The following is a 72,089-nucleotide window of genomic DNA, read 5'->3' on the forward strand; positions in this document are numbered from 1 at the left end:
GAATGGAGGCCCAAAAATATGAGACATATAGAAAACAAACGCAAAATGGAAGATATAAATCCAACTATATCAGTAATAACATTGAATATGAATGGATTAAACAATCCAGTCAGAAGGAAGAGATTGTCAAACTGGATTAAAATTGGAAGAGATAAACTTTCTGTTTTATATTCAAAATACAAACAGATTTAAAGGAAAAGGATAGAAAAATTTATGTAATACAAACAGCAACCATTTATCTGGAGTAGCTATAGTAAAATAAGACAAAATAATCTTTAAAACAAAAAAAATGTTATTTGAGACAAAGAAGGACATTTTATAATTAAAAAATGTCAATCCATTAGGAAAGGAGAACAATTACAAACAAACGTTCATCCGATAAGAAACTCAAAATTGTCAACAAAATATTCACAAATCAAATCCAGCAACATATAAAAGGAATTATATACCATGACAAAGTGGGACTGTCTGAAAAACAATTAGTATAATAAATCATAGCAACATAAAAAAGGACATAAAGGACAAAAAATACCCACATTATCATTGCAATAAATGTGGAAAATAAATTTGAAAAATTCCAGTACCTCTCATGATAAAAATATTCAATAAACTAGGAATGGACGAGAAATTCCTCAAGCTGATGAAGGACATCAATGAAAACTGCATAGGTAACATCATATTTAATGATGGAAGAATGGATGATTTACCTTAAGATCAGGAATAAGGCAAGGAAATCGGTCTTGCCTGTTCTATTCAACATTTTCCTGGATATTCTAGTCAGGGCAATTAAGCAAGAAAATGTTTTTTTAAAAAAAGAAAGACACCCAATTTGGAAAGAAAGAAATAAAACTATCTCATTTTCAGATGACATGATCTTATTATATATGGAAAATAAAGTATCTACTAAAAACTGTTACAACTAATAAACAAATTCATCAAATTTGCAGAATACAAGGTCAACATACAAAAAATATCTTTCCATATACTTATGTTGAACAATCTGAAAATGAAATTAAGAAAACAATTTTTTAAAAATAAAATATTATGGAATAAATTTAACAAAATACACAGATTTATACTCTGAAACCTACTAAAATTGTTGAATGGAATTAGAGGTGATCTAAATACAGGGATAGTCATCCCGTGTTCATGAATCAAAATACTAGTATTATTAATATGATAATAATCAACATACTGATCATTGTAATCTCTATCAAAACCCAGATGGCTTCTTGAGAGAACTTGAAAACCTATTCTTAAAATTCTTATGGAAACTCAAGGAAACATGAATAGTCAAAACAATCTTGAAAAAGAACAACTTTGGAGGACTTACACTTCTTGATGTAAAACTTACTACAAAGTGACAATAACCAGGACAGTATCTTACTGGCATAAGATAGAAATAAGGATATATGGAATATAACTTAGAATCCAGAAATAAACACTCATGCTTATGGTTCATTGATTTTTTCAAAAAGTACAAAAAGAATTCAATGGCAAAGGAATTGTCTTTTCAAAAAATGGTAAATGTTTGTGAATTTGGGTTAGGAAATACTTTCTTAGATATGACAACAAAAGCACAAGTTGTTATATGAACAAATTTCAGGGGATCACTCAAGAAGTTAATAGCTCATAAGAATCCTTTTGTACAGGAAAATCAAAATCCAAATATGAATGACCAAATTGTATTCTAACTTTTGGTTAGAAATATCTATTACTGAATATCAAATATAATCTGTTGTTAATAAAAAGGAAGGAACAAGATTTCCTCCTTTTTCTTAAATTACAAACTTTATAGAATTTGACAATGCTGATGGTGTCCAAGCAAACCTTACCATTTACACTTTTATAGTCAAGTTATTAAAAGTTATAGTGGGGAATCTTGACTGGCAACTGATGCCAAGATCCATATTCAGAGTCTGCAGCTATGAAATCTAAGGTGCTACTAATCTAGCAGTGTTTACATGTTCTCTTACCATGTAAGGATGGGAGGTCTAAATTGTCCCTAGGACACCTCTTAATAAGGATGACTTTTTCATGAGGCACAGTGAGCACAGTGCTGAGGATCCACAGTTCATATAGGGATCCATGAAAACATATTACTTTATTTTAAAATCAAAGGAAAACAGTGAAAAAAATCACCTGGATTATGTAGCAACACAGTCATAAAATATGATGTCTGCCTGTTTGTTTGATTTAATGTATTATGAAGGAAACAACCTGCATAGGCTAAAGTATCTACAGTCCATAGAAGTCATAATGCAACCCTGACTCCAAATTATTTTATTCTTTCCCTGTGGTCAACATTTCAGCAAAGCTCATGTACCAGTGAATATTTGTACAATTAAAGAATGGGTTCTGTGTGAGACAATACTGACTCATCCTCAAGTGCAGGCAGAGAGGATGTCTGTATTCTGCCTGTCTGTCAGTCACTGGGTGGGAGAGGCATGGTGGCAGGAACCAGTTGACAATGCCTGAATTTTATGACCTCCCAGTCTCGTATGTCAGGATTTGGCTATTCCTTCCTTTGTCCTTGAATTCGATTGCTTTTATTTTTAAACATAAATCCCGAATAAATGGGCATTATTGGACCCTTCTTTTTTGGTGATGGAAAAGAATCTTACTCAGGTTGTTAATTACCATGATTATTTAACCCGTCATGTTTGTTTTGCTCTTTTCTCTCTGTCTGAGAAATGCACCATACAGTTATATTTCTGTTTAGACACACTTACAAGGCTTCCCACTGTGCAGTTCTTAGCTCCTCAAACCACACTGAAACCCAGCCTGTACAAAGCTAAGATATTATTTCTTCACTTTTATGCATAATAAGAATTACAATTTATTTATCTATGATTAATTACTGCTTTTCCCAAGAGACACAATGCTGAGTGTTTTCATATGCTAATATAAGCCAAGCTGCCATTGCTAATTCAGCTCTAGAATCTTAAGACTCACCTTACATGAAAGAATATCACTGTTTATTGCCAAAGTTGTCATTTGTCTGGAAAATGAAATAAATAGCTAGGAAGCATTTTAATGATAGACCTGCTTTTGGGCTGACAAATCACTCCTTGTTATCAAAAGGCAAATATATGTCAATGTGTGCATTACTTAAGACTCATGAAATAATTGCTTCAATTTGCCTGACAATCTGATAATGTCATTTACACAATTGTGAATGGTGTCAACACTGAATGAATGTTTTTGAACAATATTACAGGTGTGAAGTGCAGATAGGGAAAAAAAACAACACCTACTGAAGTCTTCTGCTAGTTAAAATCCTGCATAGTCACTTATTTCTTCAGAAGTCTCTCTTTGAATCATATTTGATCCTGCATTTATCACCAAAAGAGATAACAGATCCAAGATTCCAGATGATCTAAGACAAATGTGTGGGGTTTTAATCTCTACTTTGATTTCAAAATCAAATTAATTTATATTCTCAATAAAACCGCATAAAGAATAAGCATATACTTGTAGCAGACTACATGATGGTTGTGGAAGAAGAATGTATTTTAATATCAGATTCTTCTCATCTTGAGCCCCAGTTTGACCATTAATATGCATGATGTTGGATATGTTTTATTTTTATTTAAACTTCTCTAATTACAGTTTGCTCATTTGTTTAAATGGGTATAATTCTACCTACCTCTAAGGAATTTGGTGGAAATTAAATGTGCTAATAAATATAAAAGCAATTCTTTCTGTGCCTAGCCCAGGTTAAGCATTTAGAATATTTTAATTATTATTATTATTAACACTACTACATGTGTATTTAAGCAAGTTATTAACTTTTCTGAGCCTCAATTTCCTCATCTACCCAATAGATCTAAAAATAAACAGGATGTAATGGTATTTTCATTGAAGTGGTGGTGTGATTGTCACATGAGAAACATATATAAATATCTTGGCAGAGTGTATGGTACAAGGATGCCTTTAAAAATGTGTTTTCTTCATTTTCTGAAATCAACTATTAGAATTAAAAAGTGTAAATTTTTTTTCGTATGAAGGCATTGATAGGTTTCAAAATTAACTGCAGTATAGTTCTATTTTATTATTCACCTGAGCTGGCAGTAGCAGCAGATTCTGCTTGGAAAAATTGTTCAGATCAGTGGTCTATGGACAAGGACAGAAGAAATGAGACTTTTAATTAATACAGAGTGGAAACCAGAGAGATGTAATAGTTGGGGCATCTGCTAAACTATAAATCTGAACAAAAATGACTCTTTGATTGCAATTCAATATTTGGAAATGATAAGGTGCAACATGAAGTTAGCTCAAATAGAGTTTTCTTATTAGCTTAGAATGTAAATATACCATTTGTTAATTCATGTACAACTGAATTTTATCATCATAGAAAAAATATTTACCGAATTCATGCATGCATCACCCAAGCATTTTCTAACATGATAGTAGATGACGTATGTCTTTTTCTTTTAAATTAGAACACATAAGTTCTAAAAGATAGAAGATGTTTGCACACGAGAGCAGTCAAAACATATTTAGAAAATTTATATCAGGTACATTATTATTAATTGTATTAATAGACAATACAAATTTAGAAGTAAAAAGAAATTATAGTGCTTTAAGAAAAATGTGGATTTTAACCAGAATGGTACCACTGAATCTCAGGAGGGGCAAGCAAGGATGTGGGTCTTTGAAGAGGACATGAACAAGAGTTAGACTCCCACTTCCAATACCCCTCCCTGCCCCAGGAAGGTCATGCTTCTCTCCAGGAGACATTAAGCCAAGAAATGTCTGAGAGGCGTCCTCATGAATGTAAGGGGCTTTAACTGCATTTCTACTCACTGAAATTTGAGATTCATTTTACCCAGACTCCTACCCTGCTATTCAGGTCTCAGGATTTTGACAGGCAAATTTATAAAGCCCATTCTGGAGATTTGGATGACTTTCTTTTCCTGAGAAATTAAATACTCCTAGGGAAAAGGTTTTTGTTTCCTCCTTTCATTCTGCAATGAGTTTCGTCTGCTGACAAGTACCAACCATTGAACCAGAGTTCTCAGCAAAACATTTGATAATTCTTAAATATGAATAGTAACCCAATGACCACCAGACATTTGAGAGTCTCTATGTAAGCCAGAACACAAAACAGAGAGGAAAGGAAAGAAATTGGTTGAAACAGAAACAGTCTACAGAGAAGAAAATCAAAAGTCTGTATCAACAGCTATGCTCACAAACTCTAGAGGAAATTTTTTAAAAAGATATTTCAATGAATAAACAAGAAGATGCTATATAAAAGAAATAGAAAATAAGAATTCTGGAAAATTGAAACCATTATAGCTTAGATGAAAAATCCTATACTATACATGAGTTGGACGATAAGGTCAAAGAAATCAATCAGAAAATAGTACACAAGTAATCAGGGAAACACGTCAAAAATCAAACACAAAGATCATTATTTCAGTGTGTTTAGCAATACAAAAAATTAGAAATAATCCAAACAGTTAAATATAGTTTAGTGATTGCCCACACACAAACACAAATATATTGCAATATGGATGATAACATATCAAAGTAATACACAAATACTTTTTAATGGCATGTACATCACAATGCTCAGAGAGAGAGAACAGAAAAATCTGAAAAATTTACATCTAACTTCTACTAATGGTTTCTTCTGGGATTTTAGAGTATAAGGTTACAAATACTTTTTTTTTAATCTTGTTTTCATTTTCTAAACTGTATATAGTTAATACATGCTGCATTTTATAAATTGTATATAATTGATACATGTTGTGTTTACTTTGAACAGTATAATATGTTAAATAAACCCCAAAAAACTCATATTGGAGGATGTTCTAGGTCTGTCTTAATTTTCCAGAGCTACTATCACAAATACCACAAGCTGGCTTGGCTTAAATAATAAGCATTTATTGGCTCCCAGTTTTGGGGGTAGGAGAAGTCCAAAATCCAGGCGTTAACAAGGCAATGCTCTTTCCCCAAGTCTGTCGCGTTCTAAGGCTGGCTGTCTACCTTGCATCAATGGCAATGTCCTCTGCTTTCTTCCAGGTTCTGTAGACTTCTGGCTTCCAGCTCCTCCTTCTAACCTTCTCTCACACTGATTTCTTGTTTCTGACTTTTCCTAAAGCCACCAGTGATGTGAATTAAGACCCACCCTCAGTCCATTTGGCCACACCTTAATTTAAAATAACAGCATCAAGAGATCCTGTTTACAATGGGTTTGCACACACGGGAATGCAGATTAAGATTGAGAACATGTTTAAATTGGGGTATAAAACTCAATCTACCACACGGTCTTTCAAATTTCATACTGATTCTATAAAAGGAATGTTATCATTTGTCTAAGTTTGTGTCTCTGATATGATCCTCAACTGTCATCATTTCCTTGATAATCACTTTCATACCTCCAATGATAAAATAAGCTCAGAAGTCACTGATTTTACTCAATACAAAAAACAAAAGCAAAATAACTTTGTGAACACAGAAAACATATTTTCACTTCCTCATCTAAGCTAATCTTTTAAATATTATTATTATTAGTTTAGACTGGACATAAGCAGGCCTACTTGCATCAGACTCACACTGTTAAAATACAGATTTTAAGGCCCACATTTCAATTCTAATTGAACCAGATGGGCTAGGTAGGGCTGCAATTCTAAATGCTGCATTTTAACATGTTGCCACACACATACCACAGGTGGCTTTGTTTTGCAGGCAGATACAGAAACCATTCTTCCAAACCACATAGCAACCTGTCCTGGCACAAACCGTTTACTTGCCTTGACTTTTTGTCTTGACAAGTTCCAAATAGATAGTTATTACCAACCAATTAAAACATAAAACAGAATTTTGAACTCTGAATGTACTGTTCCTCCTTCCTGTTTGTGAATTTAGTTTTTGGTTTTTGTTTTTTTTTTTAGTATCAGAATTAATTTAGATAATGATCTAAAGTAGAAAATAGGTAAGGATTTTCTCATCCAAATGCTAATTCAAACCCTTAAGAATAAATGTAATGTCTTTGGAAATTTGCCTAAGTCTTATGGAAAATTCGGAAAATTACTTCAAGTAAATGTTTTATTTGAAAGGATACTCTGTAAAGAGGAATAAATACAGCACTTTGGAAGTCAACATAATCTAGTTCATGACACCCTAGAAATCAAATCATTTATTTTGGGTTTGATATATTGTGACTTTTCTTTAGTCTAAGTACTAGGGATTTGCATAGATACTCAACTAGTCAACTAAATAAACCTTTTCTTTAATATAAGGCATTAAATTCTACAAAGAGATTGATAAATCCTGTTTCCAGCTATCAAGGGGAAGAGGGTATAGCATGATCAAAAGACCATTCCTAACTTATTCTCTGATTCTAAAATTCTGTTACTGTTGCATGTCCAGGGCAAATCATACACTTTGTTTCTGTCATTTAAACATATAAAACAACAGAAAAAGAGCAAATGTTCTTTTGGTGTATTCAATACACAAACACCATGCTCGAGGCTTTATATTTGATATATCACTTAACCTCTGTAAAAACACAATGCAATAGTTAGCATTATTTTAACAAACAATCTTTCATATATGGAAATTGAGTCTCAGTGTGGTTAAATTATTTGGTCAAGGTCATACAAAACACAGGAAAAAATCCACTTTGGTCTAATTGCAGAGCTTATGCTCTCTGCTATGTCAAATGATCTAACAAAATGAGTTCTTTTTAATTTTCTTTTCTGTAGAATTAACAAAAAGCCTTCATATTAAATTCTGATGCTCCTGAGGGCACAGAGAGGACACAGTCTCATGAGCTGTTTGTGACTCCTGCTTGGATGAGGACTGATAGTAGAGCTATACATTGGCCAGAGGGACAGAAAGACAAATACCTCTGTGAGTTCTTAATTCACTCTACAAAATAAAGAATCATGGAATGCTGGGCATTAGGGTTAATCTTGTCAGTAATTTTTATCCTTTGTGGCAACTCTAATCCATAAACAGGGACTTCCAGGAGTAAAGTGTTGGGAAAGAATGTAAGATTGTTGACGAGATTTTGCACAATAGGATACCTGGATCAGACAGCAAGGTCTAACATGGGTGGAGTAGGTGGGCAGGTGACACTTAAGTAGTTCCCAGCTCTTGCCTTTACTTGAAATGTGAATGTTTGTCAAGTTAATTTTCCCTTTGATTCCTCATTTTATCATATTTAAAATGATGCTAATATCTAACTCTTAGGGCCTTAAGAAGCATTAAATCAGCTGTGTATCAAATATAAAGGCCCTTCCCCAGTGCACAACACATGGTTACTTTTCTAATGTATCATTTGGTGGAGGGGGTGATGCACAGGAGATGCCACATGGCTCATCTGGTCTACCACAAGCCTTCCCTAATGCAGGAGCCTCTATTTTGATTACTTCTTGCTCCATTTTCTGGGAGGCAATGGTTACAAACATGCTTTGGAGCCCAAAGGCACTGGGTTTAATTCTGTCTCAGTCACTTACTCTGTGTGTTTTTGTAATTTTACTACTCTGAGCCTGTTTCCTCATTTATCAGATGTGGATTCTAGTAAAATAACACACACTTCTCAGGGTGGTTGTGAAGATCAGATAAGTGAGGAATTCTTCATTGGGAATATGGTAAATGTTCAATAAAAAATGACTTTAATAATAAAAATTATCAATAATAATGTAATTTTATTTATTATAATGGATGAGTATAATAATATTTTATATTTTATTATTGCTGTCTCCCAGAACTTTAAAAATATAACCCATAAAACCATTCCTCTACTTTGGATGATTGTATGGTATGTGAATAAATCTTAATTTAAAAAAAAAAAATCCTCTTCCAACACACACAATCTTTTCTCCTCAACTATAAAATGAAAATAGTTTGAGCTTGTAGAAAGGTATTTCTCAGTGAATCTAACATTAGCCATTATGTCCTAAATAACATGTCTAATTTTTTTATTGTATTCCCAGAGATGGCATGTAAGAATACTCAGTTAATATTACATAAATACATGAATTAACTGGAAATATTTTCTCCTTCTGAAAAGGAGAAAATAAACTTAATATTTTAAGTTTCAAATGTCACCTCTGCAGAGCTGTCTTCCCTGACCACTCCAATCTAATATAGAGTTCTGAACCCATCCATCAAGCTCTATCTCTGCTTCTGTTTCATAGAATCAATTATTTTCTGTCAGAATATTAAAAATTAATTTGTTTTCTTGTTTATTGTTTGCTGTTGCTAAAATGTAAGCTCCATAAGGACAAGGGATTCAGCAGTTCACTCAACTGCTAAAAGTCCAGCAATTATGATAGTGTCTGGCACATAGGATAAACTTTAATTTTTTTATTTGGGAATAATTATAGATTCATCAGAAGTTGCAAAATAGTACAGAGATGCTCCATGTATCTATAAGCCAGTTTACACCAATGCTATCATCTTACATAAGTAGAGTATATTATCAAAACCAGGAAATTGACATTGGCACAATATAATTAGTTACAGATCTTACTCATATTTCACCAGTTTCTGTATGCACTGTGTGGTTTTTTTTGTTTTGTTTTGTTTTGTTTTGTTTTGTTTTTTGCATTTTCTATGGCTTCTTATCACAATTATATATAGTTCTATGACATTTTATCACATTACTAGATTTGTACAACTACAGTCACAATCCAGATACAAATTATCTGTCACCTCAAAGGAACTCCCTCACTCTGCTTCTTTATAGTTACACCCTCTCTCTACTTCCCTAGTTCCTACTAACCATTGCTCTGTTCCCTATTTATATACTTTTGTCTTTTTGAGAATGTAAAATAAATTTACTTATATAGTCTGTATCACTATGAAATTAGTTATTTTCACTCAGCATAAGTTACTTCCAAGTTGTTGTGTATCAGTCGTTGTTCCTTTTTATTGCTGAGTAGTAGTCCATCAATATTTTAAATTTGTTTTGTTAAATAAATCCCGTTTTGCTTGATCTGTGCTATGCCTTTCAAAAACATGTAAAGAATATTTGAATTGTTAGCACTTTATATTAGTATACTAAAATGCCATTTCCCTTGTAATGACACTGTATATCTTTCAGCAAGTGATGGGAATTCCTAAAAGGAAATTTTGATTGATTTTGATCTCAGCTGCCAACAGAAAGGAGTGTCTCAATCTTCATGCCTGTGATGTTTCAGTGTGTATGGTCTTTCTGTGATTCCCAGAGTTGACATATATCAGTGTGAAAACCTAAGATTAATTGTTTTGGCTATTGCAGTGGAAAACTCATTATAGTGACGACAAAGGTGACAGTTGGAAAAAATCACTCTGTGTATGTGTGTGCTTGTGTGCACACTCTTGTGCTCATACGTATCCATAAATCTCCTATTAGGATTTGGGGATTTGTGGAATTTGTGAGTTTTTACCCATTTCTGCTTTACATGCATGAACAGATTCTGCATCATTTGTAAATGCATCTCTGAACAAAGTGGCTGAGCTATATCTGTGCGAATGACATCAGAATGATTAAATGATTACTTCCTGTATATGGTGGATTCTTATGACTAAAATAGGGAAGAGAGCAGCTCTACTGACTGGTTGATTTAATGTCCTCTTCCTAACAACTTGCAAAACATTCTAAGATGGTGAGAATCATATCACCAGAAGCATTTTTTAACTGTCTGAAATTGATCACTGCTAAACAATAGCTTCCTTTTTGCCTTGCCTCTTCTCAGACAATACTGTTTGAAATACTATTTTTAAAAGTCTTTTTATTGTAACATTTTCTTAAGCACTGAATGACTAGGCATTAAGTAACTGTTAGTGGAAGATGAATCTAATTTGGCTGAAATAAAACCATTTTTTATATTAAGCCTGGGTTTAAAAATCTTAAAGCAAAGTCCAGAATTATAGTTAACACCAAGTAATCTGGAGTCCAGAATTGGTTTTCTCAAAAAAACAATGAAAAAATGGGTATGAAAAATGTTCGGGAAACACTTCATGGATCTCACACGCTTTCACATGTCTTTCTGGATGCTAAGAATTCAAGTCTTGACCACTCTCTGTCTAGTCCATTCTCAGGGTTGAGTTTGGAGAAGCCTAAGGGATACGGTAATAAATGTTCCACCCAAGCACAAAGAACCACCTTGCTTACTGCTTGCTCTTAAATGGTGATTTTCTTCAGCTCAGAATTCTTATGCTGTAACACAACCCAATGTGTGGGTAGGATCCTTCAAGTCCCTCTGCAACCTCCCATTGCACTTGGTGTTGGGGGAGGGCAAAGGGAACCAGCACAAATACTTGATGCTCATGCTGCTTGCTGCACCATGTGTAATAAAATCCATTGTCTCTAGCCAGCATCCATGAAACAGTAACAGGCTAGCATATCAGATTGCAAATAGGCAAGAATCAAATTCCAATCCTGAGACATATGATTTAGGTTTAATTTTTTGTATAAAAATTACAGATTACTTGATGACTTCTAAAAAGACACACAGGTACATATATGAACATATATGTACTTATGTGTGTTTGTGTGGATTTATTATTTATTTCTCACTAAATGACATCATGGAGATAAAAATACTGAACTTGATTTTTTATGCTAAAACACTTATCCAAATATTTAGGAAGGAATATCCACATTAAAATATAAATCAAAATAATGGCTTTATGATTTATAAAGCAATTTATGAAAGTTTGCTTTTGATCCTCAATTTAAAGGTAAATATGTAGGAAATTAATATTCCAAACATAAATGAAAATCTAAGGTTCAGAGTGTTTCCATAATTTTGTCAACACAGTTTAGCATTTAAAACTCATATCCAATACTTAAAATTAGAAGATTGCACCTTCTGTTGTTCAAAAGTATCATTTACAAAAATAGTACACCAAGAAATAGAACATTCATTTCAACATAATTTATTTATTCACTCATTCATTTACAAATATGTCCCAAGATGTATGATATTAAGGAAATATAACTTTATATAGTATGTTTACTGTGTGCTCTGTGTGTATGTATGTGTACATAAGCAATCACATACAGGACATAGTAGGTACAATAGAGAAAAGTGGCTATGATTCCTCACTCCTTTTGTATTGTTAGAATGTTATTTTTTGGTTACAAATCTCAAGAAAATTCATTAAAATAACTTTGGGAATTTTAATTACACTGCCAGTGATTGCACTGAGAATAGAAAGGAGAGTAGTGTAGGGTATGGAAAGAAATTGGCAAATTTTTCTAATAAGCATCTATGTAGGAGCAAGCCCACCTAGAGATCCAGGTATTAGAAACTCAGCTTTACCTAACCCCAAGTTTGTCTGCTTCCTTGGGAAAGTAAATCAGAAAATTATTTAACGTGCTATCCATATTTTCATATATAACTCGTAAAGGTCTGAAAACCATGCCTTAAGTTTATGAGAAGACACTGTATGCTTCTTATTGTGAAACCCTTGACCTCCTTATTGATACATAGAGTGGAATTCTAAATGGTCAAGACTAAGAGGCAATTGAAGGGATAAGTTGGTGAAATAACCTAAGTTAGGGATGAAAATTTGTTCAACTTGCAGTTTTTAGAACCTAATGCATGCACTTGACATGCACAGGCAGAAGAAAAATGGACACACCAAAAAAGAGAAAATGTGGATTGAGAGAAAGAGGATGGAATGAAGATGCCAGGGAGTCTCTTCATGAAGACATTTGATGATGCAATCATGATGCGCCTTAGACAGTTTTTGGATGGATTCCCTCCTAGTGAAAAGATATCACGTAGATAAAATGATAGACATAGAGGAATTATTGTAAAACTCTGTATTTACTTTTAAGAAGGAAGGTGGAAGGAGAAAATGGACAAGTGGGATGGATTTGGGATGGTAAATTAGCTTAAAAATAAAGAAGAGCTAGAGAAAAGATGGAAGAAATGGGGAAGAGAACATCCAAGAAGAAAAGGAAGGAGGGAGGATGGGAAGGAAGGAAGGAAGGGAGGAAGGGAGGGAGGGAGGGAGGGAGGAAGGAAGGAAGGAAGGAAGGAAAGAAAAATTAAACTTATTCTAGCTTCATTTCTGTTTATATGATTAGTATATCTCCTAGAGAGGGTGTTTGAACTTTATGGCAGGAGGATAGAGAAGAAAATAGCTGCTTTTCACACACTTGACTTAGCCATGGCTGCCCTTTCTCTGGCAGTCTCTGCGTATTCCCCTGACAGTACCTGGAGGGGGTGCCTGTAGAACACCAAAGGGGTGGGGGGAAAATATGACATGTGACTCCAGGGCAAGATCTGATCCTCTACAAATGAAACCTGTCAGCCATCTCCTCAAAGGCTGCCACCTTTCATATCCCTGCTTGACTGAGCTAGCTTTATACAGAGACTTATTGTATTATTCAGCTGGTTTGATTTTCCTTTTTATGACAACCCTTCCCAGGAGACCATCCTTCTCTTTACAGTCTTGGGAAATGACTCTAACTGAATGATATTTCAATGTAATTTATAACTCTCTATTGTAAAGACAAATACAGGTTGTTTCTTAGCCCTGGAAAGAATGCTATGACCAGTCTTGAACCTATTATTTTGGATTAAATTAGTTCCAGATCACTTGAGGACTTTACATGGGCAAATTTAATAGAGCTGAAGGAAACAAGAAAACAAGCAAAATGCAAACAAACAAACATACATAAACATCTTAAAAGAAGAAATGGAAAGAAAGTTTCAAGTTTTAATGGTTATGAGTTAATTGTGTGCTCATAAACATCACAGATAGCCATGAGGAATATGCACATATTCTTCAATTCAGAGTTATTAACAAGTTGTATCTTAGAAAATAACATAGGGGAAAATCTTCACGACCTGGGATTTGACATCGCAGGCATGAGCAACAAAAGAAACAATATATAAATTAGATTTCATCAAAATTCGAAACTTTTGTGCATTTAAGGAAATCATCAGGATAGTGAAATGACTACTTACAGAATGGAAGAAAATAGTTTCACACCATATATCTGATAAGGGTTTAATATCCAGAATATATAAAAACTCCTACAACTCAACAACAAACAGACAAATAACCCAATTGAAAAAAAAATGACCAAGGAATTTGAATATACATTTTTTCAAAGAAGATATACCAATAGCCAATAAACACAAGAAAAGATGCTTAGCATCATTAGACATTAGGGAAATGCAAATTAAAACCACAATGAGATGCCATTCATACCCACAAGAATGACAATTATTTTAAAAAATGGAAAATAACAAGTGTTGGAGAGGATGTGGAGAAATTAGAACTCTAGTGGATTGTTGGTGGGAATGTGAAATGGTGCAGCTACCAGGGAAATCGAAATGGCAGTTCCTCAAAAAGTTAAGTATAGAATTACCATTTGACCTGGCAAGCCCACTTCTAAGAATATACCCAAAGAGAGTGAAATGAGGTTCACAAACAGATACATATACTCTAAGGTTTATAGCAGTATTATTCACAATAGTCAGAAGCTGGAAACAACCCAAATATCCACACTGACAAATTAATTGATAAAACAACCCAAAAGCCATTGACAAACAAAATGTGGAACATACACACAATGAAATATTATTTGGCCATAAGAAAAAATGAAGTTCTGAGACATGCTGGAACATGGAAGAACCTTAAAACATTATCCTTTGTGGAACAATCAAGATACATAAGGAAAAAAAATGGTATGATATCACTAAGATAAGAAATAGAAAATTTGCAGAGATAGAAAGCAGACTAACGATTACAGGGAAGTGGGGGAGAAGTGAAGAAAGAAAGGAGGTATGTTTGCTTGGGAAAAAAAAAGCAAAAGTGCTCCTTGTGGAAGGAAGGAAAGAAGGAAGGGAGAGAGGAAGGAAGGAAGAAAGTTAGTTGCAGCTTCTCCTTAGAGAGCAGCAATGTCCTTCCCAATCTGTCACATAAATACTCAATCTCTTTTCTATCTGCTTCCATGCCCTCAGGGCATGATGGCCACACTGAACTATACTTTTTCTTTCATCTATGCCTTTAACTTTGTTTTTCCTCCTACCTAGAATTTGCTTCCCCTTTTCTTCCTGGGGGACTCCTTTCCTTCCTTTCAGATCCAGTTCAAAATCTACCTCTTTTGTGTATTTTTCCCTGATGCTCCCGAACAGAATCAATTACTACTCCAGATGTGTTTGCCTGACATGTATCTACAATATAGCACATACATTATTATAACTATTTGTTTTCAAGTGTGTCTCTCTGCTATGCAAGAATTATGCTCAGGAATTATATATATATATATCCTTAGATAAATTAGACAGCAAACAAATGCATATTAAAATGAATAGACTATAAATAGATTCAAAGTAATAAAAATTTACATTTAATTCAACTCCAGAATGATTGACAGGCAGTTGAAGGGTTTTGAAATCTTTCCAAGTTTAACTTTTTGTTCCCAATAAAACTAGAATTTCATTTATTATTTTAAAAACCCATATACAAAAGAACTCTAGAATCTCATGAAGTATTCACAGCTCTTTCAGAGTTTGCAACTGTTAGTTATATCTTAATTGATTTGTTCAAGAGTTATGCACCACTATATGAATTTGGATTGTCTGATAACAGCTGTCTGGCAAACAGATCTCTTTTCACAGATCTTGTTGGCACATTCCATGCAGAAGAGGTTGTGGCCACATGGAATAAGGGCAGCAATAACTTCTGGAAGGCCAACATGGTTGCCTGTACAAGGTGGGTCGCTCCTAACCCTCCGAGCAAGTGGATGTTCTATGCTCTCAGGAAATGCAGAAGACAGAGGAGGAGTAAATGGCTGACTTCCTCCACTCAGAGTCTTCATATTACCAGAAGGATCACTCCCGAAGCCAGAGAGTGGAGTAACTGGTTCAAACGGAGTCCAGACAGTTTGAGTGGACGTTGGTAAAGAGTCAAAGGCAGGAGAGTCAACTGCAAGACCTTCTGGGCCCACAGATGGTAGTGTAGCTCCCAACCAAAAGTTTCCTGTGCTAAATGGACTTGTTGGACTAAAGTCAGCCAGCCTTTGCTTCCAAAGTAGGAATCTGTGGCAATACTTCCCAGAGAACTGGAACTATCATTTCAAAAATTGAATATCATTTCTTGCTTGGCTAGGAGGAACTGGATTGGAAGAGAGCCACGCAGAGCCAAGATTACCACCTTCAAAGCTTAACATCAGTATCACTGTAATGGAAATCAGTCTCTTCATTGAGCTTAGTATAGTTTCTTGTATGCATGGCAATATGCATTTCTATTTCTTCCCATGCTCAGTCAACATTTTCGGGCATCCCTGTTACTTTGAAGACAGGCTTCTTATATCTGCTTGGAGTTACTATGTATGTGTGGGTCTGATGCTGAATTCTTTTAATAGTTACTCCTTTGGGTCCCACTACTAATCCTACCACATGATAGGGGACCCTGACTTGAAGGGTGGTTTGACCAGGCACATTAGGATTATGTGACAGCTCTCCCAGGGTGGGGCCATTTTTCTTTCGAGATGCACAAATCATGGAGAAGTGTTCTGCAACTGAGAGGATTTCTTTTTTGGCCATGGCAACATTTTCTTTTCATCCAGTGACAACAAAAACAGGCTCTTCACCATGAACAGGTATCTTGATATACATATTTGTATAAAGCACTGCAGACCAAAACAAACATATATCAAGACACCTGATGTACTTTTGAAAGTGAAATCTGTAAGCAGTGAACTTGAATATTTAGCTGAGGAGATTTCCAAGCTAAGTGAGAAAGGTTCAGCCTGGCTTCTCCTTGCAGCTTATAACAAAAGGAAATGGATAGGTCGCAAACTAAACTCTCAAGCTTAAAGAAACCTGAAAGTGATGGTTTGGAAACTTCTGAGCCTATACAGATAGTGTGCTCTGAGACTAGGGCCAGATAGGGCTCTATCAGAGACCTCCCTAACTTTTGGGAATCGTGAGGGTTTAACTGAACAACCCCTTGCTAAAGAGAGTGTTGCTGAACATGGATCTAATTAGCCGTTTCAGTGGAAGTCAGGATTGGAAATACAGTTATCCAGGAAAGATCTGTGGAAAGTTCTATTGTCTAATGATCTGGACCCTCTTGAACTGTGCATAAAATTTGTATGTGCAGAACTGCCAGCATGGACTGAAAGGCCTAGAGAGGGGACGAATTTAAGAAATAATGACTTCAAAGGCAGAATCATAGAAGCAGTCTGGACTGAAAAGATCTCCTTAAGCCAATAGAGCGGACCACTCACAAGCATGCAAAGGACGGGTGTGCCCCTGTGCTTGGAAGGGACAGGATATCTGCCCTGACACCTGGAGAGGGAGGGCCTTGTGCCTGGTTATTCAAAGAGAGTGCCACCACCACAATGCTCGGAGAGGCTGCGGCTGGCATCCTGGCATTCCCAGAGAGCCCGGCCACTGTTCTGATGCTGAGAGAGAATGGGGCCTTAGCCCAGTGTTTGGGGAGAGCATGGTTAATGTGCAAGAGCTTAGAGGGAATGGGGTGCTGCTCCATCAGGCCAGAGGACAAAACATCAAGGTAATGACTCCCACACCTTGAAATCTAATGGAGTATGCCCTGCTGGTTTCAGAATTGTTTGGGACCCATGACCCATGCTTTCCTTCCAGTTTCTCCCTTTAACCAATTTTGATGAGACTTAATACTTAGCATTGTTACTGAAATATCTTAAGGCTTTTGGGATGTTGTGATGGAATGAATGTATTTTGCATGTGGGAAGAATATGTATTTTTGGGGTCCACATGGTGAACCAATAAAGTCCTGTTGTTTAAGCAAACCTATTGTATGGTGTTTGTTTTAGCAGCAAGGAAACCTAAACAAGATGCTTAAGTTAATGATATTTCATGTCTTCAACTCTTTCTATGTATCTCAAGTTAAATAAGTTGCCTCTAAGTGGAAGAATAGCAGGATAAGTTCATAACAATTTACAAAGACTTGGTAAAAACTTTTCTGATACACTTTTTTTTTTTGAATATGAAATGTTTAACATAAGGAATTACTAAGTATAACAGGGGACTAGGATAACAAGGGATTGTCTAATGAAGAGTGAAGGGAATTCTAAAGAATATAAAAATGTAGACATAAGGAACTGTTCCTATCCTGAGACTGAGATAAAGCATACAAGGAAGAATCCTCCCCACCCCAGCCCCAGGGCTGAGATCTAGATTTCATTTCAGAGGACATGGCTATGGTTCACTGAATGGCAGACAAGTCATTGTAGTCCCATATTAGCAGAACTTACTGGAAATCCACCCTCCAGGGCTTGCCAGAAGTTCACATCTTAGGCTGCCAGGAAGACTGTTCAGGGGAAAGTGTCTTGCCAGAGGCACTCCAAAATAAAACTGCCCAAGGGGGTAGGGGTGGGGGTGGCAGCAGTGCCTTGGAGGAGTCGGAAGCTGGGAAAGCTTCCATGCCTGTCACCAGTTGAGCCTTGTGGAATCCTCCTGTACTGTGGGAGCTGGGCCTTGGGGAAGCCACGTGCTCCTCAGAAGTTGGGTGCTGGAGAATCTTCCTATTCTTTAGAAGCCTGCCCAGAAAGCACAGGGGAACCAGGCAGCAGCCTCTTCATCCTGTAACATGTTTGATACCCTTTTTAGATTTTGAGGAAAGTATGTCTCCAGTGACTGGATAATAAATCCATTTGTGTATAAGGTGACACTGAGTACTTTGCTTCAACAAAATTATGGGAGTACTTAATGGACATGTACACTGACAAATCATTGAAAAAAATTTGATGATAGAAGACGATGAATTTTTAAATTGCAACTTGGAAGGATCTTACATTATTGAGTAACTTTTATATAGCAAAACTCAGGTTATACCTTCTAATTTTCTGTGTACAAGGGTACTCAATATTTATCTCTAAAAAAAAGAAAAGGAACATAACTGACATTGGTTTCTGTCTCATTCTACCAATAAGAAATATTCTTCTACGTCTAAATGCTCTAATTGATAAAGAGTTCTTTTCATTGCTGAGATAAATTTTAATAAAATTTTACTTCTCCATGATTAATAAATTTATTAAAGTTTATACAAATATTAATTGTAAATGACTATTAATCCAACTAAATTTTAACTATTTGCCTTATGGACAAAGGACATTGTCCAAAAAAGTTTATTTTATGTGCATAATTTGTAAATATTATATATTTATATCTTATTATAAAGTTGTATGATATGATGAAAAATAAGATGCTTTCAAGGATTAAAAATTGCATCAGATGAACTTTTTGAAGGTAGTGAAAGGAAAAAAAGAATTCAGGTTAAAAAAATGATATAAAATTTCTTACTGTTAAAGAAGAGCTTTCTTGTGAATTTATAAAATGAATGACAGCGTTAGCTTGCTATAGGATTTTTACATTTCATTAGATATGTTTAAAATAATAATGTCAGTGTCTTGTTTTAAAACTTCAGCATTGAAAATATGCCAGGAATTACATCATTTGCAAGTACACACACAAATAATGAAATGTCCTATGTTAATTTAAATATCAAAAGAGGTTACATTTAAAAAATTCTTTTGGAAGTACATGAACAAAAAAGTTTCAAGACCAAGAACATAAAGCTGCCATCTAAGCTGTCACTGCATGGATGGGCACAGACACCCTGTTCTACAAGCCCTTCTGCAGTTCTCCAGTAACTTTCTGGGCACAGTCTCCAATGCAGGGCACATAAGGACATGCCATGGCCTATTTATTTATTTACTTACTTGCTTACTTATTTCTATGGCCTCAACTACTGAGTGGTATTTTCAGCCCTAATGAACCCTAACAAACACTGATTCCCCTAAACAGTTGTACTTCTCGGAAAGGGCCCCACACGACTCACAGAGAGTTTACTATTTCTGCCTTATAGTCACTCTACATATCAACTGAACTGTAACATCTCTTACACTTCATAAACAGCTCATTGTCATCCCTCCTCTGGAAATACTCCTATGTAATCATATAAAGACTGCACTTTTGTCAGAATTATGACCATTGCTATGTTAAACGTTTGTCTCCACCGATGTCAAAGGCCATGAACCTTCTCAGAGCAGGAGTACATTTTTTTCTTTTTCTTTCTGCCTATAAGTCCTCAAATTTTAGCCGTTATCTATTATGTAGTTAATAAGTGACTGTGAATGAATGAATTTGTGAACAAATGTTGATATTACTTTTATTTTTCAACTAAGGCAAGGTTACCCATTTGAAATAACTGAGAAAGGTGCATTTGAATTACCCACTGTACGTAACACTATAATATACAAAAGGCAAATGTTTTATTTTCAACATATTAAAGATTTTAAGAAATACTAATTAAATAGAATGCCTGAGAGACTCACCATTGACAAACAAGTCTATAATTTTTCAGTATATATATATCTCCCTAAAATGAATATGCTTCTAAGTATATTGAGATGGGTTCCTCAAATTTGCTGACCCTATTTGCATTTTGCAACACAGTGTCTGTTCTGATTATTAGCAATCATAGCATTGCATTTTCCTTAAATATGCTGTCTGGTTGGAAAATCTATAATAGAATGATTCAGCTTGCACATGATGACTAAAAAGATTAAGAAAGTAAGCAGTAAACCTTAGCAATCCTAAAAATAAAATAAAATACAAAATCATGCCTCAAACAAGGCAATTCCCCTGCAGTGCCAGATTTGAGGACTGACTGGCTGACAAAATGACTGATTGATTGGAAAATGGCTCAGAGGCCTGGCTAACAAGCTGATCGGAAGACTCATTCACTGGCTTACTGACACCCTGGCTCAGGGCCTGATTGACTGGCTGACTGGCTGCCCAGCAGAATGGCTAGTTGACTTGCTAGCTGACTGGTTGACTAGTTGCATGGATGGCTAACTGACTAGCTATGTATCTGATTAAGAGGATGATAAGGTGCATGGCTTCCTGAGGGACTGGCTTGGAGGCCAGTTGGTTGATGGGCTGACTGACAGTTTGCTTGACTAAATTAAAAACTGATATGCAAGATTGCACATATTCTGGAGGTGTTTTCAGCCACATACTCACACCCACTCAAGAATGCAAGGTTATGCAGAGATCGTGACCATGTTTGTGTTTTCTGGGACTCCATAAAATTCACACATCCACTTCAGAAGACTTATTACACTTGAGTAACTCAATTTTCTGATGTTAAAAATAAAAATAAAATAAATAAATAAAAAACCTTGAACTTCTGATGATAACCAGAGACCACTGGGGAAGGATCAGTGACTCTGTCTACAGATAGTTTGAAGTGCTAAAAGAGTGCTGCAATCTGGAGGAGCCCAACCATAGAGGGTCTGGGTGCAGATGATCATTAGTTAGTTTGCTTCCCAAGAGTGGGACAGAAACTTTCTTTTTTCGTATCCCATGGTAGAGAGATGAATAATTTAATTTTCCTGTGATAGATTCTTCATTTAATCAGATCCAACTGCATCTCTCAGGTGATGAATCTTAGAAAAATAAAAGCAATTTAAAAATCCATCCAGTATTACTCTATTCATTAGGGAACTGCTCCTCTACATCCTGTGTTCTGATGGAACTATCCATCAGTGTCTTACAGACCCACCATCTAATGATTCTGCTCCAAACTCTTTCCAAAGAATAGGAAGATGGATTTAACAAGACAGATTATGTCATGTTCTTATTGTGAAATTCCCTATAAGGACCAGTCTGACGTCAGATTTCTGGAGGATTTATTCCCTGACCCAAGGAGATTGCCCAATAGAAAATAAAGCTAATAAGAGGAAAGAAGAGCAGAAAGACAGATATAGAGATAGATGTCTTCTATTCAAACATACCCAAAATCTGCCATAGGATTTCCCAATAGTGTGATCCAATAAATTTCATCTTATCCTCAGCTAATTTGAGTTCTGTCACTTGTAATCAAGAGTTCTGAATAACAGACTCCAGTTTCATTAAATTATGTAGATGCATTGATTAATACTTTGTCTTAATAAATATTTATTATACACCTGCAAGGTGTAGGTAATACAATGGTATATAATTATATTAATAGAAAGCTATATAACGAGATAAATATTATCACTAAATTAAATATTTAAACATTTTTAAATGCATAAAAATAAAATCACCATCACACAAACAAATATCACTAATAGACACTATCAAACATAGGAGTGATACATTAAAGGGCCTTGACATGTTTTGCCTGGGTAATGACAAAGATTGTGATTCATAACATTTTAAATTGAGAATATTTTCTTTAATATTTTTACTGTGCTTATTTTATTGTCCTTATTCCTTCTCTGAATGAGTTAAAGTACCTAGAATTTAGTCAATATAACAAAAGCCACCAACTTTGCCTTGTAGGTATACACTTATTAGAAATGTCTTCTCATCTGTCCTTTTTCTGCTTGGAAAATTTCCTTTCATCTACTAAAGTCAATCAAAATATGTCTGTTCTGTGGTATTTCTTCTCAAAATATTTCTCTCCACCTGAATCCCATGGAATTACATGTTACTTCCTGAGTGTTCCTGAATCACCAAATACCTCTGTTTCAGAATTTATCATAATTTGCCATAATAATTGTTATATATATGTTTTTGCATGTATCCCCACTAAACTACAAGATCTTCCAGGACTGAGGGAATTTATTTTTCATCTTGTTATTTCTGAAAGACTTGCAAATTATTCAGTATATACAGCTGTTCAATAAATGCTAATTATATGATTGAATAAAGAAAATATATTAATCCCAATGCCAGATATTCAATAACTTCTTCAATAATCCCTTTTCTTTCAAGACTATAGGCAAAAGCAAATTTAGACAAAGATAAATATCTACATAATTCATGTAATTCATGATGGGCTATGTTTTTTGCTTTTCTCAGTCTCTTGTATTTCCTGATTTCATTAAGTATTAAAAGACTTCCTGAGGGAATGATGGAAATACTTTGGTAATGGATGGTGCTGATGGTAGCACAACATTATGAACACAATTAACAGCACTGAATTATATATCTAAATGTGATTAAAGGGGGAAATGTTATATTGTATGTATGATAGAATAAAAATTAAAAACAAAATCCATGGAACCACACTACACAAACAATGAACTCTAAGCTAAACCATGGTTTAATTAATAGCACAATTACAATAATGTGCTATCATCAATTGTAACAAATGTTCCACTCCAATTCAAGGTGGTAGTGGGGTGGAATACGGGAATCCTATATTTTATCCATGATTGCTTTGTAAACCCACAATTTCTCTAATACAGGAAAAAAATTAAGCCTTCCTGAGAATCAAGTTAAAAACTTTCTGTTTTCTATCAGTGCGGACAACTGGCATTCCACAATATTTAATCACATATCAAATGATTCTTGTAAAGCGCTTACATTGTTTGAACTCCTGGAGGATGTAGAAAATCATGTAGACTCATATTTTGTGTTAAATCCAGAAGAAAGCAAAAGCATTAATTGAAACTATCTTATAACCAAGTAACCGTCTTATGACATGAGGATTGAACTGGGCCAAATCTTTCAGTCTCTGTATTTCAGATGTGCATTAAGGTCCTAACGTCTGTGGTACGTCCATTCTAGTGATCACACCAAGCCATTCCTTGCATGTTAAATAGCAGTTTGCAAATTGTTTCTGGAATCTAGTATATGAAGAATTTCTAAGGCTTCCCATCCCCCCATTTTAACAGTCACTCTAGCTTTTCTTTTTATTTTTCTGTTGTTTTTGTTTCTCTTTGCAGTCCTTGATAGCACTGACTAGTTCTTGATCTTCCAAACCTAAAACAACATGAGTATTTAAGAGTTACATGGGCTCAAGGAAGTTACATACACACCCTGAGCCTCAACTTTTTAATCTTTAAAATAGGGATAATAATTAGAACCCAATCAGGTTGTGGAGAAAAGAAAATAGATATGTATCCCAGAAAGCAGAGATGGAGGAAGAAGGACTAAATTCAGGAAGCAGAAATAAAGGAAAAGAGTAATGAAGGAGGGAAGGAGGGAAAGTCAAGATTTTAAATATGTTTACCCACTGCATTTTAGTAGAGTTCTTCCAGGTTAAAGAAGGAAAATGAATATATGAGCTGGCTTCATGCCCCAATTGTCAAATTTAAGCCAAACTGAGAGAAAACCACGGGGATGAGCTGGAAGCCAGAAGTCAGTGGGAAATGGAAGAGAAAGCAGAGGACATGGCCACGTGACTGAGGCAGGGATTCAAGTCAAGGAACCCCAAGAACTGTGGCAAGCCAGCACCAGAATGTTACAGGCTTTGGAGAGAAAGCATCACCTCACTGGTGGCTTGATTTGGGACTTTTCTTAGCCTCACAAGCACGAGCCAATAAATTCCTGTTAATGTATTTTGTGGTATTTGTCATAGAAGCTGGGAAAGTAAAACAGGAACCCTACGTAGAGAGATAGAAAAAATAAGAATTACAGTGAAAATCATGCAAGCAAGAGGGGAGTTGAGTGAAATATTTGAAATCTGACAGAAAAAAAACACTACCACCAAACTAGAATTTTGTATCCCAAAAAATTATCCAGAAAATTTACAGAGAAATAAAGATTCTCTGTCAAACAGAATCTGCAGGAATTCATCGTCAGCAGAGAGGCCCTGAAAGAAATGTTAAAAGATTTTCTTCTGGCAAAAGAAGGATGAACTCATGAGGAGGAATAAATGAAGGTAAAATAAAATATTTTAGGTTTTTAATTCTTATATACATAAAAGATAACTCTTTGTTTAAAGAAATAATAGTAACAATTGGGTAATTATAGCCTATGAGTAAGTGACTTGAATGACAGCTATGTCCTAGGATGGGAGGGAGGCACTGGGGTACTGGGCTAGGAGGTGCCTTCTCTACATGTGAAGTGGAATAGTGTGATTTGAAGATGTACTTAGATTATTTAAAACTGTATATTGCAAACTCAGGAAGTCACTATTTTTTGAAAGAAGTGTAATTGCTATATTAAGGAAGAAGATAGAATGGAATCATGTAAGATATTCAGTTAAAACCAGAAAAGGCAGAAATAGAACACTCTGGTTTTGAATAGAACACCATTACAGACATGGTTGATGTTAACCCAAATGTCAATAATCATTTTAAATATTAATGGTCTAAATAAACAAAGTAAAAGAGACTGTTTCTCTGCTAAAATGACAAAAAAAAATAAAAAATAAAAACAAGACAACTATATGTTGTCTACAAAAACCTGCTTTAACTATAAAGGCAGATTAAAAACAAAGAGAAGGTGAAAGATACAAAATACTAATACTAATCAAAAGAAAGCTGGAGTAGCTATATATATTTTAGACAGATTTCAGAACAAGAAATATTATCATGGATAAACAAGGGAACTACAGAATTTATAAATTGTCTAAGAAATCATAACAATCCTAAACATGTATGCCACTAACAACAAAGTGTCAAAATACATGAGGCAAAACTGATAGAACTAAAAGGCAGAATAGAAATATCCACTATTATAGTTGGAGATTTCAAGACCCCTAATGTCACCAATTGATAAATCAAGTAGGCAGAAAATCAATAAGAATAGAGTCAACCTGAACAGTAATATCAATCCACTAGATCCAATTGACATTTATGGAATAGTCCATCCAAAAACAGCAGAATGAACTTTTTTTTCTCAAACTCACAATGAATATTTACCAAACTAGAACAAACTGTAGACCATAAAATACACCTTAAAATGTTTTAAAGATAGAAATCATACAATGTATTCTCTCAGACCACAATGGGATTAAACCATAAATGAATGAAATAAAAATAATAGGAAAAAATCCACAAATATTTGGAAATTAAACAACACCCTTCTAAATAACACATAGGTCAGAGAAATCTCACAAGATATTAAAAATATTTGGAGCTTAATGAAAATACAACCTATCAAAATTTGTGGAATACAGCATATACAATGTTTAGGAGAATATTTATAGCATTAAATGCATTTATTAGAAAAGAAGAAACATCTGAAATCAATAATCTAAGCTTTTACCCCGAGAAACTAGTGAAGGATGAACAATTTATGCCCAAAGCAAGCAGAAGTAAAGAAATATTAGAAATTAGAGCACAAATCAATTAAGTTGTAACCAAGAAGTCTATGGTGAAAAATCAATGAAACCAAAAGCTGATTTTTTGAAAAATTCAATAATAAAATTGATAAACCTCCAGTGAGGCTAACCAAGAAAAAAATAGAGAGGACACAAAATTTAATAAAGAAATACATGAACAGCTCTTTTTCCACAAATTTGAAAATTTAGATGAAATGAACCAATTCTTTGAAAGGTACAAACTAAACTCACACAAAGGGAAATTATTTTAAAGCCCTCTATATAGTAAATAAAATTATTTGATAGTTAATGAACTTTTAACTTAGAAATATTAATACCCATATGGTTTCCCACATAAATTCTACCACATATTTAATTAAGATGATACCAAGTCTCCACAGTCATTTACAGGAAATAGAAGCAGAGGCTACAATTCTCAAGTTATTCTATAAAGCCAACATTATTCTAATACCTAAATCAAATAGTGACATTACAAAAAAGGAAAACCTCAGTTTAACTTCAGTTAAAAATAATGTATCAAATTGGTTCATTAATTGTGGTAAGATGTTTTAAATGGGAGAAATGGCTATATGGTATACAGGAACTCTCATACTATCTTCAAAATAATTTTGTAAATCTAAAGCCATTGTAAATTTAAAAAAAAAAAAAAAGTATTAAAAACTTGGTAAGAGATACCAAGGTGATTTCATGAGGTGAGATTTGGGGAAATGGGGATGGATGTTGTAAGGAAAACGTTTAAAATAATTTTGCAGCAAGATATGTTTTAGGGACTGGAATTGGTCTCATGCGCTATTTTGATGGGCTTAGACTTTACTCTGATGGTTGTGGGAAATCTTTGATGAGTTGGAAACACATAAGCAACCTGATCAGATATTTTTGTTGAAAGGATTATTTTGGCTATAGCACCTAAGACATGGATGAAATATAGGCTGCATATGATGGAATCCAAGTCATGCAAAATGGGAGTGGGCAGCAAAGACTGGCTATACAAGGAAATTATATGGGATATTGTTGAATTTCATATTCATTGAATATGAAAAATGAGAGATTTGAGAAATCAAGGATAATGTCCTACTCGAAGAACTAGATTCAAACATAGGCTTTTCAGCCCCAAAGCCATTGTTCTGTTGGTCTTTCTGCTATGACATTGAAGATGATTCTATCTAACCCTTGTTTACTCTTGTAACAACTCTAATTTATGGTTTATGTATATGATGATGTAGATGATGGGCAGCAAAGAGCTGAGTATGCTTATTTCTAGTTTCCTTGAGAACATCCTTTCTTGGTTCCATAGTACCAAAGAGATTTGAGAGCTAACTGGCTCTGACATAGAATTTGCTTGAAAGGGACTCAATCAGAATTTATAGAATGAGTTCAAACATCAGGCAAGGCATTTTACAACGTGTTCCCATTTAATCTTCCCACCAACCTTCTAAGGTACATATCGGAATTCCCATTTTCTAGGTAAAGAAACCAAGTTATGATGGAAACAATAGATTGCTAAGTAACCGAAGTTAACAATTACGATAGAACTTTGACTTAAGCCTCGATTTGCCTAGCTCTGACTCCTGTGCTTTTTACAAATCACATTATCTCTCAATAGTAAAAGCTCTCACTGTTATTATAATGAGGGAAAATTCAAGGGAAAGGTGTTGACCTTTATTAAAAAAAAAACCTTGAAACTTTTAATTATATATATTTATGAAGAGGGTTGAATAAAGACTAGTGAATAAGATCTTTTTTCCTTGTCATAAATGATAGTTTCCCAAGGCTTGTTCTTTCACATGGCTTTAGCCATTGCTATCTGAGTGGCTCTTGGCAGAAGCAATGAAAGAGCATCACAGATGATACAGTTCAAGAGTTGCTGCATAAATCAGGCAGCATGAATGATCCCATTATCTGGTCACGGATCCCTGGCTACTATGAGCTTTTGCTAAAGGTAAATCCATGAACACAGCAACATAAGAAGAACATTTAAAAAGTCAAGGCCTGTTTCCAATATAAGATGATAGGGTGTGTGTGATGACACAGGACAGATTGGAGTACTCTGTGGTAGAAATTTATCACTACAGATATGACTTCCCTCTAGGCTCTGAAATAAAGATGACAAGAGAATGTCACCGAAAAGGTAGGAGTGAGAAGTCCAAGTATTATTAGGAAAAACAGGCAGATACTCAAGGGGCAGTATACATATCAGTTCAGGCCTACAGACCAATGAAGTAATGCAAAATTCCACACAATTAACTTAAATATCTGGATGCATGGACAGATGTCCCTGGTAGATACAGATCTAATAAATTTCATAATGCAAATTAATTCATGTTTCTGAGAATTTTTTTATTTTCATGACTAAAATGTGCAGATTGGGACTTTACATATCTGATATATTTTTTGAATGAAATAAATTAGGTCTGGTATGAGAAATACTGACCCTGTAAGAGAAATAGTAGCTAAAGTTTGATCAGGACACAAGATGGGTGAGGTATTTTGCTAAACACTCTATAGGAGTCATAGTAATAAAAAATCACAACTCCCCAAAGTAAATACAATTGCCATTTTCATTTAATTGATGAGTAATGAATGCCTGAGACATAGTATGTGCCCAATAAATTTGTATTGAATGAAACAGAGGTAGGGAGGTAAGTAACTTTATTACTTTCTTAGGAAGGTACACTTAGATAAGGCCAGATTGGAGCTCAATCACTAGCATTCTAGAATCATAATTAAAACATAGTAACCAATATCTACCAATGGGTTCAATATGCTGAGGACTGTGTACTAGGTTATTTTTAGTCATCCCTAAATTCTCGTACATTTGGATCATAGTTCTCTGGGTAGCAATGCAGTGCTCATGAGGAATAATGAACAAATTTAAGACCACATAGCAAGGAAGAGACAAAACCTAGATTTGTTTATGATTTCAAAGTCTATGCACTTTCTACCATGTTACAGTTAATAAGAAAGTGACTGACACCTACTGGGTATTTGGTAAAACATGTTTATGCTACTTTCTTCTTTCCAATTGATTTGTATTTTCAAATGGGAAATAATCTACATCTTCCATCTTTTGTTTGTGCCTGTATTAATATTGACAGTGCCTTGCATAGTGTAGACCAACAATATTGATTAAATGAATGAAGAATGAAGTAATAGATTCTGGCTAAGTAAATGATTCAGAAGGCTTAATTTGCTATGGAGATTCCTGAAACTGCCTCATGAAGAGTGGGTAGTGAGTTTCAGGATTTTTTTTTTTTTTTTTGTATGTTTGTTTATTTTTTCATTATTCCCTCTTCCCCACCCCACTCCCAGACATAAAGTTCAGAAGGTAAAAGTCCTATAATCTATGACATACATTTAAAAAAGCTCAAATTATTTGTGCTCAGTTCATGTGTGCGTTCCACCTTTATTAACAGATTTTGGTGTTTCCTTTAGTGTATCTTTTGCTTAGTGATGATTAATCATGTTGCTGGACATTTTAAAGGATTTTTGGAGTACTAAGATAAACCCTGAGTCTAAGCTGTGATTAAGTTTTGCCTACAGTTTATAATTCTTCTAAGATCTTACTATCTGGAGAAATGTTTAGTTATTTTTTTGTTTTGTTTTGTTTTTTTGAATGATTTGAAATTGAATTTTTGTTATTTTTCAATGTCTTTTAAATCAAGGATTTTATGATAAATTATGGTTATCTAAGTTTTTAAAATACTAAAATCTGGGCATAAAAGATTGATTTTCTTTCTTGGGAAATATTATTAGAACTAGTAGGGAATCAGACAATACTAGCAGATTGTGGCAGCTAAAAGGATGGTTCTCAGGATTGAATTGCCTGAGTTCAAATCACCATTTTCTGTTATAATCTTGGGCAAGTTATTTCCACCCTCTGTATCTCAGCTTCCTTCTCTGTAAAATGGATTTTATTTTAGCATCTAATTCAAAGCATGGATAAAGATTAAATTTGCTATTATATAATGTGCTTAAAACAGGGCCTAGCTCAGAGTAAGTATTCAGTGTATGTTAGCTATTTTATTATCCCCATTAGAAAGAGCCAATATTGTCAACTATTATTTTGGGGGAGGAGGGGGCAGTGTTATTATCTCTGATTGTTTTAAGCAGGTACCCACTAGTTCTAGAGATGAAGTATTTGTCATAGAGGTTTAATGTTCCAGATCTCTTGCAGGTATGTTACGTGAAAGAGCTCAATCAAAGTGAACACACACTCTGTTGTAGATGTTAATATTACCACTGTTTTATAGACAATTCATTTTCTTTAGCAATTTTCATTAGAATGCCCAGTTTCACGTAGCTTGATTTGAAATTTCTATTCCAGTCTGCCTAAATCCAGAGCCTGTGTGCTTAAATATTATGCAAAACTATTAAATAGGATTGAACAAGGATGTTTTCCTTCTGTTTTAATTTCTGTGAATGAAAGAACACTTACACAAAGTTTTTCAACAATTGGTGCAAAAGAAGGAGCATTTGTACCTTAGTCTCAGGCAGTAGAATATTACAAGGGAAAATTTCCTGTGCTGAGGGTTCTATTTCATTGAAGATTTTTCTCTTACTCTTTGTTCTCTTTAAGAGTCTTTACTCACCATTACAATGCTCTTTAGAAATTAAGAGAAAATCAGGCTACTGAGTGGAATTCGCTTACGAAAAAAAACAGTCTGCAGTGCCGTCAGCTCAGCTGTGGAGCTGAAGAACTTACTATGTGAGTGGGAATTTAACGCCAACACCTTGGGAACCATTGCCCAACCATGGGTTTTGTCAGGCAAACATATACAGCCACTGGGAAAATGCATGCACTTTAGAAAGAACTTTTTAGAGTCATAGTTTGAAACTTTCATAGGTCTAAAATGTCTTATTGCCTAGTCCTGTATTACACGGACCGCAGACATAATTATTCACGCTTGCCGCAGCACTCACTCGTGATTTGTGTTACATTTGGTCATAAACTTTCTGATATACTTTTTATTAGATTTAATATAAATTACTCACTAAAGATTATACTCAGATTGCAACATGGGAAGCATATTTTGGTCAAGATGCCCATTTATCAGTTTTGTGTTCAATTCTGGTGTTTAATATATTGATTCTTCATTCTGGATCAGAATAATTTTGCCAATGAATTTTATTTACCACAATCCCATGCATATCTTGAGGGTAGAGACAGGTCAGGATCCTGCATGCACAATGGCCAAGGTGAGTCTGTTAGGAGTTCAATGGAGACATAGAAAGCAAATCAGTCTTGGACACAGAACTAAATTTTAGTTTTGGTTCAGCCAGTAAGTAGACATGTTACATTGTGGAAATCACTTTTTCCTTCTCTGCCAAGTTTAATAGAGACACCAATTGGTGTCAGACTTCCCTAACAATGTCAATAAAAAAGTGTTTCTAGATTGTATTCCAATACCTATGGAAACTATGACAGACTCATCAAGATTTCTTTGTGTTCCCAGAGGACGTACATACTCCAAACTGTGAAGGACTTATTTCCTAGCAGGGCTGAATTCTCACTACGGGCTTTGAGTCTTAAGGCTCATCCTTTATCTATATCCTGCTATCGATCCAAAGGTAAAACTCAGACCATTTCCTTGATTTCCACAATAAAGCAACAACGAAAACAATAACAACAAAGAAAGTATCAACAACAAAAACAAACAAAAATATAACTTTGCATTGCACAAGTGCTTATTATATCATAAAGTTTTCTGAAAGAGAAGGTATCAAACTGACACCTGCAAAAGATGATAGCACCAAAATTTTTTAAAAAAATAGAATAAAATATTAGGTATGATGGTTCTTAGAAATCTGTATGCAACACACAACATAAACTATCAAGGAATTTTTATTTCCTTTTCTCCTCTAATGTTTCTACCTGCCCCAATCACTTTCCCTACTTTTCCTTGTCCCATCCCTCATGTCCACACTAGATGGTTATTTTGCTCTCTCCCTCCCCTTTTTTCCCTTAGTATTAATCACCTCTAAGGGAGCACACAAATTTTATAAACAATTATTATGTGTATTGTTTTTCTGTCTTCACCCATATTTTTTGGTAGAATGGAAGCTACAAGAGAACAATGATAAGTGTCTATATTTTTCACTTATGAACCCAAGCAGCTACAATAGCACTTTACATGTAATAACCATTCAGTAAACATTTGGTCAATGTATAAAGAAATGAATTGGTGCTGGGAAACTCTACATACTTTCCTTCTTTGCTGGGCAAGTAAGGACACATCACTATATTCCACTAAAATTTAAAGTCCTATTTTCTTTTCTCTCTTTCTTTCCTTTTTTTCTGTCTTATTTCCTGGTAACAAAGAGTAAAACAAATGTTACCATTCTTAAAATGCAGTTTTGTTTAGGATAGTTTTATTTATCTGATTTTTTTTTCTGGCTATTACATGGTCTGCCTTGGTCTAGGATTCTCTTTTCAAGAGCTAGTCACCAATCTTATATGTGACTGATTTTTATTAATATAAGAGCTCAATTTCTGCCCTTCCCTAGACGGGCTGCCACCTCCTAACCAAGACACTTGTAAGAGGTGGCCTCTTTACTCTTGCCTTGTTTTGCTTCTTCAGCTTCATCTGAGATGATGAAACTTAAAAGCTAAAAGTAGATGTTTCAAAGAAGCCACAATATGAAAGAAACGCCATGCTTATTGATCAGCCCTGCTGGCAAGTTGACCTCCAACAAGAACTTCCCTCTCTCCCCTCCACCTCTAACACACCAGAAAACTCCAGGCACTCTTGTTCATCATCTCTCATGCCTCCATTATACCACCAGCACCTCTCAAAAAATCAATCTCCCACCACCAGTACATCTGTGGACATTGTCAGAAATGCTTGCCTTGCATTTTAAAATTATCTACCTCCAAGGACTCTGCAGTGTAGCGATTAAGAGCATGTGTTTGAAAATGAAGAAAACTAAGATAACATTGTTTCTGGGAACTTGTTTTAAATCTGCACCCAAACCAGTGTTGATTGGGGATGTATCCTACAGATTACCATTTCCCTTATTCATAGATGGGGTAATGATACAGCTTATAAATGGGGATTTGGGAGAAGTGGATAATGGGATGACACACTTAAAGCACATCACCTGACATATAGTAGAATCTCATTAAATAGCAGCTATTATTTTTATAAATATGTAATGTCTCCTTAGCAGGCTCATTTCCATACCAAAGAAGAAATGAATTTTATTTTTTTATTTTATGAGTCATTTAAAATAAGAAGTCTGCCTTCTTGCAGCACATGCATGACATATATATTTTTTTTTTTTTTTTTAATCATCATTTTATTGAGATATATTCACATACCACGCAGTCATACAAAACAAATTGTACTTTCGATTGTTTACAGTACCATTACATAGTTGTACATTCATCACCTAGATCAATCCCTGACACCTTCATTAGCACACACACAAAAATAACAAGAATAATAATTAGAGTGAAAAACAGCAATTGAAGTAAAAAAGAACACTGGGAACCTTTGTCTGTTTGTTTGCTTCCCCTACTTTTCTACACATCCATCCATAAACTAGACAAAGTGGAGTTTGGTCCTTATGGCATTCCAATCCCACTGTCACCCCTCATAAGCTACATTTTTATACAACTGTCTTCGAGATTCATGGGTTCTGGGTTGTAGTTTAATAGTTTCAGGTATCCACCACCAGCTACCCCAATTCTTTAGAACTTAAAAAAGGTTGTCTAAAGTGTGCGTAAGAGTGCCCACCAGAGTGATCTCTCGGCTCGTTTTGGAATCTCTCTGCCACTGAAGCTTATTTCATTTCCTTTCACATCCCCCTTTTGGTCAAGAAGATGTTCTCCATCCCACGATGCCGGGTCTACATTCCTCCCCGGGAGTCATATTCCACGTTGCCAGGGAGATTCACTTCCCTGGGTGTCTGATCCCACGTAGGGGGGAGGGCAGTGATTTCACCTTTCAAGTTGGCTTAGCCAGAGAGAGAGGGCCACATCTGAGCAACAAAGAGGCATTCCGGAGGAGACTCTTAGGCACAAATACAGGGAGGCCTAGCCTCTCCTTTGCAGCAACCGTCTTCCCAAGGGTAAAACTTATGGTAGAGGGCTCAACCCATCAAACCACCAGTCCCCTATGTCTGTGGTCATGTTAGCAACCATGAAGGTGGGGTAGGCAAATACCCCTGCATTCTCCACAGGCTCCTCAAGGGGGCACTACATCTTTTTTTTTTTTTTTCCTTGTTTGTCTTTTTTCTTTTCTTTTTTTTTTTTAACTTTCCCTTCTTTTTTAAATCAACTGTATGAAAAAAAAAGTTAAAAAGAAAACAAACATACAATAAAAGAACATTTCAAAGAGACCATAACAAGGGAGTAAGAAAAAGACAACTAACCTAAGATAACTGCTTAACTTCCAACATGTTCCTACTTTACCCCAAGAAAGTTACATAATATAGCAACATTTCAGTGAACTTGTTCCTACTACATCCATCAGAAATTAACAGACCATAGTCATTTCTGGGCATCCCCAGAACGTTAAATAGCTTATCTGTTCTTCTTGGATTATTGTTCCCCCTTCCTTAATTGCTCTCTACTGCTAGTTCCCCTACATTCTACATTATTAACCATTTGTTTTTACATTTTTCAAAGTTCACATTAGTGGTAGCATATAATATTTCTCTTTTTGTGCCTGGCTTATTTCGCTCAGCATTATGTCTTCAAGGTTCATCCATGTTGTCATATGTTTCACCAGATCGTTCCTTCTTACTGCCGCGTAGTATTCCATCGTGTGTATATACCACATTTTATTTATCCACTCATCTGTTGAAGGACATTTGGGTTGTTTCCATCTCTTGGCAATTGTGAATAATGCTGCTATGAACATTGGCGTGCAGATATCTGTTCGTGTCACTGCTTTCCGATCTTCCGGGTATATACCGAGAAGTGCAATCGCTGGATCGAATGGTAGCTCTATATCTAGTTTTCTAAGGAACTGCCAGACTGACTTCCAGAGTGGCTGAACCATTATACAGTCCCACCAACAATGAATAAGAGTTCCAATTTCTCCACATCCCCTCCAGCATTTGTAGTTTCCTGTTTGTTTAATGGCAGCCATTCTAACCGGTGTTAGATGGTATCTCATTGTGGTCTTAATTTGCATCTCTCTAATAGCTAGTGAAGCTGAACATTTTTTCATGTGTTTCTTGGCCATTTGTATTTCCTCTTCAGAGAACTGTCTTTTCATATCTTTTGCCCATTTTATAATTGGGCTGTCTGTACTATTGTCATTGAGTTGTAGGATTTCTTTGTATATGCAAGATATCAGTCTTTTGTCAGATACATGGTTTCCAAAAATTTTTTCCCATTGAGTTGGCTGCCTCTTTACCTTTTTGAGAAATTCCTTTGAGGTGCAGAAACTTCTAAGCTTGAGGAGTTCCCATTTATCTATTTTCTCTTTTGTTGCTTGTGCTTTGGGTGTAAAGTCTAGGAAGTGGCCTCCTAATACAAGGTCTTGAAGATGTTTTCCTACATTATCTTCTAGGAGTTTTATGGTACTTTCTTTTATATTGAGATCTTTGGTCCATTTTGAGTTAATTTTTGTGTAGGGGGTGAGGTAGGGGTCCTCTTTCATTCTTTTGGATATGGATATCCAACTCTCCCAGCCCCATTTGTTGAAAAGACCATTATGGCTCAGTTCGGTGACTTTGGGGGCCTTATCAAAGATCAGTCGGCCATAGATCTGAGGGTCTATCTCTAAATTCTCAATTCGATTCCATTGATCTATATGTCTATCTTTGTGCCAGTACCATGCTGTTTTGGCAACTGTGGCTTTATAATAAGCTTCAAAGTCAGGGAGTGTAAGTCCTCCCACTTCGTTTTTCTTTTTTAGAGTGTCTTTAGCAATTCGAGGCATCTTCCCTTTCCAAATAAATTTGATAACTAGCTTTTCCAAGTCTGCAAAGTAGGTTGTTGGAATTTTGATTGGGATTGCATTGAATCTGTAGATGAGTTTGGGTAGAATTGACATCTTAATGACTTTTAGCCTTCCTATCCATGAACATGGAATATTTTTCCATCTTTTAAGGTCCCCTTCTATTTCTTTTAGTAGAGTTATGTAGTTTTCTTTGTATAGGTCTTTTACATCTTTGGTTAAGTTTATTCCTAGGTACTTGATTTTTTTAGTTGCTATTGAAAATGGTATCTTTTTCTTGAGTGTCTCTTCAGTTTGTTCATTTCTAGCATATAGAAACATTACTGACTTATGTGCATTAATCTTGTATCCTGCTACTTTGCTAAATTTGTTTATTAGCTCTAGTAGGTGTATCGTCGATTTCTCAGGGTTTTCTAGATATAAGATCATATCATCTGCAAACAATGACAGTTTTACTTCTTCTTTTCCAATTTGGATGCCTTTTATTTCTTTGTCTTGCCGGATTGCCCTGGCTAGCACTTCCAGCACAATGTTGAATAACAGTGGTGACAGCGGGCATCCTTGTCTTGTTCCTGATCTTAGAGGGAAGGCTTTCAGTCTCTCACCATTGAGTACTATGCTGGCTGTGGGTTTTTCATAAATGCTCTTTATCATGTTGAGGAAGTTTCCTTCAATTCCTACCTTTTGAAGTGTTTTTATCAAAAAGGGATGTTGGATTTTGTCAAATGCTTTTTCAGCATCTATTGAGATGATCAATTGATTTTTCCCTTTCGAGTTTTTAATGTGTTGTAATACATTGATTGTTTTTCTTATGTTGAACCATCCTTGCATGCCTGGAATGAACCCCACTTGGTCATGGTGTATGATTTTTTTAATGTGTCTTTGGATTCGATTTGCAAGTATTTTGTTGAGGATTTTTGCATCTATATTCATTAGGGAGATTGGCCGGTAGTTTTCCTTTTTTGTAGCATCTTTGCCTGGTTTTGGTATTAGATTGATGTTAGCTTCATAAAATGAGTTAGGTAGTGTTCCATTTTTTTCAATGTTTTGAAAGAGTTTGAGTAAGATTGGTGTCAGTTCTTTCTGGAAAGTTTGGTAGAATTCCCCTGTGAAGCCATCTGGCCCTGGGCATTTATTTGTGGGAAGATTTTTGATGACTGATTGGATCTCTTTGCTTGTGATGGGTTGGTTGAGGTCTTCTATTTCTTCTCTGGTCAGTCTAGGTTGTTCATATGTTTCCAGGAAATTGTCCATTTCTTCTACATTATCCAGTTTGTTGCCATACAGTTGTTCCTAATATCCTCTTATAATTTTTTTAATTTCTTCAGGATCTGCAGTTATGTTACCTTTTTCATTCATTATTTTGTTTATATGGGTCTTCTCTCTTTTTGATTTTGTCAGTCTAGCTAGGGGCTTGTCAATCTTGTTGATCTTCTCAAAGAACCAACTTTTGGTGATATTTATCCTCTCTATTGTTTTTTTGTTCTCTATGTCATTTATTTCTGCTTTAATCCTTGTTATTTCTTTTCTTGTACTTGGTTTAGGATTGGTTTGCTGTTCATTTTCTAGCTTCTTCAGTTGATCCATTAGTTCTTTGATTTTGGCTCTTTCTTCCTTTTTAATATATGCGTTTAGTGCTATAAATTTCCCCCTTAGCACTGCTTTTGCTGCATCCCATAGGTTTTGGTATGTTGTGTTCTCATTTTCATTCGTCTCTATATATTTAGCAATTTCTCTTGCTATTTCTTCTTTAACCCACTGATTGTTTAGGAGTGTGTTGTTTAACCTCCAGGTATTTGTGAATTTTCTAAGTCTCTGATGGTTATTGACTTCTAATTGTATTCCATTGTGGTCAGAGAATGTGCTTTGAATAATTTCAATCTTTTTAAATTTATTGAGGCTTGTTTTATGTCCCAGCATATGATCTATTCTGGAGAAAGTTCCATGAGCACTAGAAAAGTATGTGTATCCTGGTGATTTGGGATGTAATGTCCTGTAGATGTCTGTTAAATCTAATTCATTTATCAGATTGTTTAGGTTTTCAATTTCCTTATTGGTCTTCTGTCTGGTTGATCTATCTATAGGAGAGAGTGATGTGTTGAAGTCTCCCACAATTATTGTGGAAACATCAATTGCTTCCTTTAGTTTTGCCAATGTTTCTCTCATGTATTTTGTGGCACCTTGATTGGGTGCATAGACATTTACGATTGTTATTTCTTCTTGCTGAATTGCCCCTTTTATTAGTATGTAGTGGCCTTCTTTGTCTCTCAAAACATCCCTGCATTTGAAGTCTATTTTATCTGAGATTAATATTGCTACACCTGCTTTCTTTTGGCTGTAGCTTTCATGAAATATTTTTTTCCATCCTTTCACTTTCAGTTTCTTTGTGTCCCTGTGTCTAAGATGAGTCTCTTGTATGCAACATATTGATGGTTCATTTTTTTTGATCCATTCTGCGAATCTATATCTTTTAATTGGGGAGTTTAATCCATTTACATTCAACGTTAAAACCGTGAAGGCATTTCTTGAATCGGCCATCTTATCCTTTGGATTATGTTTGCCATATTTTTCCCTCTCTCTATTAATATCCTTTATTGTACCCATACCGAATCTCTTTAGTACTGAACCTTTCTCCAGGTCTCTCTGTCCTGTCTTTGTTTCTCTGTCTGTAGGGCTCCCTTTAGTATCTCCAGTAGGGCAGGTCTCTTGTTAGCAAATTCTCTCAGCATTTCTTTGTCTGTGAAAAATTTAAGCTCTCCCTCAAATTTGAAGGAGAGCTTTGCTGGATAAAGTATTCTTGGCTGGAAATTCCTCTCACTCAGAATTTTAAATATATCGTGCCACTGCCTTCTTGCCTCCATGGTGGCTGCTGAGTAGTCACTACTTAGTCTTATGCTGTTTCCTTTGTATGTGGTGAATTGCTTTTCTCTTGCTGCTTTCAGAACTTGCTCCTTCTCTTCTATGTTTGACAGTGTGATCAGTATATGTCTCGGAGTGGGTTTTTTTGGATTTATTCTATTTGGAGTTCGCTGAGCATTTATGATTTGTGTATTTATGTTGTTTAGAAGATTTGGGAAGTTTTCCCCAACAATTTCTTTGAATACTCTTCCTAGACCTTTACCCTTTTCTTCCCCTTCTGGGACACCAATGAGTCTTATATTCGGACGTTTCATATTATCTATCATATCCCTGAGGTCCATTTCGAGTTTTTCAATTTTTTTTTCCATTCTTTCTTTTATGCTTTCATTTTCCATTCTGTCATCTTCCAGGTCACTGATTCGTTGTTCAACTTCCTCTAGTCTTGTACTATGAGTGTCCAGAATCTTTTTAATTTGGTCAACAGTTTCTTTAATTTCCGTAAGATCATCCATTTTTTTATTTAGTCTTGCAATGTCTTCTTTATGCTCTTCTAGGGTCTTCTTGATTTCCTTCATATCCCGTACTAGGGTCTCATTGTTCATCTTTAGTTCTTTGAGTAGTTGCTCTAGGTGGTGTGTCTCTTCTGGTCTTTTGATTTGGGTGCTTGGGCTTGGGTTATCCATATCGTCTGTTTTTTTCATATGCTTTATAATTTTCTGTTGTTTTTGGCCTCGTGGCATTTGCTGAACTTGATAGGGTTCTTTTAGGGTTTGTAGACCAGTTGAAGTCCTTATCTCTAATTTATCAGATCTACAGCTTCGTGGAGTACACTTTCTCTAACTAACCAGCAGGTGGCGTCCACGAGCCACCTGTTCTCCACAAGCCAGATCTCCCCTGCTTAGCCTTTTTGGTGAGTGGGGGAGTGAGTCTTGTGGGGCCCAATTGGTGTACCAAGCTTGCGTGTGTAGTTGGTGTTGCCTGCCCTGTATGTGGGGCGTGTTTCTGGGCAGTCGGGGAGGGGGGGTGGCCCTAACAATCAAATCTCCCTGATGATCCTAGAGTTTTAAAGCTGCTGCAATAGTCTAATCCTTCAGTTCAGTCCTGCCACAGTTTGTCTCTGCCACTGACCCACAAGTCTTTGGTATTGGCGTATGGCTCCTGAGACTTGCAAGTGGGCCCCTCTTCCAGGCTGTGCACCCCGGGTCCTCTGTTGAGGGATGACTGTGCTATGTCACAGGTGAGTGCCGTCCCCCCAGGGCAGTTCTGGGCTGCTGGGCTGTGTAGGGAGGCTCCCAGTCTGCTCAAATGATGGCTGAATGGGGCTTTGTTAATTCACACTGCTCCACCTTCCCAGCTCTGGGACCTTCAGCTGAGGTTGCAGGGAAGGCTAATGTCCACGCCCAGTTTTGTGGTGTGTGCCTGTTATTTGAAGCACTTCCGTCACACTGGGTTGTCTGGGGCAGCTCTGGGCTATGGGGCTGGCGATGGGCAGGAGTGTTTCCTGTCCACCAGGATGGTGGCTGTGAGCGGACACCCCCCTTTTCTTGGGAAGTTGTGTTGTTTAGTGAATTTTCTCAGCCACTGGAATATTGCCTTTTGTCTCAGAGCTCTCTTAGTTCTGCTCTTGACTTGACGTGCCCAAATTTCAATTCTTTGAAGCTTTCTGTATTGAGCTTCTTAGAGTAATTGTTTTAGAAAAAGCAAAAAGGATTTAAAAAAAAAAAAAAAAAAAAAAAAAAAAAAAACGGCCCTCCTCAGAGATCTAATGGGTTATTGAAATGCTAATAGACAAAGCAACCAGGGCCATTAAGGAAAGATGCACAGGGCAGAGAGATCAGCTTTGCTTCGGGATTTGCATATGCGCCTCGAGGCCTGATCTCCGCCCTTCCCCTTTCTGTGTTCACCAGAACTCCAAAAATCCTCTGCTTTTATTTTGGAGTTTTTCGTGTTGTTTTTTTTCTATGTCTGTCTCCTCTCTGCTGGGCTGGCTGCTCTCAGAGTCTCTGGTGTCTGGTCTCAGTCTATCTATGGTTGGAGTTTGAATTAGTAGAATGAGTTTCCGATAAGAGCAGCCACTGCAATTCTCCCTTCTCCTTCCCGGAGCTGACAGCCCCTCCTCCCCCTGGACTGAGCCTGGCAGGGAGGGGCGCGGGTCCCCTGGCCGCAAAAACTTACAGATTTCGCTGATCTCAGCAGTTCCACGTTTTCATGAGTGTTGTATGAAGTATGCCCAAAGACAGATTGCTCTGTGGTGTCCAGTCTACGCAGTTCCTGGCTTTTTACCTACTTTCCTGGAGGAGTAACTAAAACATCGCCTTGACTCTTGAAGACGATTGTATAACAATGTCGCATGACATATATTTTATCAAATTATCTAATGACTTATTCTTAAAACCCCAATAAGCAAAAAACCAGAAGGCTACATTCTTGAACATTTTAAACAAATTTTAGAATCCTAGACATACCCATTTGGGAGAAACAAACACATGATGGTGATTTTGCCAATTCTTATAGTGAAACCTGTGGCAAAGCAGTAAAATTGAAAGAAAGGATGTGAAAATTTATGATGAGTAGCTCTAGTTTCTCAGCAATTTGTATATCTGAAGTTGGCTCACCGATGGATACTTGCTTTTACTGTATTTTCTATTTTAGGGTCTGCTCACTACCTCAATCTATTTCTATTGCTTGATACACCATAGTATCAAGGACAGATTCTAGCAGCAAATGATATAGGATCAAATTCTCAGTAAACTACTTTCTAATTGTGTATCTAGGACAAATTAATTATTCCTCCATTTGAATTTGTTTCCTTATAAATTGGGGGTTATAATAGAACTTACCTTTTAGGGTTGTTTTGAGGAATAAATGAGTTTGCATAATAGAGCTTTTAGAAGAGAACTCACCATACAGAAAAATATAAACAATATAAGCTCTTAGGATGGTATAGTTTAATATCTGACATAGCAAGATTCACTTCCCCATTATCACAGTATTTCAAATCAAAAATTCAGGTATTCTATTTTGTTTCACATAGACAGATGATTTATTCAGTTTGTTTCTAAATCCCATTAACCCCACTGTGATTTTAATTGGAATTATATTAAATCCATAAATCAATTTGTGAAGAATCAACTTTTTATTGCTATTAATACTCCCAAATCTAGCAAGGAATATGGCATGCTTCTCAATTTATTTAAATCTTTTAAATGTCTCTAAATAAATTTTATATTTTCTTATATATGCTTTACATTTCTTGTTATTTTAAATCCATGTTTTACCTATGCAGATGAAGTCTTTAGAATTATGATCTTTATCTGATTCTTGTGCATGGATAGAAAAGCTACTGTCTTATCTTTACTCATGTTGCATCTCAAAAACTTCCCAAAACTCATTTTCTTAATTTTAATTGTGTCCAGTAGATTTACTTGCATCTTCCAAGAAGATCATACCATCTACAAATATTGATATCTGGCCTTGTCAGACTATTTTTGTACCTTAATTCTTTTTTTCCTTCATAGCAGTTCAAAGTGTTTAGAATAATGTAAAGAAAAGTATGTATTAGCCATAATTATTTTTATCTGATTCCAATATTATTATCCCATGTTTTTTCTCCATTGGAAGGAATTTCATCATTAATTGTTCTTTAGACATCTTCTATTCTAAGACTTATCTCATAGAGGAGAAAACTGAAGATTACAAGGAGTAGAAAATAATACAGGTCACATAGCAAGCTAGAAGCATAGACTTATTTGTAACCCAGTGTTCCTAAGTTAAGGCAGTCCTCTTTCTGGTGTCTTATTCTGAATGAACCTAGTAAATAACACATGGTTCTTGACTCCTTTGCTATTCTGCTTATTGAAGTTAGTGCTTTAGTAAATCAAAGCTGGTTTTCCTAATCTTTTGCAGAATCAACAGCAGGAGAGATTGTTCCACTGTGTGGTCTGGAAGAAGACATGCTTGGGCCTTCATGCAAAAGTAATGAATTTTATAACTTTAATGTCCAGAAATATCTAATAAATATCAGTGAAATCTTCTGAGAGCTCTTAATATTGGTTGATTAATTAACAGAACTGAAACTCTAAGCATCTGAAGTTCTCTCCGTTCTCCCTGGAGGATGGAACAAGTTAAAATGTGATACATTTTCCTGCAAAATCCACAGGGATGGGAACTGTTGACAGATAAAGATGGACTGTTTTATATTGCAAAGAATTTGGTATCCCACTGACTTAAGTAAACTAAATTGGCTATGCCGTTCACATGGAAAGCATGGTGTGAAACATGGCAGATAAATTATCTTCCCTTTTACAAGGAGTAGATAAAGGTAATGGTATCTATCTCTTATTAAAGAGTTGCCTACAGGTGTTACAGCTCCCAAATGATGGTTCTTAGAAAAGTTAAAGTAATAGTTGTCATTCATTTTGGCTATTGAGAAGATGGAGAGTTTTTTACCCTAAGGATATTTTTGTTCAAGAAATCAAAGTGTGGCCTTAAGAGAAAAAGAATTGCCTGAGAGATGTGTAGAGAAAATTGAGCCTACTCAGTATAATCAGTCTGTTGTGTCAAGAGAATCATCTGAGGTTTCCTTAAAAAATCATAAGCAAAGCAAGAGGTTTAAAAGCTTCCATATTTTCATCCTACCCAAGTTCAATTACTGAGTTGGCATAGGAATTAAACTAAGTAATTAAAAATAAATGAGAGCCCATTACGTGGCATGAGCTGTTTCTTCCCCTTTACTTAATACAATTGACTTATGTTAATGTAGTTATGTGAGCTTTGACACATGTATAGATTCATGTAATGACCACTACAATCAGGAAACAGAACAGGTTCATCACGCCAAAAATCTCTTTCACACCATCCCTACCACCTCTAATCCCTGGAAATCACTGATCTGTTTTCTTTTGCTATTTGCCTTTCCAAAATGTCTAAATGCTATTTTAAACTTTAGAATTATAGAACTTATTGAAAATAATTGGGTAATAAATAGAGGCTTTCAAAGTGTGGTCCCAGAACCAGCAGCTACAGCATCACATGGAAACTTATTAGAAACACAACATTTTATGGGTCCACCCAGACTTATTATTTGAGAAACTCTGGGATTGGAGACCAGAAATCTGTGCTTTAATAAGCTTTCCAGGTGATTCTGATGCACATTCAAATTCGAGAAACACTGAGCTATAAGTTTACCAGTCTTCTCCAATTTCTTAGGAGGTGATTTTAAGCTTCTGTGAGGAACTCTGAACAACCATGGGCTTTTTGACCATCCCTTTAAGAGAAGTTATGCCTAAATCAGGGTTCCTAACCCTCATTGCCACATGAGAATCACTTGAGATTTAAAAGTACCAATGACCTGTTAACATCCCAGATAAACTGATTTCATTATATCACTGGGGTTGATAATGATTGCAGTTAAGTTAGATAAGTATGCAATGCTGGTTTCCATGGAGGCCTCAAAGTAGCAGAACAGGGCTCAGCTTGGGAAGCTTTCCAGTTATCTATTCTTTCTTTTATTGATTCATCCAGTCAATCAATAGTCCATTACCACCTGCTGCACCAGGAACTCTGGTAACCAGCAATATAGTAGAAAGACAGGCACACTCCTTTTGCATAAGAAATACATACTCAAGGGGCATTTAGCCACCTTCTGTCTTCTCTCTTGTAATTCTAGTGGGCTAGTTTATGTCTGATTCTGAGTAAAGAATATGGAGGATCTATGCTGAGATTCCCCTTCTGAGTGCATGTGTCTTGCTAAAGCTCCTCCAGAAGGACTTGGAAAGAACCATTTGATTCAAGACCCCCAGTGAGTGAACAGAAAAGGGAGTTTTGAGGGTGATTCCTGCATGCATGTGAATGCACAGAGCTAAATAGAAAATGACAACTTTGGGCTATTATAATTTCAAGAGCATCTGTATAGTTAATGGCTTTTCTGAGTGAAGAGTTTAGTGTCTACTTGTTCCCTGTGGACCAGGAATTCAATGACCTTATGGAGGGCAAAGAACTTACTCTGTTTCCCTGTGTTTAATCGAAGGCAGTGTCAGGAAAGGAGGTAGTGGCTAGCATGGTATGTCTCTCATTGAAAAAGGAAATATCTTGAGTTTGTAGATCACCTATTCTCAGAGGGCGGTGAGGTTTAGTTTGACTTTTCCTCCAATGTAAGGACCATGATGACTGCAAACACACAAAGAAGCAATGGATAGACAGGAATCATGGCAGCTCTTGAAATGGGGTATTTTTTGGGGAATATCTCTTGCAGTTGGTACCTCTTCAAGGCAAGTAGATCCTCTTAACTATCATGGGTTCTGGGTTAGCAAGAGCAATGTACTTCAATACCAAAATTCCTAAGCTCAGGTTACATTCACCCTTTGATTAAAAAAAAAAAAAAAAAAAAATCAGGAAGATTCAGAATGCAAATGTTAAAGTACACAGTCTGTGAAAGAATACTCCTAAAATAATGTCCTTACATTCAGGCTGAATAAAGACTGTGTTGGTAGAAGAAGCCAAAGTTGAGGATGAGGCAGGGTGACAGTTGACATATCATCTATTAAGCTAGCATCTACAAACACTGCCTGTGGAGATCCTGATATTCCTGAGACCAGGATAGTCTTCCATGGATAGAGATATCCCATGCAAGAGACAGTGTATCCTGTTAGATGTATCCAACTATCCCAGCTGCATCAAAATAGCCATTATAATTTACTACTGCATGCTTGAAATACAGAAGGGGGGATAGAATTAATCAATTTAGGCAAGGTTTTCTCTTTTTTTTTTCTTTAATTAAGAAGAGCTCTTCCTAAAGAAAAGCATTCTGTCTTCCCATTTGCTACTTTTTCACTTGATTTTCAACTTTGTGATGTGTATACACATCTCTGAACTCTGAGAAGAAAGGATGCTCTGTGAGATTCATAAACTCACACCAGCAATGAACTTGAAGGTATGCAAAGTAAGTGCTGTGTAAGTCAAAAGGGTTCCAGACAGGAATGATGTTCAAGTCTTTTTGGTATATGTGCTTTCTATCTTCATCTAGTTAAAAATTCTTGCACTGAACAGCCATTTGCATACCATATAGACATTTCCCCTGATATTTTTAATCTTTGACACTTCATATCATTATTAAACCAATCATTGAAACATCTACTTCAAAAAATGATACATTATATCCCTTGAGTTTATCAATCATGGAACAATTTCAGTCCATCATCACATGAATTATTACAAAACTGTTTGATATGTGTACCAAAAAGGCAAAAGTAGTCTCTTGTCTTTGAACTTTTTAAGACAATCATATTAGGGGTGAACTATACAGCACTCTCATGTCAATTATAAAGACATTCTTCAATGGCTTCACTCAATCCTTCTGACTTACAGTTAACCCCGCAACTTTCATAATTAACTTTCTTTATTCTTCCTTTAAAATTTGACACTTATACATCTAATTGAATTGTAAGTTCTTGGAGATAGAGATTTGAGATCAACTAACCCAGGGTTTTCCAAGATGGGGGATATGAAACTGGGGTGCAAATCAGAGTGATTTTAGTGGAACACAAGATGGTTTTATAGGGCATGCTGGCAACATAATAATTAACCTTGACTCTCATAGTGAGAAAGTTATTCTTTTCTCAACTTTCTTTCATTCCTTCTGGAAAATGAATGAGTATGTTACTAATGCATCTTTAACACACTTTCAACTCTTACCATTATAACAAAGAGAGAATAGACTTTAGGCTCAAAGCATTTTGTTCTTTCCGGTTGTTAAATTTATATAATTTTAGTAATCTCATATTTAATGTAAGTACATGAGATTTCTTTCCAGTTAGTGTAGTGATAAAAAGTTTCCTTTAAAATACATTTGCAACTTAAATAAAGATTTAATTTAAAAATATCAACAAACCATAATAAAGATAGCACATGGAAAGAGCCCAAATTATAATGACAGTATGAGAATGCCTAGAGTTTGAGAAATACTAACTTAATTTATAAAATCATTTCACAGTTGAAGGACTAAGTTTCAGAGTGATTAAGTTCATAAAACCAGACAGAATAGAAGAGCCACAATCTGAACTCAAGTCTCATGACTCTAAATCACAGCTCTTTCTATTTCTTCACTGAAAATTATTTATGTATGTATTCTCATTTAGCAAGCATTTATAAAAGCTATAGTGTCTTGGTCAGTGGAGACGTAAGTGAAAATAAAGCAGTCTCAGATATTAAAAATATTTGTGATATACTAGCAGTGATAAGTAATAATAATATACAGACCTAATGGGAATACTATTGCATGTGCCCAAATCTTCTTGATTATGGGGAATGATAGGGTCTCAGTAATGTAGAGCAGCTTTCTACCAGAGGAGACCCTACCCTACCCCACCCTGCTCCGAGAACATGTGGCAGTATCTGAAGACGTTTTTGGATGTTATAACTGGGGGGGTGGTGCTACTGGCATCTGGTGGGTCGAGGCCAGGGTGCTGTGAAACACCCTACAAAGCACAGAATAGCTCCTCACAACAAATAATTATCTGACCCAAAATATCAAGAGTCCTTAGCTTGAGAAACACTGATATAGAGAAAGCAAAACATGGAAAATAATTGTACCTAAGTCTGTATGGCTCTAAGATACATTCTCTGTGCCATGTAGCAAAATGTCAATACAGCATTGAATATGTTGAAAATATGGCCACTAGAATAAGATTGGTTGAGTTCAAATCCTAGCAGGGCCACTTCCTGGTTGTGTTTCCATGGGTAAAGTAATTTGAATATGCTCTAGTTTTCTTTGTATATAGAATCAGATAACTCCAGTATCTATTTCTTTGAGTCATGGGTCATTGGAATGAAAAGATACATCTGAAGGATGTGTATAGCCCAACGTTCATTATCTGTTATTTCAATTATGTTTTACAGCTTAGACTGTCAGTTTCTCAAAAGCAGGAACTGGAACTTATTTTATCTTCTTGCCCCAAGTTCTGACTATGGGCCTGGAATAAATGAGACTGAGACAATCAGTGAGGGAATGACTGAGTGAGTGAATACATGAAGTAATGCCTACGTTAAGCTCCCTAAGCTTATTTCCTTCTACTTAACATCGAGTTTACAATATCAACCTCAGTGAGGTGGAAAAGGAGTAACCCCACTATCTGGCATAGGATAAAACTAATGATATGATATGAAACTGTCATTTTTAAAAATGTATTTTAGTAATGTTTGTTTACACTGAAGTGGGACTTGGAACACTTGCTTTTGTGAATTGAAATGCAAATAAGTTTTGGGTGAGTTTTGCATACTTAATTCATGAATTAACCAGGGTAACTTCAGGTAATATTGTTGAATCGGTGATCAACTTCTTTTCCTTTCATTCATCTATTGTTCTTTCTTGAGCAGATGGTTTATTTATGATCCCATTGGATGCCCCAATACTGCTCATTAAAATTCTCTTGTTTTACAGCCTATGTGCTTTCATGTTCTCCCAGGTTAGAGAAAATATGCCCCTTAAATAAACAGAAAATATATTCAAATCCTTGGGTTCACTTCTTAGAACCTACTATCCCGTAATGACACAGAATGACCTCCACATATAGATAAAACTAACACAAATAAGGAATAAATGTATTTAAAATTATTTTCAAATATATAATGTGAATCCATCTGGAAGTCAAGAGACTAGTATTTTTATAATTTTTAACACATAATTCAAAAGCATTCACTAGCAATATGGAATTAATTCTCTACATATAGGTGTGGGTAACTGTGTATATATACTTAAATTTGTTTTGAAAAATTCTAGCTAACCTTTATTTCACACTTACTGTGTGTCTGACACTGCTAAGCATGTTACATAAAATATTTCACTTCATTTCCACAACTCTCTGTATGGTTGAATGATTACCATTCCCATTTTACAAGTCCCAAGCTCAGAATTAAGTACTTTATACACGGTTATATAGATAGTAAGTAATAGAACTTAGATTCAAATTCAGAAAAGTCCAACACAGGGAAACCAGCCAACATATCAATGCCCCTGGGTTAGCACCACTCTAGCAGTAAAAACATACCAAAGGGAAATTTTAAACTATATAGATATCCATGTGAAAGCATTTCATCAGAAATTTTAAGTAATTATATCCTGAGATGTCAGACCTATATTCTCAGGAATAATTGGTCTGTATATTATTGCTGTTGTACCGCTTTCTACTCTCTATATGACAATTGTTATGATTAAAAAAATAAATGGATGCATCCATCTTCAGTTTGAAGGTTATTAAAGAGAAAACAATTAATAGAGATTTGAGTATACCATACGGAATAATAGAAACCTGAATTCAAATCCTGCAAACACTATTTATTTTTTATGTGCCCTTGGAGAGTGATTTTCTATTTTTTCATTTTAAAACAAGTAATAAAATGTTTGTGTGGAGAATTAATGAATTGCTATTTGTGAAAGCAAAACATAATGTCTAGCATATATAGCAGGTACTCTCTAAAAATTGTTGGCCTTTCCATCCTCCCATACATCTAACTTTCAGTTACTCCACAAGGACTTCATTTAAATCCTGCTTATATGCTTGGCAAGATTAATTGTGCTTTAATGCGGAAACACTGCCAACAGGCAGGTAAGAAATCTGAAGACACAATAAACCTTAAACTAAAAATCACCTCTACTCCAACAGGAGTTGTTCAGCTGCTACACTTGTATGAATTTTGGACAGATTTCTTTTGTCCCGAGGGAGACACATAGCATTTAAAACCTTCACCAACATTTGCTGACAATATCTCTTCCTTCCTCTTTGCTTCTTTAGATATATACATTTACCCATAAAATAGGCTAATGTTTCCACATCCACCATAACAGTAAAGTAGTGTATATTTCTTAATGCAGGTGCCTTGGGGTAACAAAGAATTAAGAGGTGGATTTAAATAAATTGGTTAACAAACCCTGCCAGAGGTGTTAGAATTTATTCTTTCACTTGAAGAAATAAGAAGTTCAGTGGCATAAAACTTGGCAATAACTTTGATGATGTTTCACGTGAGGACCCAAAAAAGACCAGGAAGAAAACAGGCCTGGGAGCAGAGTGCCCTGGGTTTTTATCCTAACAAAGTTCAATGAGAGATGAGGGCAAAAGAGAAAAACAGAATTGCACAGACTGTATTGATTAAGATCATAGACTCTGAAGTCAGACTGCTTGGGTAAAATGCTGCTTCACCCTTTTATTATCTCTGTGACCTTGAAAAAATTCCTTAATATGTCTGAGTTCAGTTTCCCATCTACAAAATGAGGATAGTGATAGTACACTTTCTCATAAGGGTTTTCATGAGGGTAGAAGGCAATAATGGACCAAAAAACCTTCAGGCAGTGCCTCGGACAACTGTAGCACTCTATAAATGATAGCTGATGGCAGCACTGTTATTATTATTATATTTCAACTCTAATTTCTTTATCTGAAACATGAGTAAACTGGGCTCAATAATCTCCAAGAATATTTTTGACTCTCATGTACTATGATCTCATTATTTTTTTTCCTTTAGCTTCTCTTAAAAATCCACTCTTAGTTATCAGACCAGAGAGACTGCATAAGAATTTGTCCTATTCAATGATGATTTTCAGCATGGAAAAGAGCATTTGGCCATATGCGGAATGAATATTAGTTGAATTAATACCAGCTCTTAGGAAGAACCTAGACCTAGTCAAATTCAGGACTCTGAAACCGGGACATAAGGATTTGCTTTCTAAAGAAACTCTAGGCTCTGTTACTAAAGGTAGAATGTGGTATGAACCAACTGGGAATCCAGTATGTAAAGGTAAGTAGAGAGACCATAAAATGTATTGTCTAAATGGGAATGCTTTTACAAGTAAAATGGAATATTGATAGCATAAACTTGTACCTGATTGATCAGTGAAGAAATGTAGACACCCTAGATATGATACTGCTGGAATGGGTCAGGGGAATTAATGATATACTGATCTTAACTGATTCTAAGGAGACCTTTGTGAACAAGATCTCTGGATGTTTATCTCCTGGGATGAGTTTTGAGGAAGCCAATTATGCTGGTAAGGTTACAAAACCCTGATTTTGACCTAGTGAAGAGAACCCATGTAATATTAAGTTTTTAATCAGGAAAGATGATGAGCTCTAAGCAATAAGTAATGCCAGGGAATACAACCAGTTATACAAATTTAAACACATATGGATAATAAATTTTTATTGCAAAGTATGATTAGAGACAAGATTTCCAAAAACCAAGAGCTACCCATATAGATGAGTACTTCTAAATTCCTAACAGCATTTTTGAGATATCCTTCTCCTGACTCACACTTGAACTGAAAAAAGTAAATGTCTTTCTGTGGAATTTACTAGAAGAGATGAGGCTAAACTTATTTAGAGCTAAATTTTGGGGATCTGTATTGGAAAAACTGTGGAATTTCATTATTTTTCTGTATTCAACATGATACTATTAAATTCCTTTGCAATAGATTGGTGTCCATCTATTGTCTTTTAGAGCAGGACAATGTATCTTCAGAATTTTATTTTTTATTAACTGATTGCTATTATATCCCATTTGTGATACACTTTGGATAAACTTTCATGGCAGTAGAATGTTTGTACTGTGGTATGAACAATGTGGAGTGCTTGAATCATTATATGGGACTTTGATTAATGAATGGAGAACTGAGAGACTCAAAAATAGGCAGCTTTGCGCTTCTTTCAGTACTTCTGAGCATTTGATAGAAGTCAAATACAACTAATGAATCAAGTGGGTGCTTCTTGGTGCTTTATTATTCAACAGCCATCTTAATTGTAAATAATTCCTAAGAGCACTGGATTGAAATACAAAAAGGATAGACAGAAAAATATCAAGTTTGTCGTAAGAAGACAAGTCTTAGAAATATTTAATGAAGGCTCAATGCATTGAGAGGCAAAATTATAGTGAAAAGTTAGATAAAATTTATTGGGTATTTCTACCAAAGGAACTTTGCAAAAAATATCCTTAGCAATGTCAGGCACAAATATGTAGGCTCTCTCAAGTTAGAGACCTTTGTAATGGTCTCAAGGTTAGCATAAAATAGACCCAAAAGAATGATGACGATTATGATGATGATGATGATGAAGATGATGATGATAATGCCTTATAGTACTTCCTGTATTGTGGATACTGTTCTAAATGTTCTCTGTACAGCATTCAATTCTATCAAACATTCAATGAGGTAGATCCTATTATTAGTATGCCCATTTTTCTGATCTGGAAACTGAGGCACAAAGAGAGTCAGTATTTTGGCGTAGGCCACAAGTTATTAAATGGCAGAACCAGGATTCAATCTGCATTGTTCGGTTCCTGAGTAAGCTTTTTAAAATACACCATGTTGTCATTTGATGGATATGATTATAGGAATGATTGGAAGAAAAATAGCTAACAATATAATACTAGCTAACATGTATTTAGTTGGTAAGATGACAGGCACTGTGGTAATATTGCCATATACATTAACTTATTCAATTCTCAAAAAACTCTGATGTGGTAAATACCATTTCTCCCACTCTATTATACATAGAGACTCAGAGGTTCAATAACTTGGCTAGAGCCAGTAAATAAGAAACACGTTTCAATCCTATAACCACTGTTCTTAGAGCCAATATTCATAAATCTATACTCCCAGGAATAAGTATTGGCTATGTGTCCCAGAGAAAATATATTACATCATAATCTAAGAATCCAAATTTTATCACTTATTCTCCAAACTGGGACAATTTGGAGAGGGAAAGGAGGTGATTGTGACAATTATTTCAGGACAAAAGCCACAAACTGAATCTATCCTACATAAAGCTAGAACTATAGACTAGACTTCCTACATCTAGACTAGTGAGAAAGCAATGGACCCCAGGTCTAGAGATCTGTGTTAAACATGGTAATTTGTGAGTAAGAGGTTTTTCAATCTTGGATTAATTAATTTTCCTATATGGACCTTAATTTCATAACCTGACAAAAGACAGGAGTATGTGCAATTACTTTTAAATGCTATTCCAGATCCACAAATTCTTCTCTGGATGTCTTCCCTAAATTATCCTCTTCACTTCCTCTACTATTAGTCTCACATATTCTTTGTCGCCCTCTAATACAGCTTTAACAGACAGTATTCTAGTGGTCTGGTTACGTGTTTATCTTCTCTGCTAGACCAGGAGCTTCAGGAGAACAGAAAATACTTTTGTATCCCCTCTGCCTAGCTAAATGTATGGCTATAATAGGTACCAAATGCATGTTTAAATATCGGAGGGAGAGAATGAGGTTTCTTGGTGACAAAATTATTTTCAAACATTAGCCAAAGTTGTTTCCAGCACATGTCAAAATCTGGGGTTGATGTTGCCAATGAGAGACTTTCTGACTAAGGAGTAAAAATGCCATGTATTAATTTATTCAAATGTTCATTCATTCATTCGGCTGCTCATAGTAACTACTCACAGTATCTCTGGCAGTACATGATGGGATTGATGACTGAATCTAAATGTGATTAATACTGTGGTTCAGTTTCAGAATATGGTAGTGAATTCCAAACTCTCTCTGTTTGGGAAAAAGTCCCCAAAGTCTTTTACCTCTTGGGTAAAAATGTAATCATCTGATTGGATGGACCATTGAAATGACATTAAAAGCAGCTCCAGAAAAGTTTTGAGCTCATGTAATAAATTGGAATAAGTCTGCAGCCTCCCCAGGTGCCTGTTTCAAGAAGGCAACATTCATAAGTTCTGGTCTATTTCTTTAACTATTAGTGATATTACCTTTTCCTCATAACTTGTATCAAACCCCATTCAGACATTTAATCAACATTTGCTTAAAGAGCTCCAGGATATTGTGTACTTTTCTGTGGCTGTTTTGGGGGTGCTAGCAGCATACAACTTTTCCTAAATATTCAGGTTTGTGTGGTCTATTTTAACATAAGATTAGTAGTTGCAAAGCTTATCATATTTTTTTTTTTGTAGGAATAAAAGGAAACCACTTGTATTTGGTAAGAAAAGTCACTTAAAAAGTTGTCTTTCCTGAGGGTTAGGAGTCCCAAGAGTCTATAAAGTAGTAATTTCACTTGAATTATTCCCCGATACTAGCTAACATTTAAGCAAATTAGACTATTACCTCAACTTCCAAATTAGAGGTGAACATTCCTTTCAAGTCAATAGGAAGTTCTATTTGAATTAATACGGTTAACTTGATATTATTAGTTATTTCTTTTGGTCATGTTTTATAGAAGAATTCAATAATCCAAACACTTACTTTATGCAAACTGTCCATTGCAATACCGATTAGTTTTGTTATTCAGACTAATTTTCCTCCTTTTTTATTTCCTTTGGCTTTATTTTTAGTTTTTTAAGAGTGATGCTTGTAGAGTTTTGTCCCTCCTGTCGAATCCACTATATGCTTAAAAATGCTAGCAAATTAAATTTGTGCTTGTAAGTAGATAAAACAAATAAATGGTTTAAAAACATCACAATCAAGTATGATAATGGCAAAGTGTTATACTTTTAATAAATGATTAGGAATGGTTGTAATGCAAAGATTTATTTCACAGAACAAAAGCACTTAAGCAGGAGTTTATATTACTGCTATGCTTCGATGATGATAACATTGGGACTTTAACCTGCATAGCTACAATGATTAATTAACGGCCTTGTTCAGGATGAGTGAGCACCATTATTGTTCTTAAATAGGAAAAGGCAGATAACCATTACTGATTATTCCTCAATTCCCAATCTCACTTGTTAAAGACTAAAGAATACTCAAGTAGGTTGTGCAGTTTCCAAGCTGCTATGAGAAGCACAAATTAATGGAATTTTCCTATCATGCATTTAAGTGAGAGTTGGATTAGTTAAGAGATTCAAGTTAGCAGGAAAGTTTACTCCTGAAGGTCTGAATATAAAGTTTATTCATATCAATAAGATTGGAACACCGTTAAGGAGAGAGAATTTCGGTTCCTAATACATGCGACTAACTGTATTTCACTTCACAGCCATAAAATAATAATAAAAATAAAAATAATAAAAATAATCCTCATCAAATAAAAATCATAAAAAATAATTTACAGATCAAAACATCAAATTGGTCAATATAATGAAAGCATTTTCCAAAAGCATTAGCTTTATTTATTAATTTTGTTTTATTTTGTGGCTTTCAAAGGTATAACTGAATTACGTCAAATCAGGGTCTCTTGTCCTTTCATTTTTTAAAAAATCATGCTGCTATACTTATTTTTCTGATAGACCCTTATTTTGGAATGTTTTCTATTACTTGGAAACAGTTCCTTTTTGAGTCAAGATGTTTCTACCAAACCTTCTCTGAAAATGATCCCACTAATTTGAGGATGGGGAAATAAACACATTTGATAATGTTTCTGGAGGAATATCCTCTTTGAGACTTTGTGGCTGTCAGGATATACCAGTTAAACCAACTTAATGAAGCTAATGGGCCCTGAAATACCTCAGAGCTGAGATGTCCTCACTCTTCCTCCATCTTCTCCTGGTCTCCTGTGCAGCAGTATAGAGGGTGTCTTGCTTTCAACCACCAGGCAGGGTACTCACTGTGAAGGTCTAGATGAGGAGACTCACACGCAATGTTTGCCAGAATTCCAACAGGAGTGCCTCCTAGGAAGTCACTGCAATAATCAGTAACAACACTCCAATGTGCAAGGTTTGGCTGTTATTATTTTGTAGTGGAAATGCTTTCATCATACTTTGCTGTTTTAGGAGAGTTTAATCATATATTCTTATTTCCAACATGCACAAAAGTATCTGTTAAATGAATTGGCAAGGGCCTGGAGGAACTTGTCCACATGTGCCTAAAGCAAAGGCCAACTTATGTACACATGACTAAAGTAAAAGCTAACCTGTCTGTACTTCTTGAAATTACCCACACCTGCCTAAGACAAGTTATCTATGAGACTAGCTATCTGAGACTCTCCAACTTTGCACAACTGCTAGAATGTTCTAATATTATTTGAACCTGGGTCTTGATTTCCCCCAAACCAGGAAGTAAATAAGTTTTGTTAATTAGCATTCCATCCCTGTGTAAGGCTTGCTTTTCTTATTGTTTTGCTGATCCAGTCATATATTTTTCTTTGTGTAACTGTGTATTTACTATATAAGCTGCCTCTTTCTCAGGGAAAAATGGAGGATTTTCCAATTTGCAGATAGTCTCCTTTTGATAAATAAATGGTCTCTCTTTTCTAAATTCTTAAAAATTTGTGTTTTATTTGACATATCAAGCCAATTTGCAGATAGTGAATGAAAGCGGGGAGAAATTAATTCTCCAGTATGGCACAGGCAGCAATGAGAGACATGATTCAGACCCAGAATGTCTAATGTCATATTTGTTATTTGCTATTTTCTTCTATAAGTCATAGTATGTCAGGGGGTATTAATTATTTATTCCAAAGTTATGCCCTATATAGTTCTAAAAAATATTATAAACTATTTGCAAATTATGAATAAAATAGGAACTTTGATTAAAATAGCAAAGCCTTCAAACTATTAATTCAAGGAATTTATAGAGGGATGGTGAGTTCAACTGAATCCCAACAAGGGAACTTTATGCCAGTATTACAAGGAATTAGGCAGATCATATGGGCATGTAAAGATCTCAAAGATATATTAACTAAGAAAAGCAAATCAGCCAGGGAGTCTGAGAGTACAACATTGTTTATGTGTTTTATTTCTGTGTGTGGTGTGTATATTATTGTTTCTAAACATATTTGTGAATAAAGGTTTTCTACCTTTGAGGCCAAACTATAGTTAACTACCTTGTAGTCAGTGAAATGGGAAATTGGCCAGGGTAGTGGGATCCAAAAGATTAAGGGAGAAGGGTGATGTTAATCCATTCTCTTTATTATTTGAATCTTTAAATATGAGTACTTGCTCTTCTCTTGAAATGAAATAAATAAAAATAAATTTAAAAAAAAACAGCAAAGACCAGAATAAAGGTGAAGTGGCTTTCTCAGTTGTTCATAAGAGGGCAAGTGCTGTCGATAATCTCCCCCACCCCCCTGCCCGGTTCCTCTGATTACGTACCTAACTTGTAATGCATTTTGCCTATCCCCAGTGTCAAAACTTCTAATAAACGCAGGATCCCGCAAATAGAATGTCCTGGCCAGCATAAGGCACGTGCCAAAGGAAACCTTTGAAAAGAAGTTTGGTGCTTTCTCTGCCTAGTTTGACTCTTAGTCAGAGCTATCCCACATGATATTGTGGATGTTACCATTAATACCCAAACCTGGCAATGCTTCAGCGTCATCTATATAGGCTTTTGGGAGCCATTAACGACTCTACTGGTAATTTAATTTTCTGGCTGGAAGGACATTTTGAACTGAAGATTTTTTTTTTTTTTGGTACATCTTAAAAGTCATTAACTTTTAGTTATCTACAACTTCAGATTATTCCTTTCAATCATTTCATTCAAGAAATATTAAAACTGAGATTCAGAGCCGGTAAGTGAATTTTCCAAGGTCACAGAGCAAATTATTGAAAATCACTGTTACACGTATTAGGACATTCTCCTGCCTTGCCAGCTACAAAGTAATGAGAACAATTTAATCTTCCTGTAATCCTTAGGGCTTTTACTAGGTCTGTAATCATTATGATGAACATCAGTGATTTGAGCACATAGGAAAGGGAGCTGGAAAGATGCATTAATGGCTGGAATGTTTTTCTTTTTCTTTTAATTTTTAAGTTAATGATTACATTCCTCAAAACAACGCTTCTTGCCATTTAAATTTTTTTCTCCTAAAAAAAAAAAGAAAAAGGACTTGTTTTTGTATCAAAGAAAGTTTTCAGTGGGCCATGTTCTGAAAATTTGAAACTTTTACTTCTTTTTAATACAACCTTATTGACTATAAAAATATCATTTATAAAAAAGAACCTATAAGAATAGGTTCAGTCACTTTAACCCTCTTTCCTTCAGATCTTCTTTTACCTCCTTCATGCAAATAATTGATATTTTCTTCCAAGACAATCCCTACGTCAGGTAGCAGTAGTTAGCAAGTTTCTAAAATAATTTCATAGGGGCTGGAATGTAAACAAAAGTATCCTTATGCTAACTTGGAGTCTGCTAGTCAGAGAAATCTTGTGATCCTGAATAGTGAATCTCTGTGGGAATGTACATACCTTATTCTCCAAAATAATTATTCCTAGAAAATACTGAAAAAGAAAGGACAGATTCAGCCCATAAAAAGGAATGAAATTCTGATATGTGAGACAACATGATGAACCTTGAAGATATCATGTTGAGTGAATTAAAATAGAAACGAAAGGACAAATATTGTATGATCTCACTGAGATGAAATATTTAGAATAAGCAAATTTGTAGAGTCAGAAACTAGAAATACAGGTTACCAGGGGTTGGAGTGGGGGTGGATAGTGGGGAGTTAGTGCTTAATTTGTACAAAGTTTCTATTTGGGGTGATGGAGAAGTTTTGGTAAAGGATGGTGGGGATAGTGGCACAACATTATGAATGTAACTGGCACTACTGATTACATATGTGAATGTGGTTAAAATGGGAAATTTTAGATTGTTTATACATTATTAGAAGAAAAATTTAAAAACAAAACAAAAACAAACATAACACTCTACAACCCAAACAGTGAATCCTAATGTGAACTAGGGACTATAGTCAATAGTATAATTATAATAATATTGTTTCATCAATTGTAACAAAGGTCACACTAATGCAAAGTGTTAATTCTAGGGAAAACTATGTGTATGTGTGTGTGTGTTGGGGGGGGTTGTTTATGTGGGGACTCCGTTCTTTCTGCATGATTTTTCTGTAAACCTACCATTGTTCTAAAAACAGAAAAAGAAAAAGGGCAAATTTATGTAAAAAATATTTCTCAAAGCAAATTTCTACTGTCAGTTACATGCAGAAGATAATATGCAGGCGTATATCACACATCTCTCTTTGCAGGTGTTTGCATCGAGTGGCAGAGAAAATGGTCCAAGTTTTAAAAAGAAACAAAATGAGTATTATTTTTTAAGAAGGATGACTTTTAAAATGAATCTTGCAAAGTTAGTTAATGTTTGACTTAAATTTTATATTGATTTCCCCAACTGAATTTTCACCTATTAAAAAAAAAAAATCATTCCTTTGTACATCTGAATTTTAAGGAGGAAGCATTTGATTATGTATACCTGAGAATGGTCTATCAGTTAGGGTTGCCAGGTTGCATTTGTGCTTACTGTCTTAAACTAATGATAATAAGTAGGTATTAGGAAACTAGAACTATAAATACAACGTTTTCTTTCTCTCCAGATTACCACTTCTTTTTAGTCTCCTCAATCCCCCCTCCCCAATTCTTTGAGTTTGTATAAGCACTATTTGTGTTTTTGTTATAATTATGTATGAGAACTGTTTGTGCAGGATCCTGTGTTGTGTGCTATAGGAGACATCAGGGAAACACAGAAGGAGGTTCCTACCCTTAAGGAGTGCATGAGAATTAATTGGGTCAAGCTCAGATGGAAATTAAGAAAGCCCACTTTTTCTTCATCTCCCATACCATGTGACTTCTATCTTGGTCTGTCTTCTTTGTCTGCCAAGGGGAAAGGCTTACCTAAGACAATGTTTAAAGACAGTTCTAACTCGGGAAACTAACCAATGAGCATACAATACATTGTAATAGAATTTAAACTGTCTCAATTTTTGCCCATCAGCAATTAATGGCCATTGGCCAGCTTGAGTATTTCAGCAGTGACAAACTTGATATATTAATCCCCACAATTTCTGCTTAGCCCTTTTAGCCTGTCAGTTTAGAGTCTGAATAGAACGTTTAAGTTTTCACATAAAGGGAAGTTTTTGAATAAGAAAGACACTTATACCATCATGAAAGAAGTAATATTTTAGCCACCATTTAGAATTGCTTGTACATGGAGTTTGGTACAATTTTCAAGCATGGAAAGTCACTTTAAAAATCCCAACAGTTAGTGGGCAGGAGATGCTCCATAGAAAATTGATTACCTAGGAGTGCCGAAACCAGAAAAATCCACCTGCAAATAATGGCTTTGGTCTATTTTTCTTTTATGTCATCCTTTTATAAATCACAGCATTGTAATCAGTGGAGAATAATGACCAATTGTGCCCAGTGCATAGTGGTGATGGGATGAGCAGGTCTGTGAATGAATAATCAGCAATGTTACCGAAACCCACAGGGCACGACACAGATGGAATGGCTGGATCTCCAGGGACTGATTGCCGTGATGTCCCCATGGTCTGAGGACATGCAAGCCTGGCTGTTTCCTGCCTGTTTATAGGCATTAGAATGAAAAGGTATTTAAAGTGTTAACTGGTATGTACATAATTATATATTTTATTCTTTAATCCAGCAAATGGAGAGGGGAGAGGAAAACAAGATAACTTGCCTGAAAATATGATTCTGGAGCAACTCTTTTGCTCATGGTGCTCTCCTAGAGTTAAAAACTATAACAAAAGTATGGCTTAAGAACAGGTCTGCTTCTGTTTCCAGGGAAATAATATAAGTAAGAGACACCACTATTTCCTTCCATGATCTACCAGGAATGGCTCCTAGCCTGAACTCACTCTTTTTATGTGCCTCTACTTGGTGTGTATTCTGTCTTTTCCCCAAGACACTAGACTCCTGTTGCACTTGAGCCTTTTTTAGTTTAGGGAAATCAACTTTTCAGCTTCCCCCATCCTTAGCATCCTGCTTTGGCTTGGGTTTTCATTTATTTACCTTGAATTTTTCTCTCTGTGAAAATATCCATGTATATTGAAGCCTCAAGAGCAATAAAACACTTTAAGCCCCAGTTGCTACAGCAGCATCTCTCCTATAGTATGTTCTCAGTACATATTTATTGAATAAATAAAGGCAAATTGACTATGTCACACATTCAACACTTAGCTGGTGAGCAGCTCCTTTGTTCCAGAAAGGTTGTAAGTACTAACGCTATGGAAGAGGATGAGACGCTTACAGTGTGTTAGTAGAGACTTTAGCCTGGCTTCAGGGAACCATAAGGACAGTTCACGTTGTTTCTACATGGTTTGACCATCTGTCTCTCTCCATTTTCACTTCCCTGACCTGGTTCTGAAAATACATGGCTTCTGAATATGGAACTGTAGAAAGAGATACAAGGGAGACAGTGATCCAAAGCTCTGCCTTTTTCCTCTTGCATACTGAGTTAACTATGTACTTGAAAGTTAAAGTGCCTTTTCCAGAACTATACAACTAGTTTTTGGTGTCAGTTCTAGAAATTTTCACCATCGTATGCCCAGGTCCCCATATGCTGAGGCTCCTAATCTTCCCAGTGATTTTCTGAAATGTGATTTCTATTTTCTAACTCTCTGGGTTTGCATCAGTAACCAGCATCTTCTGCTTTTCTTTAACAGCCAAACTTACCGAAGTTGTAAATGATGCTGGCCTTGCTGTAATGGACAGTTCAGTGTCTCTCTGAGGCCTGTGAGTTCTTTTAACTCCTTTAAGCTAAAATGTTACTTGCTCTCTGATTCAGGGAAATATCCAAGTCCTGACTGTGAAACAAAAACATAAAGTTAGTTATGGACTGGGTACAGATATGTCATTACTTTCTTCTTTTATTCTAATCAAAGGCAATCAGAAAGACTGTCTAATGTTCATGGCACAGGAATTGAAACGACCTCTGTCATTGGTTGTGTGACTTTGAATTAAGACTCTTCAAGTTCCTGACCTCAATTTTCAGATCAAAATGGGAAGTAGGTATCACTTACTAGTGTGAGAATTAAATGAGACACTTACCACATGGGAATATCAAATGTACATATGCTGCTATCATTATTGTTTTCTTATTGTTATTTTAAAACCTAAACACATGCACTCATCTACCTCTAGTATTTCTGATAATTCCTACTCTTTCCTGGAAAAATTACCTGTACCATGTCTGACAGTTTTAGTGACCTGAACCTGAGTCATGCTTTTGTCCCCCATCAAGAAAGCACTGATCATGCTCAGGGTACAGATTCCTATAATATCACATGTTCCCCCTCTATCATGTCATGTATCACATAAGCAATATGTGAGACACAGGTTTTGCACATAGCAGTAATTTATATAGCCATTCTCTTCTGTAATAATGACAGCTTCCGAAGGCAGGTACCATGCTATTCGTCTCTTTATCCCCCATGCTTAACAGAGTTTTTAGCTCAAAACTTCACAATAAATTCTTATGGACTAATGAATGAAATGCCAATGATGCTGGAACTCAGCCTTGGAATCCTAGAGATAAATACCATGTACAGTCAGCATGGTGCATGCATACCTAAGTAGAAGTCAGTGTTTCTGGGTTCCAGTTTTAGTTCTGCTACTCATTTCATACAGCTGTGGGGAAGTCACCTAGCTTCTTTAGGTCACTGATGACGATCATAAAATAATGGCATTATACTAGCTCAGAGTTGGTGAATGGTTCAAAGTCTGTGTAAACATTTGTCTGTTTTCAATTTCTGTATTGGGACTAGATTCTGAGCCAGATTTGCCTAAAAAGGAAAGAATATTAAGGACAAATATTGGTGTTTGTCTTGTGAATGAGAGGGCAGCATAGCAGTATAAATACCACATATTTGCTGTCCTGCATCTGTCTTTCTATTTCTATAGTATAAGCCATACTATATTTCTAGTCTTAAGCCATTTCCTTGAAAGATGAATACACTTGGACTTGGAAAGATAGAATGTCTGGGCCAAGGTAACCCACATAGGAAGTTCGATTTGGAATATTTCTAGGTAGAAATAGTTTGTTTTTCCTAATATGGATCGCTATCTCTACTCTTCCATGCTGTATGCCACAAATAAAAAGAGCATGAACATAATTAGAAATGCTCTTAAAAATATTTTAAAACAAATTACTTAATTTGAAAACAAAGATAATGAGAGGAGAGGAAGAAGGAGAGGTGATCCAAACTGGCCAAGTGAATGCATTTTTAAAAACAGCTTCCTGCAAATTGGCAAGAGGCTGAGACACAAATACAGAGATGGCTGCTCAGGGGTCCTGAATCCTGACTCTGCCTTGGATTTGGAGTTTGTGGCTGCTTAGCTGTGAATCAGCAGCACCATCTAGAGGTCTGCTATAATCCTGCCCAAGGAAGAAACAAAAGAATGGAGCCCACCCATTTAATTTAAGCCATGGTAAAAACATGACTTCATTTTCAATATATAGCTCCTTACAGAATGCCTGAAAAGGAATGGCTTCCCATTCCCATAAAGAGATAACTACAGAGCCCGTTACTGGGAGCATTCAAGACTCCACTTCAGAAGCTAACCCCTTACCTCGACACATTCGCTACTGAGAGGAAAGTCCCCGACTTTCAAAACAGTTAATTCATTCCACACACTTTACTGGATACCTGTCACGCCTCAGGCTTTGTGCTAGGTGCTAGGGGACAGAGACAAGAATATATTATGGCTGTCCCTCTATGCCCCTAGCACACGTATCCGCACCTAACCAGATACATAAATCTTCTGCTGCCTTTATTCTTTTAAACATTTTCTGGGCAGTGAGAGTAGAAATATTTCAAAGCAACCGTTACATTTCAAAAAACACTTTTTCTGTTAAAGCCATCAAAATGTTTTAGGTGAAATCATAGATTCAAAGAAATTTAGAGCTACAGGGGATTTTACAGTGGTAGAGCAGGCATTATCAAACTTTAGTGTGCATGAAAATTACCTGCTATACTTTTTATCATAATACAGATCTCAGGCTCCAAGTCCCAGGTATTCTAATACTACAGATGTGTGATATGGCCCAGGAATGTGGTTATATTTTAAGACTTTCCTTTGGTCAGTTGTTCCCGATGGAAGTGAGCAACAATTTGGGCTTTGAGAGGGGAACGTGCTAGTTTTAATTCAACTGAGGTCATAAATTACCTGGGTCTGTTCTCTGATCCAGTTACCTCATTTGTTTAACTGCTTTTGTTTAATTTTTAGACCAGACACTAGCTAAGGACCACATTAATGCTATATTCCAGTGATTTCAGAGGTTTAACTTTCCAATCCCCTTATTCTACAAGAAAGTAATGAGACCTAAGTGTCATTACGTGGTCAAGACCACATATATAATTTGAATAATTTAAAGGATCGTTGTATTAAAATATAGATCCCTAAATTTACTAGTGTCTGCATTTCGATCTCAGTTTTATTTATATAAAAATACATAGTATAAGAATGTCTGTGTAGAGAGCCCCTTGTCAGGTTTAACTGGGAATCCATTATATTAGCAAACTCACAACTGTGAGGCTGTGTGGGCTCAAGGAAGCTGAAAATTAGAAACTTGAGTGGATTTCAATACCTAATTCTACACCAAACATAGGCAAATTAGAGCTGAATAAAAATATTCTCCTAAGCTTGAAGACGATTTAGCTTTCATTCTTTCTCATTTCAGCAGCTCCTGTTTTGAAAGATGCCCAAATGTATATCTGTGAGACTGAAAGAACCGAGCTTATCAAAACAAACTTACGTAAAACCCAGGAGAGTATGAAACTTGCTTACTAAATAGCTTTCATGTATCTTCTCAGTCCCTACATTAATTCTCATGGATAAGGACCTCACAATATCTTGGTAGAACTATTAAACTAGCCTACTAATGAATGCCCTCCTGACACTCTTATTCACCAAAAACCTCAAGTTTAACTTCTATATCCCCACAAGGGAGAGCACTCGAAAATGTGAATATGAGTGTGCCATTGTTTAAAATCTTCCAGCAATGAAACATTGACTTAAGACCAGAGTACGAATTTGTAGCCTTCCTTCATGATCTGCCTTATGCCCTTGTTCAAGCTCTAAATTCAAACTTCAGCCATGGTGAATTCCTCAACTCTAAACAGCCCCTTGATATTTCTATGACTTTCAACCTGGATATTTTACCCTGCTGGATTGTGTTTTTTATTATTACCAGGTGTTCCAGTTTGCTAATGCTACCGGAATGCAAAACACCAGAAATGGATTGGCCTTTTATAAAGGGGGTTTATTTGGTTTCAAAGTTACAGTCTTAAGGCCATGAAGCTTCCATCAACAAAGGGTACCTTCACTGGAGGAAGGCCAATGGCATCCAGAAAACCTCTGTTAGCTGGGAAGGCACATGGCTGGTGTCTGCTTTCTCCCGGGACATTCCTCTCTAGGCTGCAGCTCCTCTTCAAAATGTCACTCTCAGTTGCTCTTGGGGTGTTTGTCCTCTCTTAGCTTCTCTGCAGCAAGAGTCTGTTTTCAACAGCCTTCTTCAAACTGTCTCTCATCTGCAGCTATTCTCTCAGCTTCTGTGCATTCTTCAAAGTGTCCCTCTTGGCTGCAGCAGGGTTGCTCATTCTGTATGAGCTTATACAGGGCTCAAGTAAACTAACCAAGGCCCATGCTGAATGAGTGGCGCCACATCTCATGGAAATTATCCAATGAAATATCTCGCCCACAGTTGAGTGATCACATTTCCATAGAAACATCCAATCAAAAGTCTGCAACCCAATCAACACCAATACATTTCCTGCCCACACAAGACTGCATCAAAGATAATGGCATTTTGGGGGACATAATACATCCAAACAAGCACACTAGGGTAATTCAGCTCAGAATTTGCCTACTTTCTGTAGCAGCATTCTCAGCATCCTAGGCTGTGTTCGATGCCCCTTCTCTTGGGTTTTAAAGGATCTTACACATTTTACCATCACAGCAGTGTAGCTTATAAGAAGACATTATAAGATATGAGGCTTAAACATAGCAGTCTTAAAAACTATCATGATTTATGTTTACTTGTATTATCATTAGGATGTGAGTTCCTAAAAGGCAAAGAACGCAATTCATTTTATATTTCCTGATTTTAATCTCCGTAATTTCATCTTGAATCAGTTCACAAACACTCCAATTTAAATCTGTTTATCCAAGCACTAATTATCTTTAAACAATTCAGATGATTTTCATAGGGTCAGCTTCTTAATCAAATATTTGATCTGTGACTGTTATTTATAATTATTCTTAAAATTTTGTATCCTGACCTCTGGGGAAGATAGTGGAGTAGGGAGCTCCAGGACTCAGTCCTTCTACCAAAACAACTATTAAACAGACAGGAATTGTCTGAAACAACAATTTTGAAACTCCAGAGACCAGAAGCACATTGTACAGATCCAGAGAAGAGCACGTGGAAGAGGCTGAAAAAATGGAAAAGGAGAGTAAATTGTGCTCTCCATGCAGCAGCCACCATCACCCATCTTCCACTCTCACGATAAGCCACTGCAGGATCCAGACCCTAGCTAACTCACTGATGACAGAAAGGGACATAAAAGCCCTCTTCCCCAAGAACAGGAATGGGCATGAGCAGTCACTGATCATGGCTTTTGATTAGCAAATTCGGACCACTGGGGACCCAGCTCTGAGGGCAGTTATTATTTCAGCCCATCCTGGACAAAGGTTGTGGCAGCCATTGTTTCAACCCTCCCCAGTCAGGGGCAGAGGCGGTGAAGATGTAAAGATTCAGTGCTTCCTCAAGGCTGTCGGGGACAGTGAGCTGAAGGGCTGCATTTACTGGGCAGGCCAGGAAAGCTCAGCTTTGCAGAGCCACCAGAGAAATTTCGGCAAACTTCCTGATCCCCTCCCCAGGGCACTTTGGAGCTGGTCTGCACCCCCTTTGTGGGTCCCTGGCTCTGTTTTGGCTGGGAATGACTGACTTGGGAAAGTCCTTAATGGGGTGACGCTCCTCACAGAATTTACCCTCCAGGCAAAAGTAACTTGAGACGACAAAAGGTGTGCAAAAAACTATAAAGGGAGTCAGTCTGGAACAAAGGCCTGCTGGCTTCAAACACCCCAGAAAGGGAGGTCTGTCTTCTAGAAAACAGAAGGGACAACCAAACTTCTGTAAACAGGGGAACCCAAAAACAATTAACCAGCCCAAGACAAGACAGAGGCTCAGAAAGACAGGAAAACCCTGCACACTGCATTTGCCTTGGGCAAATTTCCTGATAGGAGAGCTGAAGCTCAAGAAAATCTCTGTCTATCACCAGTTGATTACAAAACCAAGAAACAGATACCCCAGGGAGTAAATCACAGTTAACATTTTTAAATATACAGTTTAAAAATATACATTTTTAAATATTTTTAAAAATATACAGTGTGCAATAAAAGAGTACAAGACAGACAGCAAAATAGGAAATTATGGCCCATCCAAAGGAAGAGGATAAAAATACAGAAAACATCCACAAAGAAGATAAGAATGTGGACATACCAAAGAAATTCTTTTAAAAACTAGTCTTAAAAATGATCAAGGAGATGAAGGCAAATTCAGAGAAAGAACTAAAAGATATCAGGAAAACAATGAGTGAGCCATATGAGAGACTAAGTAAAGAGATAGAAATTTTAAAAAGGAACCAAACAGAACTACTGGAGTTGAAGACCACAATAGCTGGAGTAAAAAACACCCAGAGGTTTCAAGAGCAAATTAAAGCTGGCAGAAACAAAGAATCAATGAACTTGAAGACGAGACACTTGAAATGAGTCAGGCTGAGGAGCAGAAAGAAAAGTGAAATATTAAAATTGAAAACAGCCTAAGATAGCTATGGGATATCATCAAATGCACCAATATATGCATTATGGGTATCCCAGAAGGAGAAGAAAGGGAGAAAGGAACAGAAGGAATGGTCAAAGAAATTATGACATAAAACATCCCAAACTTAGCAAAAGATGTGAATGTGCATAGCTAAGAAGTTCAGAGAACACATAACAGAATAAACATAAAGAAAAATACACCCCATCATATATTGATTATACTATCAAATGCAAAGGACAAGAAGAGAGTTCTGAAAGCTGCAAAAGCAATGTATTATGTACAAGGGAGTCTCAATTAGATTGAATGCTGATTTCCAGTCAGAAACTATGGAAGCAAGAAGGCAACGGGTTGAAAAATGCTGAAAGGAAACAACTGCCAGCCAAGAATTTTATATCAGGTGAGACTCACTTTCAAAAATGAGGGAGAGATTAAGATATTCTCAGATAAACAAAACCTGAGGGATTTCATCATCACTAGACCTGCCATATAAACAATGCTAAAGGCAGTTATGTAGACTGAAAGGAAAGAAAAACAGATCATGGTTCAAAGCAGCATAAAGAAATAAAGACCTGCAGTAAAGATACAGAGGAATCTGCCCAATGCCCAGCTGTAGAGTTACCAAACTGAGTATATTGCCATTTCCTAAAGGTTGTGACTTTCCCTGGACTTTGAGGATTCATTGGGGGATGTCTCTAGTCTACACAGCTCTTTGCTTCTCTGTTGTCACAGCTGTGGTTCTGTGTGTCTTTATGAAGCACAGGGACACTCCCATTATTGAAGCCAGTAACTCTCAGCTACATCCTGTTCATCTCCCTCCTCCTGTGCTCCCTCTGATTTTTACCCATCATTAGCCATCCCAACACAGCCAACTGTCCCCTCTGTCAAATCACCTTTGGAGTTGTGTTTACTGTGGCTATTTCTAATGTATTGACCGAAACTATCACCGTGATTCTGGCATTTGAGGCTATGAAATCCAGAAAAACAACCAGGAGGTTGCTGGTATTGGGAGTTTCCAATTCTGTCATCCTCATCTCCTCCCTAATCCAAGTGAATATCTGTAGAATCTGGCTGGGAACCTCTCCCCCTTTCAATGACATGGACATACTCTCTGAGCCCAGAAACCTTATTATTGAGTGCAGCAAGGCTCTGGTCACGGCCTTGTACTATGTCCTGGGATACCTGGGCTCCTTGGCCCCAGAGAGCTACTCTTTAGTTTACCTGGCCAGAACCTACCTGACACCTTCAATGAAGCCAAACCCTTCTATTCAGCCTGCTGGTGTCCAGTAGTGTCTGGATCACCTTCCTCTCTGTCTACCACAGCACCAAGAGAAAGGTCATGGTGGCTGTGGAGATTTTCTCCATCTTGGCTTCCAGCACTTGGATTACCAGGCTGCATGTTTGCCCCAAAGTGCTATGTTATTCTCATAGGACCTGACAAGAAGTCTTTGAAAGATTTAAGAAACAAAATATGTTCCAGGGGAAATGGACTTTCTGAGGATTTATCTCATAAGTCTCCTTCACATTTTTAGGCTTTTGAACAATAAACCATCCCAATTTTGCATTTAGATATTTCCAAACAACTGACATTGCTTTACCACTTTATTTATCAAAGGGTTCTCATCTCTCTTTTTAAGAATCCCTGCGTTCAGTTGCCATGAGCCAAGAAGGCTCACAAATAGGAATATTATCTCAGTTTAATAAATGCTATCCTCAAAGTTTTGTTATTGAATTTAGCCATTTCTTCCATCATTAAGTATAAAGTAAGCACATTCTTTATTTCTTCAACCATGCTTCTAACCTAGAAAATTCATTTCACAACTCAGAACTATTTAGAGCATCCTCCATTGTATATTCTCTATTTTCTCTCATGTTTGGGTGAAATATCTAATTCACACTTGTTCTCTTTTGTGTTTTCTTCTGACTCCTTTAGTACTTTTAATATTTCATTTTAACCTTATGATATATTTGTACTTTTTCCTGAATGCAGAAATTAATCAATTTTAAATGTATAATGTATTCTCTAGAAACCATTTATTAAATCACTTTACAACTTCTTTGAAATGTTAACTTTATCATATACTAAGCTTCCATATTTGCAAAGAATTGTTTCTGTTTTCTCTGTATCCCATCATCAATTAGTTGTTGTTTATGCCAACAAAAAACTTTAGGGAAGGTTTTGGTATATCAATTTTTTCCATATCCTCCCTTGTGGTTCTTTTTTCCAAACTGTTCTTATTTCTCCTTGTAAAATGTCTCTTCCATGTGAAACTGAGTATCAACATCATTTTCTAAAATTATATTATGATCCCAAATTATTACACTGACTTGAATACTTTGGGTGAAAGTGACTTCTCTATAATTTATAGTTCTCTATAATTTATAATTGTTAAATATTGTATCTCTCCATTTAATCAGGGATTTTATTTCCTTTCATAATGCTTTATTATTTTTATTTCATTGTCTATTGTATTTGTTTTCAATTTATTGGTTTTTGTTCTTATTTTTATTTTCTTTCTTTTGCTTGCTTTGGGTTCATTTTGCTCTTCTTTTTCTAATTTTTTTGAGGTGGGATTAGATTACTGATTTGATACCTTTCCTTTCTTTTTAATGCAAGCATTCAGTATTACAAATTTCTGTCTTAGCATGGCTTTTTCTGCATCCCACAAATTTTGATATGTTGTATTTTGTTTTCATTCAATTCTATGTATTTTTTATTTCCTTTGTGAGTCCCTATTTGACCAATTGATTATTTGCAATTGTGTTGCTTACTGTCCAATTGTTTGGAGCTATTCCTGTCATCTTTTTGCTATTGATTGGTAATTTGATTCCAGGATGGTCAAAGAATATACTCTGTATGATTTTTTTTAATTGTGTCCCAACAATAAAAATGTAGAAAAGAAATTCAGGTAAATATTGGAATTGCAATTAGTGAGAGAGACTTCAGTTCTAAAAGACTATGAAATTAGCACTACATTGTTTAATTATTAGTCATTTTTTAATTTTGAAAATTGAAATATAATTAAAGGAAAAGGTTACATTTTTATCTTTAGCAACATGATTTAGGACCACTGAGAAATCAGCATCTTGCTGATCGCATTAAGTTTCACTTGTTAGAATGTTTGGATCATGCTGGGCTGCCAAAATAAGCCAGAATAGTATTATTGTTTTATTTCTGCACATCTTATAGTAGATAGAACCAGCATTTCATCAGCTAATATCAGTTCTGTTTCACATACAGCTCAGTAAAACCTAGAGGCAGCCAAGTATGGAAGGACAGGAAATTCCTTCATCCAACATCTAATATGGACATCAAATACGGTGCAAATCATGGGCTTCCAGTTGTCCCTTCTATGATAGATTTGAGAAGAACACAAGACTAGTAATCCCTGCCCTCACTTTCTTTAATAAAAGAAACCATATGGCTCAAATTTGATAACATGGTATGCTTTATATTCCTCAGTTTCTGGTTGGCTGTGAATTTGAAACTAATGTTATTTTAAGTTTTCTGATTGTTCTCCCACTCTTCCCATACCTCATCCCACAATTCACTGTCACATTCCTCAGTCTTTCACTTTTCTTCTCCTTGCCTTTGTCATCTTGAAATCTGTTACTAAAATAGTCCCTTCCCGAAAGCCCCCTGACAAATGACTACAGTATTCATAGACAAGCAATTTGCTGATATGCATTAAAATACTAAATATGTCCATATACTTTTCCTTATTAATCCATATTCTCAGGGAGTATTCCATTAAAATAATAATATGAATATAGAAAAAGTTTTGAATAAAATGATGTTTATGGCTGCTTAAATTATAATACATTTTAATATATCAATTGAAAAAACTAAAAGGTTAATGGTGAACTAAATCATCATTGTCCTCAGGATAGAATGCTATATAGTTATTAAAATGTCTGTGAAAAGTTTGGATAAACACTAATGTGGACAAAAGCACACCAGATGTGGGTGTATTAATTTAAAAAGAATAGAATGTAGATATGCACAAATATAGAAAAATAAATAGAATAAATAAAGAGAAGTCATAAAATACAGTGAAAGAGCATGAACTCTAGAATCAGGAAAACCTAACCTCAAACATCTCTGCCATTTATTAAGGTGTTTGTAAAAAACTTGTTTCATTTCCCAGAGCTAAAAGTCTCTCAACTAAAAATGGGGTAATATATTATCTCTCATAGAGCTGTAAAGTTTAAAAGTGTGAACACAGATAATATTGCCTGGCATGAAGAAGGCACTGAGTGAATCAATGCCCCTAATATCCCCTTGCTCATTGGCTTTCGGTCCAGTGTGTATTTTCCAAAACTGGGTAGAAAGTAGGTATTAAATAGTAAGAGCTACACTATGTGCCAGATTCTGATTATTGGGGACAATTGACATCATTCTTGTTCCTTCATTTCTATTTTATACACCCTTTGTACAGTACCCTGATGTCATAGATGTATGAATGGAATTATTTGTGGATCTTCTTTTTTCCTCTGAGTTAGGGATGGTAATGCAGTCTTGAAATATCCCAAAAGGTATATTCTAGAATCCCACAAAATGAAAAAAGAGATACATGGCCATAAAACAGAAAAATAGAGTGACAGGGTTGTAAGCACCATGCTATTGTATAGTCGAGCGCTCAAAATAATGTTCCACTCATCATTTAGTTTCATCCTCATAGAAATCATGTAAGGAAAGCAGGGAGTATACAAATGCCCATTTTTGCAATAGGTAAATGATACTAATTGATTTACTGAGGACTCACACACTGGCTGTGGTGG

The 72,089-nt window shown here is 35.8% G+C and overlaps 1 pseudogene; it reads right to left on the reverse strand.

Moving 5' to 3' along the window:
• Positions 1-15,515: 15,515 nt before the first annotated feature.
• On the reverse strand, positions 15,516-60,012 carry LOC119518394 (annotated as a pseudogene).
• Between the last annotated feature and the right edge of the window lie 12,077 nt (positions 60,013-72,089).

Source organism: Choloepus didactylus, chromosome 22, assembly GCF_015220235.1.
Source record: "Choloepus didactylus isolate mChoDid1 chromosome 22, mChoDid1.pri, whole genome shotgun sequence".
NCBI classification, from domain to species: Eukaryota; Metazoa; Chordata; class Mammalia; order Pilosa; family Megalonychidae; genus Choloepus; species Choloepus didactylus.